Source organism: Solanum verrucosum, unplaced genomic scaffold, assembly GCF_900185275.1.
Source record: "Solanum verrucosum unplaced genomic scaffold, falcon-dt-bn FXZP01000228.1, whole genome shotgun sequence".
In the NCBI taxonomy this organism is placed as follows: Eukaryota; Viridiplantae; Streptophyta; class Magnoliopsida; order Solanales; family Solanaceae; genus Solanum; species Solanum verrucosum.
The window spans coordinates 334505-406593 of NW_026020210.1; the positions used below are offsets into that span (position 1 = coordinate 334505).

The 72089-nt window shown below is 36.3% G+C and overlaps 2 protein-coding genes across 2 annotated transcripts; one reads left to right on the plus strand and one right to left on the minus strand.

The window, feature by feature from the left end:
• Nucleotides 1–13637: 13637 nt before the first annotated feature.
• On the minus strand, nucleotides 13638–38280 carry LOC125830306 (peroxisome biogenesis protein 3-2-like). Its single transcript, XM_049509508.1, has 7 exons — nucleotides 38104–38280; nucleotides 37596–37757; nucleotides 37285–37484; nucleotides 37076–37206; nucleotides 34188–34315; nucleotides 14600–14827; nucleotides 13638–14108 (listed from the first exon to the last, which is right to left on the minus strand). Exons 1-7 carry the CDS (start codon nucleotides 38106–38108, stop codon nucleotides 13853–13855), a joined length of 1110 nt encoding a protein of 369 aa, XP_049365465.1. The 5' UTR covers nucleotides 38109–38280; the 3' UTR covers nucleotides 13638–13852.
• A 13235-nt stretch (nucleotides 38281–51515) lies between these two features.
• LOC125830471 (guanine nucleotide-binding protein subunit beta-like protein) lies at nucleotides 51516–53488 on the plus strand. The gene is made up of 2 exons (XM_049509666.1): nucleotides 51516–52479; nucleotides 53122–53488. Exons 1-2 carry the CDS (start codon nucleotides 51592–51594, stop codon nucleotides 53221–53223), a joined length of 990 nt encoding a protein of 329 aa, XP_049365623.1. The 5' UTR covers nucleotides 51516–51591; the 3' UTR covers nucleotides 53224–53488.
• The last annotated feature ends 18601 nt before the right edge of the window (nucleotides 53489–72089 follow it).

Below are 72089 nucleotides of genomic sequence, written 5' to 3' on the forward strand. Positions count from 1 at the left end.
TAGTGGCGCCTAGATGAATAGAATATCTGGAGTTATAGGCTTCTGCAAGAATCTGTTGTCTCAACTCACCCACCTTAGGAACACATAATCGACCCTGATAGCAAAGCACATCATCTCCCTCTTGGGAGAAAACCTCAACCCTCTGTTAGTGGATTGCACCCTTTAGTTCAAGCAATAACAAATCACTGTCTTGCTTTTCCTTAACCTCCACTACCAAAGAAGATTCTGACCCATTCTGAATTGTTACACCACCATCTGATATGCTTATAAGACGAACTCCTAAGCGAGCAAGTCTGTGAACATCTTTTGCTAGTTCCTTTCTTTCTTCCTCAACATGCGCTACACTACCCATAGATAGTCTGCTAAGAGCATCTCCTACCACATTTTCCTTACCAGGATGGTAATGCACACTCATATCGTAGTCCTTGAGGAACTCAAGCCATCTCCTCTGGCGAAGATTCAAGTATTTCTGGGTGAACACATACTGAAGGCTCTTATGGTCTGTGAACACATCTACGTGAACACCATACAAGTAATGCCTCTAAATCTTAAGTGCAAACACCACTGCTGCAAGCTCGAGGTCATGAGTTGGATAATTCTTCTCATGTACCTTAAGTTGTCTAGAAGCATAAGCTATAACCTTACCTCGCTGCATCAACACACAACCTAGGCCGACTCTGGATGCATCACAATAGATCATATAACCATCTGAACCCTTTGGTAGAGTCAAAATATGAGTTGTAGTCAACCTAGTTTTCAGTTCAACGAAGCTCTTCTCACAATCATCTGACCACTAAAACTTGACCTTTTTCTGAGTCAACTTGGTCAACGGAGAGGCTATGGATGAAAATCCTTCCACGAACCTTCTGTAATAACCCGTTAGACCCAAGAAACTTCTGATATCTGTAGGAGAGGTAGGTCTTAGCCATTGTTTCACTGCTTCTATTTTCTTAGAATCCACTCAAATCCCTTCGCTAGACACAATGTTACCAAGGAAAGCAACGGATTGCAACCAAAACTCACATTTGCTAAATTTAGAGAATAACTAGCGGTCTTTGAGAGTTTGCAGAACAACCCTCAAATGATTCACATGTTCTTCCTCATTCCTAGAGTAAATGAGGATATCATCAATAAAGACAATAACGAACAAGTCCAAGTACTGCTTGAACACTCTGTTCATCAAGTCCATGAAAGCTGCAGGAGCATTGGTTAGTCCAAATGACGTAACTACAAATTCATAATGACCATACCGAGTTCTAAAGGCTGTCTTCGGAATATCACTATCTCTGACCTTGAGATCATGATAACCCGATCTGAGGTCTATCTTTGAAAAATGACTAGCACCTTAAAGTTGGTCAAACAAGTCATCAATCATATGGATGGGATACTTATTCTTTATTGTGACCTTGTTCAACTGCCTATAGTCAATGCACATTTTGAGAGAACCATCTTTCTTCTTTACAAACAACACTGGTGCACTACTTTTTTCTGATGAAGCCCTTATCTAGAAGTTCTTTCAACTACTTTTTCAATTCCTTAAGCTCAGTTGGATCCATCATGTAAGGAGGAATATAGATACGTTGGGTATCTGGAAGGAGATCAATTCCAAAGTCGATTTCCCTTTCGGGAGAAACTTCAGGAAAATCTTCTGGAAACACTTCTGGTAATTCATTGACTACGGGAACTGACTCAAGAGTTTGGTTCTCGGAGCTTGAATCCTTAACCTGAACTAGATGATAGAGATACCCTTTAGAAATCATCTTTCTGGCCTAAAGGTAAGAAATGAATCGACCTATAGGTGCTAAGCTACTACCCTTCCATTCTAAGATTGGTTTGTCTGGAAACTGAAAAAAAACAATCCTAGTTCTACAATCAACTGAGGCATAACATGAATGTAACCAATCCATGCCTAGAATGATATCGAAGTCTACCATTTCTAACTTTACAAGATTTGCTGAAGTGACTTTCTAGGAGACTGTGACAAGGCAATTTATGTATACCCGTCTATCTATAACTAGGTCACCGACTGGAGTAGAGACTGAGAAGGGTTCTAAGAGAATTTCTGGACTAACATTACATTTGACTGCTATATAAGGAGTTACAAAGGAAAGAGTAGCCCTTGGATCTAAAAATGCATAAACATCTAAGTCAAAGACTCATAACGTACCAATGACTACATCAGGAGAGTCTTCCTAATCCTAGCGAGCCTGAAGAGCATACAACCTGTTTTGGCACTGACAGCCACCTGTACCAGATGAGTAACCCTACTGAGTCAGGCGACCTGTTGGTGCTGCTGAAGTTGTGGACTGAGCTCTACCATTGTTACCTCTTTGGCCCTGCTTAGAAGGACAATCTTTCAACCTGTGACCAGACTGACCACAACCAAAACATCATTTCTTCCTTGCCAGACACTTGCCCGGATGGCTCTTACCACACTTAGGACAAGTTGGGTAGGTCCTGGTGCCTAAAACACTACCTTGAGATTTAGATCATGATGCTCTACCCTTCTGATCATTACGGTACTTGGAGGATGGAACACTAGTTGATGAATGTGCTGGAGTTGTAGATTTCTGCTAGACTTGCGAGTGATTACCACCACCTAATTTCTATTGAGAATAGTCATAGTTGCCAGTCCTAGCCTTCTTATTCTCCTTGGCCTGTTCCCTAAGTTTATATCCCTCAACCTGTTGAGCGTGAGTCATGAGCCTAGAGATGTGCATATCCTCAAGTAACATGGCATTTCTACACTTTGTTTTCACAAGATGGGACACCCCATACATGAACTTGTTCATTTGAGCCTTGGAGTCAGCAACCATGTGCGAAGCATACATGGAGAATTGGGTGAACTTGAGTCCATACTCTTGGACCGTCATCAAACCCTACCTCAGATTCATAAACTCCTGAGCTTTTGCCTCCCTCAACTCTCTTGGGAAGAACCTGTCCAGAAAAGTCTCACTAAAGCATTCCCAAGTGATAGGAACGACATTTGTACCCATGTTCTCTTTACATTGAGTGTACCAGATATGAGCTCTTCCTTAAGCTGGTAAGATGCCAAATCAACCCGATCATTCCTAGTTACCTACATCACTCCAAAAATCTTCTTGACCTCATCAATGAAGTTTTGGGGATCCTCACCAGTCTGCGATCCTAAAAACTTAGGTGGATTCATCCTAACGAAATCTCGAAATCTAGTTGTCGTTGACCCAACATTAGCATTCGGCGGAACTTGAGCCTGCTGATTGTTCTAGTTGGTCACACTCTGAGCCAACAACTGAATAGTGTTTCGAAATTCAGCATTCGAAACTTCCTGATCTGGGATTGGAGGAGCTGTGTTAGCATTCCTGTCATTCATATTCCTGGAATAGCTCTATGAGGAGGCATGATCTGAAAGTGTAAAACATCGAGTTAGAACAAGGAATTAGATCACACCTTACGCATGATAAGAGTAACAAATATATTGAAGTTTTCCTAAAACACCTTGCAACCTCCTTCTCATTAGATATGGTGCACTTCACACCCATGAAAAGGACTCTACTCAGTGCGGCTTTTCAGACATCCTAAGACACTTAAACCTAGTGCTCTGATACCAAGTTTGTCACGCCCCGAGGCTACCCCCTGGACGCAACACGGTACCTAGGATCACGAGTGACCCCAAGATAACCCTGTTGGCATAATCATAAGCATACTAAAGACAACTGAAACAATAAATATTGAGCGGAAGCTAAATCATGTAAAACTGAAATGATGGGGAACACCCATATACTAAATCTGAATAAAGATAACTGAGAGTTTGAGTACAAAATAAAAGTCAAACTCTAAGACTAACAGTACCTAGGATCACGAGTGACCCCAAGCTATCCCTGCTGGCATAATCATAAGCATACTAAAGACAACTGAAACAATTAATACTGCGCGGAAGCTAAATCATGTAAAACTGAAATGATGGGGAATACCCATCTACTAAATTTGAATAAAGATAACTGAGAGTTTGAGTACAAAAAAAAAGTCAAACTCTAACACTAAAGATGAAACTAACTATGTCTGAAATAAAGCCTCTACTTACTAGAAATGCTGGGAAATGCCCCAGCTAGATCTAGCAAAATTGAAACTAAAGCTAAAAACGATAAAGATAGTCATGTCACTAGTCCTTGAAGAATGAGGACTCACCACTGATGCTACATCACGAGAAGATGTAGCGCAGAGTATGCGTCAGTACTTGAAAGGTACTGAGCATGCATGATAGAATAAAACTGAATAATAACATAACTGAACAAGCAATAAGACAATAGTATAATTCAAACATGATGATGATACTGAAAGTACTGTACATGACTAAACTGAATGCAATGACCAAGTTTATAACATGCTGAGACTGATTACTGAACTATATTGATAAGATGGTCAATGCAATAGAATCTGACTAAATTGTAAGAGAGCTACTAATAATCGACATAAAACCACATGAGCTAAATATGGAGTCCGATGTATACGCATCATCGAGAGGACCCAATATACCTTGCCAAAGGTATAGAAGCATGTTGGCGTGATCACTAAAATAATGCCCACAGAGAGGGCTTACAACCTACGGGGCACATAGTTCTGGGACTTGAGGGTGACTGACCCTAGTCCACTCGGTATTAAGCTTCCTATATGATTAAGTAATTAACACTTTATGACTGAAATGTTGTAATATTGGATAGCTTAAAACTGACATGCAAACTGAGAATGCAACATTAATATACTAATAATAATGCATTCGAAAACTGAGGCATGTTCATAAGTAATTGTATTAACTGGCCTAGCATGTGTAATTCATGAACTAAAAGAACTACATAGCTAGGGTTCTGAGTTTATGCATGAATCCGGGTAAAACAATGCCACAATATGATAATATGATTTGGATCATTCTAACAGCTAAAAATCCAACAATTCTAACATTCAAGAAACCCTAGGTCTAGATAACATTAATGGAATCAAAATTCTGACTGAAATCTAGGGACCTAATGGGTGAAAGGAACCCACTAGTGAAATCTCACATACCTAGTGATGAATTCCACGGAGAAATCTTTCAATTTCGGGGATGAAACTGAAGAAACCTTGTTGCGTCCTTGAACTAGGGTTGCTCGACCTCTTTCTCCTCTAACGCTCTAATTTTTCTATGTTTTGATGAATGATTTGACTTAGGTAAGTTCTAGTTATGTTTCTAGGCTAAAACTGACCAAAACCACATAGTTTAGGGATTAAACGACGTAGTTTAGGTGTCCAACGAATAGGGGAAAATACCAAAATAACCCTACTTAAAAATCTGACGGGGCTGACCACGACCACTTTCACGAGCTGTGAAAGGGACCACGAACCATGGGATCGGTCGTGGTCCTTGGACAGGAGCTGGGGGTTCTGGGGTCTGGTCCACGAGCCCCTACCACGGCCCGTATGGAGGAACACGGACCGTGAAGGTCCTTTTGGTCCTCACTTGGGCTGAGGTCTGGAGGCTCAGGTCTGGGGGCCTACTGGATGATCTTCACGGACGCTACCACGGCCTGTGTGGAGGACCACGAACCGTGAAGGTCCTCGTGGTCCTCACTTAGGTTTGGGGGTCTGAGGGCTAGGCTTGGGAGGTCTACTGGTTAGACTTCACGAGGGCCACCACGGTCCGTCATCAAGACCACGGCCCGTGAAGGGTCCCGTGGTCTGACGTCTGGGCCTGGTGAAGTCTAAGTCATGACCACGGGCAGGTCAACAGATCGTGGACCCTATCACGGTCCGTGAACCCTGCCGTGGTTCACTGATTCAGGTAAGTTTCTGAAAAAAAATTCTAAGTCTGATTTTCGAGGTGTTACAAAATCTCTTAATATTACTATATAAAGAGAGTTTCTTTTTAAAAGTGTCTTCATGAAAAAATAGGCTTTGAATATAGTTTTTTAAATTATATTTTAGAGAAAAGAAATGAAAAGTATTACTCCTTTGTTTGAATAGATCAAAAGCACAAGAACAAGAGAATTAATCAGAGGTGGAAAGAATTCAAGTTACTAGATCATTAGTGTGTTGATTGGTAATAACTGTTGAGTAATGTCAATATCCTGCCTATAGCAAGGCTGCGAGGGGCTGGATGACCCGGGTCGCAGTCATGATCGAACATGACGCTTGTTTGGTGAACTTAGTTAAAAAATAAAGTTACGCCTTCGCTATCAGCTATAGTTTTTGACATAATGGTAAGCGTTTGATCCTAATTCCTAACAATCTCAGTGATGATGTCCATAATATTATTTAAAAATTCTTGTCAAATAGAATTCAGATCTCAATTATTATCATGCACGATAGTTGCTTACCAGAATGTTGTCAAACTTAACCAGGTGGGTCAGTTAGACTGTAAATTGAATTTTGATTGATCTAATTGTCCCATCAGAAAAGTGAAATTTCTCTATTGATATTCTAAGTGATATTGTTTTTCAACAGATCTCTAGATCTAAACATATATTTCTTAGAGAAGTAAAAGTCTTGGAAATTGGGTTATTCCTTGTACCATATTTAGCTTTAAGAAATTGAGTTCATAAAGAATTTTCAGTCCTAATTTCCACCCTCTTTTAGCATTGAAAGCACGTCAAATATCAATTAATCTTTTGAAACCCAATTAATCAAAATATGATTTATGATAAAGCTTTGCCACCAAACAGATAAAAACTACCTTTTCAATTATAAAAATAAAATAAACAAACTTTTAGGGTGTGTGATGGAATGTATGCTTCCACTAATGATCACAAGACTAGGTCCTTTGTACAGTTTAAATGCTGAAAGTAAATAACTTGAAGTAAATAAAGACACACGATTTTACGTGGAAACCTCCTTGCTCAAGGGAGTAAAACCACGACCTGTCACACAAGATTTTCAACTGTTTTCACTAATCTTCTCAAGCAAAAGTGAAACACAGACTTCAACTTACAACAAAGAGATTAACCTTCTAATCTCAATCTAAGTAATATCCCTATTACTTAAACGAGCCAAAGCAATGCTCTCATTGCCCACTATATGACAATTGCTAATCAATATAGACTTTTAACCGTAAGACACAAAGTTACTCCCAACTATGTTGTTACACGACTCACACAAAGTTTTGAAACGTTTCTAACAAGAGTGAAACAAATCCTACAAGATAAGCACAAATGCAAGCAATAAAAATAACAACAGGTTCTGGAAGCAATTCTTCAGTCGATAAGGTCCCTTGTTGTTTTGATTGAAGCTTGATTTTTCTCTCTTTAAATGAATGAATATTCTTGTTGTTTGTCATTTTGATTATATCAACCAAAAAAAATTATTGTCCTTTGGACGAACAACCTCGTTCGTTCCTATTGGTTAAGTACGCTGACGACTTTACCAACCACTGATAGGACAACTTTCCAGATGTACAACATATTACCCTGGACGAGAACACTTTGCAGAGGATCGGGTCCTTGCATTTGTGAGGATCATCAAAACATCTGAAAATTGATCAGTGTGATTTTTAGTTTTTCTATATTTGGTAGATTAAAATGTTTGGAATATATTTTATCGAAGAAAAAAAGGTCCTTAAAAATGAGAAAAATGACTTTCCTCATGTAATTAGGGAAAATAAGTTGCATAAGTGACATTTCAACTTTATTGTCTCCTCCTCATCCATCCAAGCCTCACCCTACCTCCAAACCCTCACTATTCATCTTAATCTGCCTCCGTAATGTTTTGCTAGATAATATATAAATATTCTTGGAATAATATTTTCTTACGTACTTATCAAACATTAAAAAATAAGTAAGAGTATTTTCTAAAAGATCATTTTCCGTGAAATACATTCCTTCCTACCAAACACAAGTTTTAGCAAGTAGAGTGTATCCAATGGTGGAGCCACCTTATAGTTAGGGCGTTCATTCGAATTCCTTTGGTGGAAAATTATATGTCGCATTCCAGATTATCTAGATGCTTACGCTGGATGGGATGCCCTTAGCAGTTTTGGCTCTTATACATCCGTAGTTGGGATTTGTCGTTTCTTCGTGGTCGTAACAATCACTTCAAATGGTTAAAATAATTTTTAGGTATATCTTTGGCTACTTTTTGCATCTATTTCTTTAAATTTTGAACCTTTTATTGAAAATTCTGACTCCGTCAGTGAATGTATCCTAATGTTTGTTTGGTACTTTGGTTGCTGCGTGTGTGTAACTTTTTTGGCACAGAAAACGTGGGAGAAGGGATATGTCTTCCCTTTTATTAATTATCCATCAATTTCCCATGTTACGTTTGTCTAATGATAAGACCAGGAATCTTCTCTTTAAGGATTAAGAATAATACAACACAAAAAGTTAGAACAAACAAATAGTTTAAATTTAGTGTCCTTCATTTAGCAAACACGTTTTTTGTACACTTCATTATATTGAAAGGAACTGTATTTAAGAATAGTGTATATTGTTTCTATTAGTAATATGAAAGTATATTATAACTAGAAAATAAAAAGAGACAGAAGGACAGCCCTGTCTGGAATCATGTTCAAAGAAGGCTGCTAGTTGCCTTGTCTTTGTTGCAAATTTCATATAATCAAATATAATATTAGGTAACTCTTTAAGTTAAGTCGTTAAGTTATTCTTTTTGAAAAAGAAAAAGGGAAAAAACCTTGATATATTTCTTAACTTTGCGATAACTAGAGCTGATATATTTCTTGTTACAAAAGTGTGGTTATATTAGGGGTGTATGCAGGATGGGATTACCGGATTTATGTGAGTCCATAATCTCCTCCGGAAATCAAATATAGTAGTGTTATATTTTTAAAAAAAATATTTAAATATGGATGTTTGAACCCACGTTTAAAGTATCATATAATGTCGTGCAATGTTGGGTGTTCCTGTCTAAGGAGACAGGAAGGTTAGAAATTTGATTATTTTAACTATATCTTGTTTATTTTTATTTCTAAATTTGGGTCACACCTCTCTAAGTGGTTTGGATATATAGATAAAATTTAATTTTGGACCTATAATTTTAAAATTTTAATAATTTCCAGTAATAAGAACTTAAATGTCAAACTGATCAAATTTATATCTTAGATCTACCTTTTCATTATAGTGCACCCATCATCTCAAATTCTTAAATACTTCTCCTGTTCATATATATATACCTTTAACATTACACAAATAACTCATGTTCAGTCAAATTAGTTGACTAGACTTTTTAATTATACAGAAATATAAATATTTAGTCGACTTTTGCGGTATAAGATAATTTAATGATATTTTCCTATAAAAGTTAAATTTAATGACTTTTAAGCATAATCACGTTGAGTGATTTTTCTTTATGTCTGAAATTAATTCAATAAGTTTGGTGCAAATCGAATGAAATGACTGATTTTGGAGAAACAAAAGAGAGATAGAAAGTAAGAAGATGTTGAAGCAATGATGCATGTATAGAGATGGTGACAAAAGAGCCAGCACATAATGACTTTAGCAAGTTAAAACACGAAAGGTTTTCCCTCAAAACCATGCAAGAATTATGGGACTGACTTTTCTTGATTTCTACGTCATTTTTATTTGTCCACTTTACTATTTTGGGATATATAATAATAGTATTTGTTCAATTTATAAAATCAATGAATAATTTAGCATATTTTGTTTGTTCTACCCTTTCTATTAAATACTATTCATTGCACAATAATTATACGACTTTTTAAAAAAGAAAGGGTGATTTGGTAAAATTATCTCTATTATTTACTGATTCTTAATTCTTGTATGACTGTGTCAAGTCAATAGTGGACAACTAATGTTGAACAGAGAGAGTATATAAAAAAAAATACTCCTCCGTTCTAATTTATATGAGGTAGTTTGATTTAGCACGAAATTTAAGAAAGAGAAAATGACTTGATATTTGTGGTCTAAAATAAGTCATAAATATTTGTGTGACTATAAATTATTTTATTAAGGCTAAAATAAATATTTTAAAATTAAATTATTACTATATATAAAATTGTGTTATTCTTTTTTAAAATGACTAAAAAGAAAGAGTGAATCATGACATGACAGAGCTATTAAGTATATATATATATATATATATATATATATATATATAGCTCAGCCTCAACTCCTCCCATTAATTATTGAGTTGAAGTTTTGATGGGAGAAGGAAGGAAATTCATCAGTCCAAACAAGGTAGTATATTGGGACTGATCTTTGCTGCTGAATCATTGGTTCATCACCATATCTCTATACAACCACAAGGATATATGTTGTTGCACCAATGATGCAGGAGCTGAGTTCAGTTTTGGCTACCTTTTCTTGGACTGAAGGGTTTCCTTCTCAACCCCAACCATGCATCGTGCTCGATATCGCAGGTTTTAGATTTGATAGGTTCAATCATTCATTATCTTCTTAACACTTTTTCTTTTACAAATATCAATGTGAGTAAACTATCTTTTTTAGTTTTATAGATTCTAGTTGGACTAGTCTATCCTTTCCTATGTTGCATTAAAAGAAAGGACCTCATTAGGGACGAGTGTCTTCTCTTGGGTGGGAATGAATGAAAAAATATTTTATTGTCTCATATTGAATTTGAAATTTAAGAAACATTCTCCCTTCCCTAGTGCTTTTTTTTTATATAACTGAGCGGCCTTCATTAGAAGTTTTGGCTCAGATATAACACATAAAAACTCTCAGATTCGCTAACTTTATGAGGTTTAACCTTTGCCATGAAAATTATGTATTTGGAATTTCATAGTTTTGGTTACTAAGTGATTTTTTTGGATGTACATCAAAGTTCCATGTTAAGAAAATATAGATTTCAACTGTGAAACTCATACTTACCATCATTATCAAGATTGAAGCGTTATGAGTCTCTAATTTTCCTCCTTTTACTTTCTGATCATATGCATTACGATATGTTTTATGCTAATTTATTTATTTTTTCTTATGTATAGTTACTATTGGTGATGCTGGCTGCTGCCACATATAAGGATCATTGACTGATATATACAAATTAATGAGTTCGGCTCTAATACGGACACTTTTTGAACGGTATAGATCAAAGGGACCCTCCCTAAAATCACATATCAAAATGGACACTTCGCCCATTTATAGGCGAACTATCTTTAAAATTTTTGTGATGTATTTTGTGTTTTGGAGTGAATTAACAAAAGTTAACTTTATTTATTATAATTATGGGTGAAGTGCCCATTTTAGTCTGTATTTTTAAGGAGAATCCCTTTTAATCTGTAGCGTCCAAAAAGTGTTAGTTTTTGAGATCAGACTCCAAATAACCCTTATCTGCATTTTTAACAATTCATATGCATATAGGTTATATTAAAGTTTACAAGTGCATTCTTTTCTTTTTTTTTTGGTTTCCCATCCAATGTTCGGTATCCATATTAGAGCCCGACTAAATCCGGATTAGCGCCGGGAAGTCCCACAGGGGTAAAGACAAGTGCATTCTAATTATAGTACACCCAAGCAATTAACAAAGGCAATAGGAACTGGCCTCTTTTTCTTCTTTTGTTTCGTTTGGAGTATCAGTTTCACTTGACATTAATAACTAACTAAAAATAATAATAATAATTTTTTAGGTGATTTTACCCCTCTAAATTTTTATCCTATTTTAAAGTTTTACTTCTTATGCTGTTAAGGTATCGAAATATGCTGAGACGTCTTGTAATTTTTTTATTTCAATTTTACACAAGTGCCTAGTGTTTACAAATATAATCCTACCACAACTCTATTTTGATACGTTTGCATTAACTAGACCGAGAAATATTGCGAAGAGAAATAAATACACAAGATAACAATAAGAACCTTTGTTGCTGACTAAATATAGAATTTTCGCGGTCAAATGTGAATAGAAATTTTATAGTCGAACGGATAACTTAATCTTGTAAGGTACAAGCAGTCATGTGCCTTGCAAGGCACATTCATTAATGTGTTAATGCTCATGGTCCCTACAATGTTGTCCTTTTGGTTTCATACAAAAATTGCATGTCTTTTTGAAATTTTTAATCAATTTTATTGCCCTTTTCGCTCCGAACTCTTTAATAAAGTGTATTAAGAAAAATAATGCATATAACAGTTTTATGTATTACTAATACTTTGTTTGATGCACTTTTTTAACTTATATATAACTAATGCTTACTCACATATACTCTATTTTATATTATAAAAATGTATAACTAAAATACATGAAAATCCATAGTATTAGTAACGCAAACGATTTTATAAATGCATTAGCATGTTAAAAACACAATTGCCCCTCAAAACCTTTTCCATAGAGGTGTACAAAATCGAACCGAAAATCGAACCAAACCGCAAACCGAGTCAAACCGGAAAAAAAACCCGACTAGTGGTTTGGTTTGACTTGGTTTGGTATTGAAAAAAAAAGCCGACTATATTTGGTTTGGTTTGGTTTTAACTAAAAAAAAAACAACCCGACATTATATATGTAATTTTAAATTTTATTTTATACATAAAAATATTTACTTTGATATAATTTTAAAATATTTCTTGTACTATTTCATAGTTTTTATCTTTTAATCTATTATTTCAAGTTTAAACTTAGAATTCGGAATGGTCGAATTAAGATTATAGTTCATAGATGTTGATAATTATAACAAAACTTAAATCAAAATCAAATTAATACTATGCAAAAAGAAAATCAATTCAACACTAAGAATGACAATAATATTGAATATTTGTTCTTTAGTTTTACATTGGTTTAGACAATTAAAATATATAATCTAATTTGAATTTTCCTTAAATATTTAGTAATGTAACTAATACTTATTAAACTTATAATTTTAGCATGATTTAGTACTTTTAAATTATGATAATTTTCATTATGACTTTGCAATATTTATTTTATATAATGATTTTATTATTATTTTTTATTGAATATTTTTGTGTTATCAGTACTCATATCATATTTTGTGTTATTTTTTTAAGAAACACCTTAGATAATTATATTTTGGTTGGACTAAAGAAATATTTTGAAGTACAAGTTAATTATATGTTTGTTTGCAAACTTTACTGAAAAATTTCAAAAATCTGAAAAAATCCAAGGTATATTATTTTGGTTTGATTTATAAATTTAAAAATTTCGACACAATGGTTTGATTTGGTATTTGAAAAATCCGAACCAACCCGAGATTGAAAAACCCAAAAAAATCTGAATTTTATTAGTTTGGTTTGGTCTATAAATTTAAAATTTTTACACAAATGGTTTGGTTTGATATTTGAAAAACCCGAGTCAATCCGATCATGTACACCCCTACTTTTCCATATCCTTTCTAGTTTCCTCCATCCATATTTGTGGAGGGTATTTTTATAAACAAATATTTTTTATTAGAAAGTATGCAATGCATGTAATTTTTAAAATACACCAAACCAAACACTGCATAGAGAAATCATTTTAACATAACTAATGCAAATATAACTAATACAAGCATAACTAATATCATCATTATTAATACAACATATTCAACACTATTCTTATGCACCTTACCAAACGACTACTAAATATATAGACACAACCTTAACTTCCATTTTCTTTTAAAGAAATAAAATTAACAAATGTAAACTACACATAAAAATTCAAAGAAAAAGAAGTTAAAATTTATATAACATAAGCTAACAATATTCAACAAAGTTTGGCAAAAAGAACATGGCACACACCCAGAAAGTTGCCTCAATCATTAATTCAGGCTTGACCAAAAAAACTCTCCACTTTTTCTTCTTATTTTGTTCACATTTGAACTCCTCAAGCAGAATTTTCTCAAGCAAGGTAACAACTAACACTTAACCAAAACCCAAATGTAAAATTTTACATCCAAGCCTATGCTAAAGCTACAGTATAACAATGTTCCTAACTAAGAAGCAGCAGTACTTGCATACAACACGGTGAAAAATATTTCTATTTCCGGTATGTCTTGGATAACTTGGATATACCTGTTTCTATTGGGTTCTTCGAGTAGGATCTGATCCATGTGAGCGATTCGTGGAAGAAGTTTAGCTAATGGCATACCTGATGTTAAATTGGCATCACCACATAAGACACTTATGTCTTCCATCAGTACATCCACAGCTGCTTTTAGTAATATGTCTACGATATTCCTGAATTCGGTACTGCCCAACAAAAAGTTGGACTGTCAGTATATTACTAACAAATTTACCACAAAGGCACAAGCCAAGAAGATTAATATTGAAATGGAATGTAGGAGAAACTTAAAACATTGAATATTTTCCTTAGTTTTTGAGTTCAGCCGCTTTACAGGGGGCATGAGGGCTAGCTGAAAGAAGGGAAATTCATTTGATATTATTCATGATAAAATCAGCTTAAGAAGATGCAAATTTTACATCAGCTCCTTCCATTCTTTATGATAATGATAAAAATGTATACATGAAAACTACTTCACTATGCCGTGCTCCAGAGCAAGTTACCTGTTATGAAGTAGTCTTTTCACATAACTTCCAGAAAGTAGCATTTTTCACATGATCGATCATGCTAACTAGTGCAGTAAAGAAACTTATATTTGACTCACAACATAATGATGAACTTAAATTACCTTAGTGAATGTTAAAATGCTAAACACAGGTATAGCAAAAAAAGTGTGTACCTTGACAACACTGCTCGTGTCTCCAGCATAAGTTGTTCAAATTTGGATGCATTAGACAGATCTGTGCTGCCAGTGCTCGAGCTTACACCTAAGTTATTTCGCTTAGAGTCCTCTGGCATCAGAAAACTCAGCCAGTGATGAGGACTTCCTGTGCTCATGAAGGTGTTCAATATCTGAATAATAGTATCATGAAGTACAGTAGAGTTGAAGAAATCCTTCAGCTGTTTTCTGCAAATTAGAAGTTCTGAGTTGAATATAAAGATCTTTCAGGCAAGATATATAGCTTTCAGATATACATGTGGACGTGGTGGATAAAACAAAGAGTAATCTGCACATATTTTTGGTTCAAGAAGAAGGGTTAAATGTCCCTTTCTATTAGCTCTAAATCTCTCTAAGTTTTAATGATGACACTTAACTTATTTGCAGGTCACGATGGAAAGTTCAATCAAGGATGCAAATCAAGTCGAGAGGACTTGAACCCCAATTCAAGGAGATTACATTCCCAAAAATACAACGGGAGCGAATCACAAAGGACCAATCAAATCAATCCAGCAGGGAAAATCAAATCGTCCTAATTCTGGAAGAGAACACATCAGCAGGGATATCAGCGTCCAGTCAAATCCTCTAATTTTGGAAAGAAGAAAATCAGCCAGCTACGAGAAATGGCATCCAGAGAATATGCAAGGATTGGTGCGCACCATGTCATCAACACCGACACTAATCAAGATCTCAATCATGAAATCTCATCTCGTGTGATTGGGAGAATCCCTTGGGTTACCTTAGAGCAATCAGCAAGGATATCAAAGGAATGATCTCCTTCAAGATTGAAGACCTTGCAGAAGCCTTTATAAAGAAGACCACATCAAGTGTAGATACACACAACTTCACTTGAGCAATCCAAATTACTTCTATTTGTTACTAAAGCACTGTACTAGCTTATCAGTGTAAACAAAAGAAAGAAGAAAATAGGTAGCTGTACGGGTAGAAGGCTCTGGCACAAAAGCATAACTGACCTCACATCAGTTCAAGAGAGATTCTACACAATCATCTTGACACTATGTAATCAAGTTACCAAGCCAAGGGAACTGAACTAGGCACCACATTGGTGATCCGAACCAGTATAAATCTCTGTGTCATTTATTACTTATTTCATTACTTGCATTTTTATTTATTTGCTTTGCTTCACTAACTCTCATCGAAGGAACATAGTCGATTCCCAATAAGTACGAGTCGACTACTAAATCTCCTTCAAATTAATAAGCAGTCAATTCAACCCCCCACCCTACCCTGTAAGAAGTTGGTCTCCTTATATGGACTGGGACAAACCTCCCCTCATGAGCTAGCTTTTGGGGTTGAGTTAGGCTTATGTGCCATATATTTACATAGTATCAGAGTCAAACTCATCCCAATTTGTTCTTCACCGATGTTGGGCCCCCATTTAGAAGTGTTCATGCTCCAGTTGAGGTCTGGGCATGAGGGAGAGTGTTAAGAAGTCCCACATCGATAGAGGGATGTGAAATTGGTCTCCTTATATGGACTTTGGACTTGGACAAACCTCCCCTCATGAGCTAGTTTTTGGGGTTGAGTTAGACTTAGGTGTCATATCTTTACGTAGTATCAGAGCCAAGCCCATCCCAATTTGTTCTTCACCGATGTTGAGCCCCCATTTAGAAGTGTTCACGCTCCAGTTGAGGTCTGGGCGTGAGGGAGAGTGTTAAGAAGTCCCACATCGGTAGAGGGATGGGAAATTAGTCTCCTACTTTGATACCATGTTAAATTAGGTCTTAGGTCTAACTCACGTTCCAAAAGCTAGCTCATGAGGAGGTTTGTCCATATAAGGAGACAAATTTCCCATCCCCTCACCGATGTGGAACTTCTTAACACTCCCCCGCACGCCCAGACCTCAACTGGAGTGTGAACACTTCAAAATGGGAGCCCAACATCGGTGAACAAAAAATTGGGATGGGCCTGGTTTTGATACCATGTTAAATTAGGTCATAGGCCTAACTCGCACCCCAAAAGCTAGCTCAAAGGGAGGAGGATTGCCCAAGCCTTATAAAGAGTCCACCCATCTTATTAACCACCAATATGAAACTTTTTGCTTTAACACACCCTCTTGAATATCAATTGGTATCAAAGTAGCTCTCACATTCAAGTTGTTAACAACACGTCAGGCAAAGATCAAATGGTTACATATCAAATTCCCGGTGCTATTCTACAAGACGGTCACTCATCAAAGCAACCTCCATATTTCAATGGTCAACACTACTCTCACTGGAAGAAAAGGTTTAGAATATTTGTTCAATCAAGCGACTTCCAAGTATGGGTAGTGGTCAAGAAAGGACCAAAGCTTATTCCAGGAGTCAACCCAAAGGAGTCTACAAGCAACACTGATCTTGAAACCTTTGAAGTCACCAAGGAACAACAAGAGGTAATCCAAACTAATGCTAGAGCCATAAGTTTACTTTACTATGCAAAAAGCAGAGCAGAGTACGAAAATATATCCACATGTGACACTGCTAAAGAAATGTGGGACAAACTTGGAAGTCACATATGAAGGTACCTCCAAGGTCAAGGAAGCAAGAATCAGAGTATGAGCTATTCAAAATGATGGAGGAAGAAACTGTTGAATCCATCTTCTCCCGTTTCAGCAAGATTGTAGGAGAACTCAAATCGTTAGGAATGATTTACTCCAACGGACTACAAGTAAGAAAGTTAATCAGAAGCTTGGAAAGCCACCATTCTGGAAGAAGGAGATCTGGAAAATTTAACCTATGACAATCTACGAGGAAATCTCATGGCCTATGTGCAGAATCATATAAATAGACACATCAATGAAGAAAAAAGAAAACAGTTGCTTTCAAGGTTGTAGCTCACAACGATGAAGACGAAGATGATGAAGAAAGAAGTGAAGCTCTTGCATTAATAAATCAAGGAGTCAGACAGATCCTAAGGCAGAGGAAACAAAAACCGCAACAAGGATTTACAAACAATGAAAATCACAAAAATGACGATAGATTCTATCACTGTGGAAAAACTGGACATCAAACCAAACTGTCCAGAGCTCAAGAAAAATAATTATTGGAGAAATAACTATAAAAATCTTTGAGAGCCTGGAGTGATGAAGATGCAACTGATGACGTACACACTGAGATCGCCAACATCTGCTTCATGGCAATTGGTAAAACAGGTGAGGTACATCCTACCAACTGTCCAAATTGTTCTAACATTCAAGCTTCTGTAGATCTTGTAATTGATGATCTTCAAAAAATAATTGATGAATATAAGAAATTGGCCAAAGACAAGAAAGATTGGCAAATTCTTCTCGAGGAAAGTTAAATTGAAGTTGGCTTACTTGAAGAGGAGCTGGGTGACATTAAATGCAATTAAATAACATTAAGAAATCACCCAATCAGAGCTCAGTCAGATCAAATAATTCTTATTGAATTGTGTTGCCTCAAAATCACTCTTTCCATCCAAACTCCTCTGAAAAATCCTTGGCTGATTTTTTTCTCTGCAAAACCTTATTACTATTATAAACCTACATGTTTCTCATGTGGAGAAATTGGTCATAAATAGTTCAACTGTCAGTTCAAAAGGAATCTGTTTGGAAAATGGATTTGGAAACCAAAATTTTCAGGAGAAACAATATCTAACCATCAAGGACTCAAGAATGCTGGGGTACCTAGAAGAAACTGACTTATCCGTTTTGCAAGAACACACCAAGAAGTCACTCAAAAAGGGTATGTGGGTGAGTGGGTCACTGACAGCGGGTGGTCCAGGCACATGACAGAAAATAAAGAACATTTCAAATAAGTAAAAAGGATAGACAGTGGCTCTGTCAAATTCGGTGACAATGCAAAAGGGGAAGTTGTGGGAGTTGGAGCTATAACAATCAAGCCTTCATGTGATCTAATTGAAGTATATCTAGTAGATGGATTTAAGCATAATCTGTTGAGCACAAGTCAACTCTTTGAAGCAGGTTTTCAAGTATTGTTCGATGCAAGTAAGTGCACAATTCCAAATGCCGCAAAAAAATTACCATCATTGGCAATTGAGTCGAGAATATCCGGCAGTCATAAGAAGGAACTTAATCACTCAATCCAAGTACACCAAGGAACTCATTAAGAAATTCAGGATATGGAAAAAGGAAAAGCTTTTGGCACCGTATGAATTTATCCACTTGTCTAGAAACTAATGCGCCTAGAAAAGACGATGAAAAACTATATCGTGGAATGATTGCATCATTGCTCTATCTTACTGCCAATGGACCTGATATCATGTTCAGTGTGTGCAAGTGCGCCAGATGTCAATCCGCTCCAAGGGAATCCCATTTGACAGCAGTCAAAAGAATCATATGATATCACATCGGAACTCAGGATCACGGACTTTGATATCCTCATACTAACAATTTTGATGAAAGTTTTGGTACCAAAGTTGTACAATTTGATTCATCCATAGAGATGTAAATTTATAGTATAGAAAACTAAACTAACTAGCAATCAGATCCCTTGATTCTAGCAGATTTGAGAATCAAGGGATGATTTTATTTGATCTAATATCCTAACCTATTCAATAGCATATCAGATCTGATTCTGATTTTATAAGATCAATTTAAATCCTACAAAATCATATCTGATGAGACTTAGATATTTACAAATCAACACTCCCCCTCAAGTTGACATGTAAATATCTATCATGCCTAACTTGCTTACAAGAATTTCAATTTTTGGTTTAAACAAGCCTTTTGTGAAAATATTCCCAATTTGCTGATTTGTTGGGACGAAAGGCATGCACATATTTCCTTCTTCAATCTTCTCTTTTATGAAGTGCCTATCCACTTCAACATGCTTTGTTCTGTCATGTTGAACTGGATTGTGAGCAATGCTTATGGCGGCTTTGTTGTCACAATACAACTTCATTGGTAACACAAACAATTTTCCTAGTTCTTCCATCATCTTCTTGAGCCAAATCATTTCACAGATCCCATGGGCCATAGATTGGTATTCAGCTTCAGCACTGCTACAGGCTACGACATTCTGCTTTTTACTCTTCCAAGTTACAAGATTTCCCCAAATAAAAGTATAATATCCTGATGTAGACCTCCTATCAATAGTAGAACCTGCCCAATCTGCATCTGTAAAGCTTTCCAATGCCCCTATCTTGATCTTTTTTTTCCCGAGTGAACTTTTCAGATATCTTAGAATCCCGTAGACAGCTTCTTGGTGCTCTTCCTTTAGAGATTGCATAAATTGACTCATTAAGCTTACAACAAAAGTTATATTAGGTCAAGTGTGTGATAAGTAGATCAACTTCCCCACTAGTCTCTCATATTGACTTTGGTCAACTGAATTTCCTTCTTTGTTTCCGAATTTTATATTCGGATCAATAGGTGTTTCAGTTGGACGACAACCACTCACCCCTGTCTCTTTTAGAAAATATAGTACATACTTCTTTTGTGACACCATAATGCCTTCTTTTGATCTTGCTACTTCCATGCCAAGAAAAATTTCAATTGACCCAAATCTTTGATATCGAACTCCGAGGCCAACTTTTTTTTGAATTCTTCATTTCGGGCAAGTCATCTCCTGTAAGTATGATATCATGGACATACACTATCAGGATAGTTGTTCCCTCAAGAGAGTGTCAAATGAACATGGTATGATCTGCTTACCCTCGAGTGTACCCTTGTTTTTTACTAACTGAGTAAACCTCTCAAACCAAGCTCTTAGACATTGTTTGAGACCATAGAGAGATTTCTTTAGGTTGCACACTCTAATTCCATACCTTTCTTCAAAACCTAGAGGAGGATCTATGTAGACTTCTTCTTTAAGTTTTCTATTCAAGAATGCATTCTTAACATCTAGTTGTTGAAGGGGGATCAAGATTGGCAGCAATTTGTCAAAAGAACCCTGATTGAATTCAACTTGGCAATTGGAGCGAATGTCTCAAGATAGTCAATCACATAGGTCTGAGTGAACCCTTTTGCTACCAAACATTAGGGGTGTGCATCGGTCGGTTCGGTTCAATTTTATGTATTATTGGTTCGGTTTATCGGTTTTCAATTTTAAAATATGTTAAACCAATAACCAAACCAATAAGATACTCCCTCCGTTTCACAAAGAGTGACCTGGTTTGACTTGGCATGAAATTTTAGAAATAAAGAAGACTTTTGAATCTTGTGGTCCTAAATTAAAGTTATGTCAAATGTACTAAGCTACCCTTCAATCTTGTGGCTTTAAACATGCCACGTGGAAAGCTGAAATTAAAATATCACCAAAAAAGGAAAGAGGTTATTCTTTTTGAAACAGACTAAAAAGGAAAGGAGGTCATTCTTTTTGAAACGGAGGGAGTATTTTTTATCGGTTTTGGTCCTTAACGGTTCGGTTTTTGGTTTAACCAATAAGAAAATACTTATAAAACAAATATATGACTTTTCTAATAAATTTGATGCGAAAACACAATAATGTAACTTTACAAATGCTCATAAAATAGAAACAATAATAACAAACATGAAAAGAACTATACAAGCGTAACACAAAGAGAAATTAAGAAGAATGGGGTTCTTACTTTAGATTTTAAGGTTTTGTATAATGTGAAATTGTGAACTCAAAGTCATTGTGAAGTGTGAATTGAAGCTAAAGGACAAAGATAGTAACTAGTAAGATATTGAGATTAATATATAATATTTATGTACAAGTAAAAGTAGTAAATTACTAGTCTTAATGGGTTATCGGTTTACCCAATAACCCAATATTAAAAACCAATACCGAACAAATAACCCAATAATTTTTTTTGTAAAACCATTAAAAAACCATTAACCCAATATCCTAATAACAAACTTTTATCGGTTCGGTTTTTGCACACCCCTACCAAACATGCCTTATACCTCTCCAGGGACGTATTTGATTTAAATTTGATGGTGAACACCCACTTGCAACCCATTGTTTGCTTTCCACGTGGCAGTTCCACCTTTTCCCGGGTTTCATTTCTCTCAAGAGCATTCATCTCCTCTAGAATTGTCTCTTTCCACTTGGGAACATTCAAAGCATCCTGCACATTTCTCGATATCTCCATTCCAGATAATTGAGAAAGAAAAGCTATATAAGAAGGGGACAAGTTTCTATATGACACAAAACTTGACATGGGATCGTTAATGACTTTTCTTACCCCTTTACATTTGGCAATTGGAAGATCAAGGTCTAAAGTAACAAGGGGCAAATCAAAATTAGGTTCTGTAGAATTACCTTGTGTATCAGTGAGATCTTGCGGGGTGGACATTTGGTTCTGATGAGAATCCTTGATCTATTTTTCTTGGTTCTGATTTTTCTCATGTAAACCTGTAATTCCTTTGTTTGTTCCCTATTCTTGTCATTAGTAGTATCATGATTCATGAAAAGACTTTATTGTCTCAGTTTCATTGTTTAAGTTTGGATCTCTTACCTTATCTAGGTTGTTATTACCAAAAATACTATTTCCCGTATCTATCATAAAAGTTGGATCATTTTTTTTCCTTACATGCGAGATCAAGAGGATCCTTATTATCCCTCGAATCTTCTCTATGTTTCTCCCCCGGAAGATGAGTTCCAAAAAACAATTGAAATTTAAAAAGGGTGGCATTCATTGTGACAATAACCTTCTTAGTATTAGGGTCACAACACTTGTATCCCTTTTGACTAAGGGCATAGCCAACAAAAACACATTTCTTAACACGTGGATCAAGTATACTCCTATTATGATCATGAATATAAACAAATACACTACACCTAAAGATTCTCAAGGATAGGTTAGCGGTCAATCTGAAAGTAGGGAAGTATGTCTTAAACATACTGAAAGGGGTTTTAAAACCTAGAACACGGGAAGGCATCCTATTAATAAGATAGGTGGATGTTAAAAGAGCTTCTCCCCAAAGAAATTCAGGGACTTCACTTGTGAACAATAAGGCACCAGTTACTTCCATAAGATGCCTATTTTTTCTCTCAGCTACTCCATTTTGTTGGGGTGTATTGGGACATGAACTTTGGTGCACTATTCCCTTGGGAGTGAAAAAAATGCCTAGTTAGTCATTGAAAAACACTCTCCCATTATCACTTTGAAATATTTGAATCTTCTCATTAAATTATGTCTCACCCATAACATAAAAAGCCTCAAACATATGTTTTACTTCCCCTTTGTCTTTCAATAGGTACACCCAAGTTAGTCAAGTGTGATCATCTATGAAACTCACAAACCATCTTTTCCATTTACAGTTGCTACCCTAGAAGGTCCCAGACATCACTATGGATCAACATAAAAGGTTTTGTTGCATGATGATTTTTGGGAAGAAAAAGATGAACATCTATGTTTAGCCATTTCACAAATTTCACACTTAAAGAGGATGCACTTTTATTCATAAACAACAGAGGCAATAAGAGCTTCAAATAATGAAAACTTGGATGACCAACTCTACAGTGCCATAACATAAATTTATTATCAACTAGAACAGATTTTGAACAAGTTGAACTTAGATTTACTGAATTGTCACCATCTTCAAGAAAATAGAGACCATTAAACTCTCTAGCATTGCCAATCATCCTCCCCGAGACCCTGTCCAGAAATACACATGAAATAGAGTCAAAGATAGCACGACAATTAAGGTTTTGAGTCAATTTGTTGATGGACAAAAGATTATGAGACAATTTTGGAACATGAAGGACATCAACTTGGCTGTCCCTTTTCCAGCAATTGTTGAGAAGGAACCATCAGCAACTTTGACTTTTTTATCTCCTGCGAACGGAATGTAAGTCGAAAAAAAATGGGAATTCCATGTCATGTGATCACTAGCCCCTGCATCTATGATCCAAGAGATAATACTAGTTGAATCTGTACTCACAAAACCATATGGTACATTACCTATTTGGGAAAAAGAACAAGTAGGAGTAGAAAGATCAGGTTTACAAGTTTGGAGTTGAGATTGGAGAAGTTTGTGCAGTAGCTCCAACTGTTCCCTGGTGAATGGTGGCATTTCTGGAGAAGATTTCAGCCTTGATTCTTCACTAGTACACTAAAAAACCTGGCTGCCATGGATGTTTGCCCTTTTTTTATTCTAGTTAGACGGTTTCCCATGGATTTTCTAGCAAGTCTCATGAGAGTGCCAGTATTTTTTGCAAAAATCACACCACAGCTTCTTTTTCCTATCATGATCATTTTTCACAACAACTAGAGCAGAAGAATCTATATTTTTTGTTTGCAGATTGAGATCTATTTTTAGCAACATTCCTCCTTGTTTCCTCTCGCCTAATCTCAGAAAAAGTTTCCCTCAAAGTGGACAGTGGATTTTTTCCAAGAATTCAAGAACGAAGTTCATCGAATCTTGGTTCAACCCTTCTAGAAATAGATAAACCCTCTCATTTTCTTCCTTTTTCATTGCTTTTACGCTATCCATAGGACACTTCCATTCATCATTATAGCATGGATCTAATTCTTGCCATAGGGAAACCATCTCATTATAAATAAATAGTAACACCTCTCTCCCCTTGCCTAGCTTTCCACAATTTAATTTTTTTTTAAATTTGAGAGATATTTTCTATATCAGAATAAGTCTCTCTAAAGGCCTCCCAAACATCCCTAGCAGTGGGAAGAAACAAATATGGTTTACCTATGGCAGGTTTCATGGAGTTTAGTAGCCAAGATATTACCATAGAGTTTTTTTTATCTCCAGATGTTCATTTTCAGGTCTCCTGGTTCAAGCTTTCTCGGTTCTCCAGTTAGGTGTTCAAGTTCTCCTCGGCCATCAATTGTCAAACGAACAAATTGCACTCATTCCAAATAATTATTTCCATTCAGCTTGTGAGAAGTAAGCTGAAAAGAAAAATGAGAAAAATCGCTGCCTTGGTTCATTGGAACTTTCCTAATAAGACTCTTAGCTTCTATCGATGCTGTTGGGTGAAGTAACCCAGTAAATGTTGTTTTAGTCATAAGCAACACAAAAATGAAGCTGCTCTGATACCACGAAAGTTTTGGTACCAAAGTGGTACAATTTTATTCACCCATAGAGATACAAATTTATAGTATAGAAAACTAAACTAACTAGCAATCAGATCCCTTGATTCTAGCAGATTTGATAATTAAGGGATGATTTTATTTGATCTAATATTCTAACCTATTCAATAGCATATCAGATAAGATTTTATAAGATCAATTTAAATCCTACAAAATCATATATGATCCAAGTTAGATATTTACAAATCAACATTTGATCTAATTGGTTACTCAGATGCATATTTTGCAGGTGATAAAGACAGATCGCAGAAGCACCACTCATCTCGTGGCACAGCAAAAAATAAAGCTCTATGGTCCTATCCACAACCGAAGAAGAATACCTAGCTCTTGGTAGTTGTGGGACTCAATAACTGTGGATGAAACATCAATTTATCGATTATGATATATATTTTTTTTATAATGTGCCTATTCCCTGTGACAATACAAGTGCGCTATTAGTTTGTCTAAATACACCGTGCATCACTTTAGAGCAAAACATAATGACATTAAGCATCGTTCTATTAGAGAACATGTTGAAAATGACGATTTTCTCAATAATTCATTGATTCCAAAAATCAACTTGCTGATATTTTTACAAAACCTCTTTTATAAGAGACATTTTAATTTTTGCGTGATTGCTTAAGTGTCACAAATTCTCATTCATTTATTTCCTCTTCTTTATTAGATTATTTTGTTGCCTTTTGTGCACTTTTCCATGTTCTGACACTCGTCTTTTTCACCTTCTAAAGACTTCCCATCTCCTCTGCATATTTTGTTGATTTAGTGAAAGGAGAATTCAAAATGAGTATGATGGGAGAATTAACGTTCTTCCTAGGGCTACAACTCTGACAATCATCAGAAGGAACTTTTATCACTCAATCCAAGAACACCAAGGAACTCATTAAGAAATGTGGGATGGTAGAAGGAAAGCTTTTGGCACCCCTACGAGTGAGTCTGTCCACTTGTCTAGACACTGATGCACCTGAAAAAGACGTCGATGAAAAATTATATTGTGGAATTCTTGGACCATTGCTCTATCTTACTGCCAGTAGACCCGATATCATGTTCAGTGTGTGCAAGTGCGTCGATTTCAATCCGCTCCAAAGGAATCCGATTTGATAGCGGTCAAAAGAATCATATGATATCTCATCGGAACTCAAGATCACGGACTTTGGTATCCTCATACTAACAATTTTGATCTAATTGGTTACTCAAATGCAGATTTTGCAAGTGACAAAACAGATCGCAAAAGCATCAGTGGTACATGCTAAATCCTCGGAGAAGCACTCATCTCATGGCACTACAAAAAACAAAGTTGTGGCCCTATCCACAACCGAAGCAGAATACATAGCTCTCGCTAGCTGTGGAACTCAAAAAATGTGGATGAAACATCAATTGCTCGATTATGATCTATTTTTGGATAATGTGCCTATGATCTGTGACAATACGAGTGCTATAAGTTTTCTAAATACACCGTGCATCACTCTAGAGTAGAACATATTGACATTAAGTATCAATTTATCAGAGATCATGTTGAAAATGACGATTTTTTCCTAGAATTTATTGACTCCGAAAATCAACTTGCAGATATTTTTACAAGATTAGAAGAGAGATTTTGTTTATTGCATGATTGCTTAGGTGTCACAAATTCTCATAAATTTATTTCCTTTGCTTAATTAGATTATTTTTTTGCCTTTTTTATGTGCACTTTTGCATGTTCTGACACCCGTCAATTCACCTTCATCTCCTTTGCATCCCTATATCTTTACGCCCCTTAACCTTTCTCTTCCAACTGTTCATCTTCCATACACCTCTATATCTCTCTGCTCCAAAAACCCTTCTCCTCATCTCAAACCTTCTCTGTGCGTCTCTTCCATGACTAACACCTCTCAAGTCTCCCTCTGTCCAAGCAAGAGACTGAAAAACCCCGCTGTCTCTTTCTCTCCTGTTGAGATTTCGGACTCTTCTATGGAGGATCTCCCTGCGTCCTCTGCCTCTAACAAAAAATCCACCCCTTCTGGACATGCAAGCAAGAAGCACAAAGCAGATTCCGTGGATTTCAAACCAGAGGACCTGCAATTGTTCTGGAGCTCAGTGGAGAAGGCCAAGTTCATGACTTTCAAAGACAGAACTTCGGCTCCTGGACGAGTAATTTGCCTCAATCAACTGGATGGCTCTCATTGCCCTGTGAGTATGTATTTCAATTTCCAGAAACTGCATCTTTTCTTCTTACTCTGTGAAAATGAAGTGTTTGAGGAACCGGTTAAAATGTTCTATGCAAATCTTCGCGTCTCTAAGGACAATGGTGAATTAGAAACCCTTGTGTTGGGGTATCGCATTGTGCTCAGTCAAGATCTCCTTGAAAAGGTTTTTGGAACTAAGTTCTCTGGAAGAATTCCCTTTTTTAGCAGAAACTGGCCTGATGATTTCGAAGTTACTCTCGAAGAGGCCAAACGAGCCATTGCTGAGAAAGGTTCGAATCTTTCTGATTTTGGACCCTCTACTATCTGTTTTGAACATAGAATTCTGGCTCACATCGTTGCTACTACTCTGCTTCCCCACAAAAGCTCTCTTAGCTCCCTCACTATTCGAGATGTTTTTGTTGTGTATTGTCTGATAAGGAAAATCAAGATTAATTGGGCTGAATGGTTTCTCGGTTACATGGAGGAAAGCTCTCAAGACTCCAGCGGGTCTGCTAGTCTACCTTATGGGATGGTGATCTCTCGCATCCTTAAGGTTGTTGGGGTAGATCTGTCTGAATACACTGCAAACAAGATCTCTGCTACCTATGATCTCACAACCTTCGCCAGCATGGGATATACTTTTGCAAATGGAAGGTGGACAAAGAAAGCTCTCTACAAGCCTAAGGTGGGATTTTCAGACGAAGAAAAGGCTACTGCAACCTCTGAAATAGACATCCTAACGGTGAGTGTAGCAGAATTAATGAAAGAAACCATGGAGATCAAACACACGTTAGCTGCAGTGGTTGATGGCCTACAGAAGGTGCAAGATTCCCTGTCCAGCATTTCTACTCTATCTGAAGGCACAAGTTCAGGTATGGGAAATCTGAAGCTTCAACTGAACCACCTGCGCAGTGAAGTCGTCAAATCCTTCAACAAAGTTCTCAATCAAGTCGACTCCAAGGCTGCTAGAGTTGAAGTTTCCCAGAATGAACTTGCTACTGGTGTCCAGAGTTCCTACTTCTCTCTCTCCAAACTCACTGAAAAGACCTATCACTCCTTTGAAGGGATCATAAACACTCTGAACTATTTTCTTGCTGACCGCTGAATTACCTCCTCTTCTTTTTGCTTGGATGTACTTATTGCCCTGTTTGTGGGCGTTTGAACTCCCTCCTTTCTAGACTTCTTTTATATGATGAAGGGGGAGATGTCTTATGTTCTGCATGCCTATGAACTGCTGTTTTGCTTAACTGATTTCAAGCTTATGAACTGCTATTTTGCTTAACTGATTTTACTCCTATGTGTGATTGCCTATTTGATATGTGATGTGTAACTCTATATCAGTCTAGTAAAGGTTGTATTGTTTTGTGCATTATTACAGGTCTAGAACCATCCTCCAAAGCTAACTGGCCATTAAAACTAGGAAGTGATCTGAGTCTCCTTCCACAATCCTTACCCTAGTCTTGACTCCATCATACATGTCCTTGATTGAGTACGCCACAGGTACACCTCTAGCCTCCAAGCAACTCCAAAGATCCTCCCTTGGTACTTTGTTCGAAAATATATTCTAGGTCGATGCAGTGTTGTCAAAGGTGCGCTTAAGCCCTAAAGTGAGGCTCAAAATGTGTTGAGCATTTCGCCTTGCTTTATGTGCGCTTTAGTGTCATCATCAAGGTTCTAAGGCATACTTTTCCTTGCCAATGAACATCTATTGAAGAGTTGACACTAAATAATTGATATTTCACTTTATCATAAAAAAAAATTCAATTTCCTTGTCCATATATTTGTCATTCATGTTTATAATTATTAGTCTTGGACTAAATACATATATATATATATATATTTTTCTTCTCCCTTTGCGACTTTTCTCATTAAAGCCCACGCTTTATTTGCGTTGTGTGCTTAAAGCCCCAATAGACCTTAGAGCTTTTTTGCGCTTTTCGCCTTTGATAACACTAGGTCGATGAACACCATGTATAAGTCCTTCCTCTCCCTATACTGCTTCACCAGTTTCCTAACGAGATGAATGACTTCTTTAGTTGAGTGACCCAACATGAATTCGAATTAATTTTCAAAAATTGTCTCGCCCCTCCTCACCCTCGTCTCCACCACCCTCAACCAAACCTTCATAGTAAGGCAAAATATGAAAATCCTAGAAAATGATATTTCAACTATCTTGTTTTTTTCTGGGTGATGAAGGAGAATGATATGTCGACATATCAACTCCAACTCAAGTTCAAGAAATTACGTAAGACTGGAGAACCTATTGGCTTGCCCGTGGCCAGCAATTGGAAGGTGGCAAATGAGCAGTTAATCACATTTATCTAACTATAACATTTGCATTGTATATCATCCATCTAGCTCGATGTTCATAGTCATTCATTTCTAGCTAAACATTCTAGATACAATAACAAAGAAAGTATTCAAATAAGAAATGAGAATAACACAAATCTGATCTCATCTACTGCTTGCAAAGTTAAGATCATAGGCGCGAACACTACTCGGTCCTTACTGAAAAAATTGAAATTTCAAATCGCATTTGAGCGAGGGTTACAGTTGAAACATCCCATTCCAAGATCATCAATTTTGTATTTTAGATTAGTTGTTAGCAATCGAAAAATATAGGCATGCTTTATAATAACACATTTAGTAAAAAGACATTGATTTGAATTTGCAAAGCAGCCATAAATATTGTTTTCAAGTCGAGTAAAGACAACATGTTGCCCCACAAGTGTTTTACTTCTCACTCCCCTTCACAAACCCCAATGCCACTATAGACTGCCTAAACTTTTTTGCATTTAGACGAGTACATCAACATCAGAAGCAAATCTAGAATTTGAACTTCACGGGCTCAGATTTAGAGTCTTACCACAATTTTGCAACAATCCAACCCCTCGTTTTGAGTTTTAGCACCCCGTTCCTTGATTTGAGACTTTGCATTGGTTCATATAATGTTTTGGACTTGTTGGATGTTTAGTTTGGGACTCAAGGGTACTGTATATATGAGGTGACGAGTACATATGCAAGTAGAGGGGTTGTACATACGGGATTCATATGTGTTATTCCACACTTTAATTGTTATTTTCATGTCATGACAAAGTTGTGCATTATCACATGCTAGTATAATGTTATAGGCATCTCTCATATGCTAGTTTGACATTAAAAATTGCATGCATAACAGGTTACATGGTTGGACTTACTTAGCTATGTACTTTACACATGTATATCTGTTGGTATATGTGGTTCACATATATTTGTGATATTTGGCACATGAGTAGTCGCTTATTGTTCGATTTTAACTTACTCCTCGATTTTTATTATTACCTATTATTTTTTTATGCTTCAGTTATCGTAGTAGTTGTTCTTTTCTTTAATATTTTCATCCTGTGGCTTCTACACTAATGTATACCCATTTTATAACTGCTTTAAAATACTTCTCTTACGTCGAGGGCCATCAAAAACCTCTCTACCTTCACAAGGTAGGAATAAGATCTGCTAACTCACCACCCTCCCAGACCCCACTTGTGGGATTACATTGAGTATGTTGTTGTTGGCAAATGAGTTGTCTGTGTTGATTGATACAAATGTGTTGAGTTGTCCATGTTCTAATAAGGGAGGCCAAGAGACTCTAGATATGGCATGTGGATATGGATGTCATAAGTCATTGTTCCCTGATCAACACGAGCAGTGTGCGCACAAGTTCGACTCGAAACCGACGAGTTTTTGGTTATATGTTATGGCATTTGAAAATGATTGTTATTAAGTAACGTTTGAGTCTTTTTAATGCATTTGATTTGTAGACTCTTGTTGATGCATTTCTTTTTTTTTTTATAAACGATGCATTTCATTTAAATGTTGAATATATGGACTGTGCATATCTATGTATGTCATGTTTTGAATATTTATCTCTTGTTATTGTGGTATTGCCATCTATATACTGCACAGGGCTTTAAAGTATTTTCGATACGAAACCTCGTCACTACTTTGTTGGTGACGGTCGATTATACTTATTGAATATGTGTTGGTGTACTCGTACTGCACTTTGCACTGTGTGAGCAAAGACTTATCCGAGTACCTGCGCACTCGTTTGTGATCTTTGGAGTTGGTATTGAGTTCCATTGGTGAGCCTCCTACTTTGATCCAACGGTGACTAGTCTTTGTAGCTTTCTTTATAATATTTTCTTTACAGATAGACTTGTAATATTCTGATTTAGTTGTACTTCCACTCCTAGTAGCTCATATATTTATTTTTTAAAATTGGTAACGTTGTATTCCTCAGCATTAAGGATATGTTGGAGACCTTCAAAAAGAAGCAAAAAGAGAGTAGGAGGAAGTGCGTTATTGTCTGTATAGTTTTCTAGAGCAAAGATCTAGCAACACATTTATTTTGTCAAAAGATTTTTGGCAATGAAAACCCCAATCTTCTAGCATGGGAACTGATCTTAGGCATATTTATATTCCTAGAAAGCTAATTATGACCGCATTTAAGCTTAGTTTGAATTCAATATGTGTTCGTTTATAGTTTTATTGAGTCTTTTGGTTGTCTACGAGCTAACCAACATGATTAGTTGTGTAGGTGAGCTTAATCGGAGAAACGAGCACGAAAATGGACAATGGGGAACACAAAAGATTCAAGGCAAAAAGAAGCAAGGAAGAAAAAAGAAGAAAAGGATTCCAAGGCAAGGTCGTATCTTCTCCGTGTCGCGGGAGGGAGTTTCAAATTAATTCGAGTGAAGCAAAAAATTAGGCAGAACACTCCATGGAGTGCCCGCGTCGCGGAGAAGGGTATTGCATCAAGACTCAAATCAAATATGTGCCTCTGCGTCACGGAGAAGGAGCCTCATTTTAATTCGCGAGAGTCGATTTGAGGTAGAGCAGTCCGTGTCACTCCCGCGTCGCGGAGAAGAGACCAAGATTGCAGAACAAAAATCTGGGACTCCCTCCGCAACGCGTCCCTAAGGCCTAGTTTTGGCCGTTTCGACTTTTAGTATAAACAGTTAAATATTTTATTTTATTAATCATTCTTTTTCTGGGTTTTGAAGAACGACGACTTGGGAGAACGTGTTCACCATTTTTAGGGTTCTTTCCTAAACTCTTTTCCTTTTGATCTCTTTATGTTTATTGAACATTGCTTGATCGTATCTTGGATTATGAGTAGCTACATACCCTAGTTCTAGGGTTGTGGCTACAGGATGATTGTAATCTATTAAGTTTTCATTGGGTTAATGTCAATTATCATATGAATCTTTCTTATGTTCTTGCTTTTCGTATTTCGTGACTGATCACCATTGAAATAAATACATTGTCCACATTGAACTCAGGAGAGGAATAAGAGGATACAATGTGGGACATAAGGAGCATGATTAATTCTAAATAACTAGGGTTAATTTGTATCTAGGATATGGATATACCTAGAAATCATGCTTGGGTCACTATACAGGAAGAAATCGTAATGCTCAGTATTTAATCCATCCTATCCCCGCTCAACGATGTAGTTAGGGTGTTATTTATCGTAGGCGATTAGAGGTCGGAAGACCATGATCATACATTTAACCTTGTGATTCATTGATTCGATAGTTGATAAATACCCATATAAATGATATTGATTGCATGAATCCTGATAGAAGCTGCAGCCCTAGACTTTACCCAATCATTGTTTTCAAACCCTCGAAATTGAATCGCGTTTGTTACATTTTGTTGAATTCTTAGAATTAGAAACTAAATCACTTTTGAAATCTTGATAACACTTGTGCTTAGCTGGAAGTTAGAGAAATTGAGTGATTCTAAGCATAAGTCCATGTGGGTACGATACCTGGCTCTTTATAAGAGCCACTTTAATACTTGAACGACCACGTGCACTTGCGTGTGCGATTTGGGCGCAACAGGAACGTCTTAAATGCATGAACAACGCAAGCATGACTTGTCATCGATACTCCTGGCCTTGTACACACCACTCGTCACACTATGGGAGTTGTCCATGGCTGAAGTCGCTACCTTGATTGCAAGAAGGGGGATGCCGAATAATCCAACATAGACCTCATAGTGGTTTTCGTGACTGATAGGTATAGTAATAAAGGCTTTCAAGGATGTTCCTAGCAACGTTAGGATTAACATAAGCATGTCACCAATCAGGACATTTAATCCTGACCTTGGTTCAATTTCAACATGGCTGCTAATCCAGTAACTGCGGGCTAGAGGGCGAAAACCATTCTTCCCAATCAGTAAAGCTCTAAGGCCCTATCTATAGTAAGGGGGCCTTTCTTACTCAGTAGAGCTGAACAAGATTAGACTGGTTTTGCTAAACTCATTCTCAAATGATTCATCGATGGAATCAGGCCTGGGTGTATGAAAATTTCTTGTGATTTCCCTTCTTTCTTTGACATAGGTATTGAAGTGCGCCTCTTCACAAGGGAGATTAAAGTGCAATGAAATTCCTTAAGAGTTGAATATGCTTTGTGAAGCATCGCGTTTAGCGGTAATCTCCACATCAAAAATAAAGGCCATTAAGGATGTACTTGTTTTTACTATTTCTGGTTTATGTTATTCCCATTAAACTTTATATTTCAGTTTGGTTTAATGATTATTTTTGTTGATTGGTTTGCCTGAAGGGGTTTAGGTGCTATCGTGATTTCGACATTTAGTTGAATTGGGTCGTGACAACTTGAATTTTACTAGGTCTGAAATTGATCATATGTACTTATGTAGTGAATTTTAACACATACACTGAGTCCAAACCAACGTTACTGGGTTCAGATGAACCCATGCCTTACCCTCTACATCTGCCTCTGACAGTAACACTTCCATAACCTCCCTCCCTGCACAATTCCAACCTATATCTCCATCTTATGTCCTCCAGGTTGACTCACTCCATGAAGTCTCTCTTCCCCATTCTGAATCTCTCCAACAGATATGGGCCTCTAATTTCCAGCATTTTGCATCTAGATGCTCAAGATTTTATCACAGTCGGAATCAGCCATAAGAAGAAGAATACAGTTCAGCATAGATAACATAAGATCACTACTTTTAAGTATGGCTATACAGTGATGGTAAAACTTAAATATGAAAGTTGAAATTGGAGTAACGAGGGCAAGTCTATGGCTTGAAACTTGGAAACAGTTGAGACTTGCTCGTGCATATTCTCAATTATATTGATTTTGCAGTCCCTCTTAACTTGGAGATTGACAACTCTTTTGTTTTTTGGCAGAAAAGGGAGAACTAAAAGGTTTGGGAAATCTAATTATCAGCTAGTAGTCAGTAACTCAGTTTTACCACGTACCAAACATAAATGCGATAAATGATACTGAACCGACCAAATACCCAACAGCAAATGCACACATACTGTGTTGTTTTGAATGGTAGAGGAATTAAGTAAGAAATAAAAGGCATACCCTTTTAGGACTTCAGAAGTTGCTCCTTCAAAACTAGAGATTAAGGTGGGCAGGCCAAAAGAAGTTAAATAATCTGCACTGGCCAGAAACTGCTGCTGGTCGTTTCTGTCAATTAGATCAATTTCACCCTAAAAACAAAACAGAGTGTACTTCTCCAATAAATAAAAGAACTGTAGGTTAAATATGTACCATCAATCAAATCAGCTTTATTATAGGAAAGGAAAAAGAAAAGCAATTGCAAGAAGCACTGAAACCCTGGGCATAAAATAATTAACACAGTAATCTTGATTTTCTTTCTTCCTTCGGTAACAACTAACTGAAATTCCATTCATTTTAAGCTTCTCACAAAACCCGCTTCCTCTGTTTCTGTTTGAATATGGACCACAAGGTTCAAATGTTCTCTGTTTGTTCGTGCATACACACACACACCTACATATTGTTTTGAAACGTAGGAAGTACAAGAACTAGTCAATTTAAGATGTTGAATATTTTCCAGTTAGACTTTCCTCATTTAATATCATGAAGCACCACATATATGTATATATGAATAAACTTTCTTTTTCTTTAACAAGTAGAAATTTTAATAGAATAAGGAACCCAGAAAAGATCGCAAATTCGGGTACAGAACCCATATACTCAGCGTTAGATCCAGTTCTACCAAGAAATGTCCCTTATCCAGCATCAACTACACATTAGTCTCCTTATTTCTAGATACGTTTCTTCTTGTGTGTAGGTTCTACATATGTTCCAGCTTCTTCGCTTTGTTGTTAAAATTAACTGCACATAAGAGTCTCCTTAGTTCTGTGTTTGTATTCAGGTACCTAAGGAATAGTCGAGGTGCGAGAAAGCTTGCCTAAACACCACTGTTATAAGCAAAGAGAAGTTCTATGCTTATATTTTCACTTCCCTCCTTCAGTTTGTCATTGTTTCCACATATTTCTTGCCCACTCTACCTCAACTAAGTTAATGCAAATCTTACAATTGTTCTCATTCTGTTGGTCTAAACTGAATTAATTAAACTGCAAGAACATGATAAAGCAAAGAGAAAAGAAAGATAAAGCTTAGCAAAAAGATAGAATTGAACAACCGGACAGGCATCTTTTGTGCATACAGCTCTACAAGAAAATTGACCCCCCTCCAATAGAAAAAAGAAAGAATCTATATTGTTTCGTTGGGGGTTTCCAGGAAAAGACCATCGCATATTCCTCCAGTTCCTTATAAAAGATATTCAATCCATTAGAATAGAAGTTAATGAGGGTATTTATGTCAAGCAGATGTGTAGCTTCAAGTCAAGGACTTGCATGATAACATTTTAATGTGAAAAGGAATATGAAAGTGAAAGACAAATTAAGATCCCTTATGTGACAACGGGGAAATTTTGGAGACAAAATTGAGTGCCAGGGTGTCCAAGAAGAACCTGAAGACGATGGCTAACATTTGAAATATGCATAAGTATCTTCTAGAGAGTGATGACAGATCGAAGCATCATGTCTGGTCAGTTCATTTAACTATAATACACAAAAAGACTACAAAAGGCAGTTTGGTTCATTCAATCCCCCAGAAAACTCTCAAACTTGTGGGCTGATGTCTGTTCATATCGTTTCTAGAGAGCCCATGGACCTAACCTTAGTCTAAACATTATTGGAATTGTCTCTGCTATCCTACATCCATGATTCCATGATTTGGAAGTGCGAAAGAGAGGAAGCAGAACCTCATAAACAGAACCTGGTTCGATAACTCTTTACTTAGTTACCTACTTCAAAAAAAAATAACTCTATACTTTGCAGCCAAGCATGGAAAGCCCACTTAGTTAGGGAATTCAAAGATACTTAGGTAAATAGCAAGGTGCTCTTATCAACTATCATCAGAATTTCATGGAGAATGACCTAAATATTGACCTTTCGGTAGGCTGTACCATTTATGGGCCTGAATATGCAACTGTACAAAGCTTCCACTACATCACAAACTTGCAAAACCTAAAGATACCAAAATTACACTCTGCCAAGAGGAGATTATTACCAAAATTTTAATTTAGTATGTATAGTTACATAGAAAGAGGACCTACACCTGAAATATGCATTGTAAAAGCTTGCTAGTTTTATGGATAAGGAAATAGTACATATTACCATCAATGAGTTCGAAGTAAAATAACTGATAAGAAAATATAACCCAGCTTTCATTCACATTGTACTTTTCTTTCAATTTATATTGTTAAATGTTAATAATTCTAAGCAACAGACAATCCACAAATGTAATCACTTGGTGAACAGATATTTTTTTAAAAAAAAAATTATAAGCTAAGTAAAGATGATAGAGACAGAGGGAAGTTTCTACAATAATGAACAAAAGAACTTGGCTCTAGGCACAAGATGGATACTGAGAAGAATAAACAGGGTAGTTAGGAGACAAAAACAAAAGTTGGAGGTTAGGAATTTGAAACTAAAGAAGGTTTATGTAAGAAAATTAACACTTGGAAGGGTGATAGAGAGTATAGAAAGTTATCAGTGAAATCCTTCAGTTCTAATGGTTTGGATATGTTGCAGTCTGGGGGGAAGGTACACTGCTATAGCTATCAGTAAGCGTGATCTGGATGATTTCAGGAGCTGAAGCCTAACATAGATGCCATTGCCAACTCTGATGCAGTACTTACAAGAACTGAGAAGTATAGACCTTCTCAAGTACTGAATTTCACTGTAATTGACCTGTGGACTGGTTCGTTGTTCCCAGCATCAACACTAATCAGTAGTTTGTAATCTAAAATTTCACAACCTTAGAGATTTTAATTAGCAACAAGGCTTCCCTAATAAACAATTTAGACACAGTGATCATCATAATTGCAAGCTACCAATTATAAAGTCATAAACAAGAAAAGGGGTAGCAGTTCTTACAAATTGGCCAGAACCTCCAATGCCACGTGCTGTGTCTATATAGAGATGTCTCCCTAATATATATACTTGAACTCTAATATATAAGCTCAGGAGTGTTGCAGCCCACAGAGACAACACCATTCTTGTAAAACCTGGAAGATCACAAACACACAACAAGATAAGACAACTACTTCAAGTCAAATTTCAATGCATGAACCCATTCTGCATACTTATAATTTTGAGTCTGTCCCATAGCTCGAGCTTCTGTGCAGCTGTTAGACTATTTGGCAGATCTTTTCCTTTCATCAATCTCTCTGTCAAGTGCGTAAGGTCCAATTCTTTTTCTATCTGACTACGTAAACATCGCACTACATGAGGCAATGTTGTTGAATCAGCTATTCTTTGAACGTTCTCAAAATGTGCCTTCACCCTACCGATCAAACAAAACCAGTTCATCCATTAATGACGTTAAGCATGACGAAACTCTTTAGAACAGATAATACACTCCAAAAAAATAAAAGCAAAAAAGAGAAATCTTAACTGGAATTTAATGAGTTCATCACTTCTCCTTTCCTGTTTGAGTTCTGTGTGATGATCAGAGAGTTTTCTCCTATGTGTGTCATACAACTTATACAAAAAATACCCACTTCCCAGAACACCAAGTGTAACATATGCCTTTCTCCTATATCTTATCCAAAATTCCCTATTCCAAGAAAAACAGAGTCAATACTGAATGATAAATCAATCAAATATGCCCGAAACACAAACTAGTTAAAGTTGACTGTATGCATTCCAATAAACCTAGAGTCAGAGACAAAATTCAATTTTTACATGTTACTTAACTAACATTATAGTGATACTGTAAATCACGGGCATAGTTAAAGTCGACTGTATGCATCATCAATATGCATTTCAATAAACCTAGAGGCAGAAACAAAATTTAATTTTACATGTAACTTAACTAACAGTATACTGATACTGTAAACTTCTCCCAGCTTGAAAACCAGTAGAGAAACAAATACATAACAGAAAAATGGAATTCGACTAACCACATTCAAGCAATTTGGTGTCGGTATCCACTGTTTGTTTCACCGGCCTTTGTTGCGAACAGAGGGTTTTGGCTATTTGATAGCTGCTTTGAAGTTTGAACTTCCAATTTCGAAATAGGCATGTGTGTTTGTTTGGTTGGAACATTTAACAAAATAGCGGCTTCAATTATTAGTTACTTGTGAAAATAAGAAAAGAAATGAAAGTAATTTGTAGAGTTGAGAAAAATGAACCCAAGTAGGGTAACTTGGGTAAAAATGGACCCAAACCAACTTGATTTTTATTTGGTTTGTGTATGGTTTGGTTTCACATTTTTAAAAATCTATGATATTTGATTTTGTTCAAAATATATATATATATATATATATATATATATATATATATATATATATATATATATATATATATATAATTATATACACATAATGTTATTTTATTAACAGTTTTAAGGCGGGAATCAAGGTTGGAACAAGGAAAGAAAGGGTGATTGGAGAAACAAAGAGATATGGAAATGTCACGATCCAGTTTCTCAGGTCATGATGGCACTTACTATAACTCATCAGTAGGTAAGCCAACTTGTAACCTGGAACAACAAGTAACGGGTACAAGGGTAGAAATGAAGCAAGAATAAACAATTAAAAGAAATAACAGGAGAATAAAGCGGAAGCAACATATATACACAAAACAAAAGTTCACTCCTAGAACCTGGAAGTCACAACTACAGAAATACCACAAAAATGAGTACAAGTCCCAAAAGTCGACCATAAATAAACAGACTTGTCTCAAAATACAAAAGACTAGTCAAATAGGATTAAAGGAGATAGGTATGATCCAAGATGTCGTAAGTTCACCCTCACCTCCAGCTATTGCAACAACTGGCTTGAACTCAACATTAATAGTTGGTGCTCGGGCTTACATCACGAAATAGATGCAAAGTGCAATATGAGTAAAAAAAAATTGGTACTATAACACTCCGGAAAACTAATGAACTAAGCTAGAGCCTAGTATGTAGTCTAGTAGCCTAATTAGGGCTAACATAAAGATAAGAGTCGTAAAATAACCTCCCCTACTTAGTACTAATGTTTTAGGACCTAAACATCACGGCATGACCCCCCCCCCAAGGACCCCCCAAGGTTCCTTGAGGAGGACCATAGGGCAGGCCAAAAAGCTATCAAAAATAGCATGAACCACAAAAGGGCACCCACGAGCCGTGAGTGGACTCACACCCCGTAGGTGGGGGTCTTGAGTCAAGGCTAGACCTCCCCCAAATCTCCAAAGTTCCAGTACCATTCCACACTCATGCAGTACGGTTCGTGGACCCACTCATGCACCGTGGGTGGGGTCTCGTGAGTGAGGTCTGGACCATAGCCAAAATGACAAGTCTCAGACCCAACCCACAAGTGACCAGTACGGTCCGTGGGTCCATCCACGTCCTGTGAGTGGGGGTCGTAGATGGGGTCTGTGAGACTGTCTTAAATTCGGCCAAGGGTGAATTAAATTAGGTAAGTTATATTTTAATTATTAAAGGGTGGGGACGGTTTATATTAGTTATTTAGGCATATATAAGTAGTTATTAACTATTAACCAACTCTTTTAACACCTCATAACTCACAAGACTCAAAACATAACCTACTTTTCTTTCCAAAAATTCTCTCTCTAAGACTCCATTGAAGAACAAGAACAAGGTCAAGCTTAGGATTCAAGCAACAACTTCTTCTCTCCAATTTTGTGAAGGATCTCCAATCAAGGTATGGGAGTCTTGATTCAAGGAGAGCTTTAATCCATGAAGCCCTTTAACTCTTAATTTTGAATTGGTAGAGTCTTCAAAACTAGGGTTTTCAATCTAGCCATGGGTTATTCGTAAAAACGATTTCAATGGGTCAATTGTCTTATATTATGGTTGATTTGTTGTTTAATGGTGATTTTTATAGTAAAATTCCCCATAAACCCATGAACTTCCACATGACCCCAATTTCATGAATTGTGATGGGTGTATTGATGTAAGGTGAATACTATGAATTGTTTCTATGGTATTGTAGTGATTGAATCTTGTTTTATTTATGCCTAATGTAGTATTTATAAGTGTGATTGTGATACATGATTCATGACCCTTGAGGGGTGAAATTATGAAGGTTTATGCATGTTGATGAAAGTTGTGTATGAACTTATGATTCGCTTTGAAAGTGAAGATCCTATGAGTATTGGGTAAATTGTGGTATTGTTGAAAGATCATTCTCCCCTTACCCTTACACATGCCTATGTATGAATTGTATAGGATGATGATAATGTTGTTGTATTGATTGAAAGGTTATTCTCATGAAACACTATGAACATGATGTGAAAGGTTTACTCACATGTTAATGTTGATTCTAAGGTTGAAAGTCCATTCTTACCTAAATGAATCTATGAGCTATTTTATGAGTTGTATTGAATGAAGGGCAATATATTCCTTCACACATGTAAATGCAATTCAAAGACTAATGATGTATAATTTGGGAAATAATGCTTAGCACCGAGTGAATATGGAAAATGAGGTAGAGGCCCTCCTGTCAATACAATAGGCCGGGTCATCTAAATTATTCTTATGAGATGGAAGCTCATCTGCCAATACAATAGGTCGGGTTTCGAGAAGCAATCTTCATATTCCCTAACTATGTGCTCACATAGGTTTTTAGCTAGTGGATCCACCTAAAAACTATACATTTAGTTCTACCTTAGGCAAATAGGACACCTTCTTTCGGTGTGGGATTACACGATACCGAATTCAATGTAGATCACATTGTCTATGTCGGTTGAGGATATTTTCCCTACATGACAAGATAATGAATATGACATGAATTATACTTATGACTTCTTGATGAGCTTTACTTAGTATGAGTGGGGGTATGGGTTCACTTTTACATTGCACAAGTAGACTTTGAAAGGGATTATGAGATGGTTCTTTATGCTATAGTAATACATGAATGTATGCATGTATGTTGATTGGATTGTTACTATGAATGACTTTCCTTATGTTCAAGTAATATACATGACTATTTATTTATCTATGACTATTGATTATGATGAGGTCTAAAGATGATATGTATGACTAATGTGGCTTCAAGGGAGTACTTAGTATGGTTGGTATTATGGGATACCAACGATACATTGCACAAGTATACCTTAGGGTTGCTAAGGTAATGGTTCTATTATGTTACAATGTTCTTACATGATAAATGTGATTATGACTTGTGTTCTACATTGAAAGTGCATGTCGACTCTCAAACTTGGCAAATGCATACTTTTCAACTAAAATGTCATTTTTATCATATTTCAAGGATTTTTATGCATGCTTCCATACTTAGTACATATTTGTGCTAACCCCTATTTCTTCTACATTTACTATGAGTGTAGGTTCCAATCGTTGAGACGTACATCTTCTTTCAAGTGAAGCTTGGGTTGACTATTCCCTAAGCTTGGTGAGTCCTTAAGATTCGAGGACAAGACATTATCTATTTTAGCTTCTATTGTACTTTCTATTTTGAGACTTTATTGATGTAAAGGGCTTTGACCCTAATTGTATTCTCTATTGTACAAAATGGTGATTGAGACAAGGTCTAGACTCTTATTTTTGTTTATGAAAAAAAAGTTGACTTCGATTGTAAAAGTTTTAAATTTTCCGCATCATTTCTATGACTTTATGTTTATGATTATGCTAATGGCTTGTATAAGACCCGGGGTCAAGTATGTCGTGTTACGTCTAGAGGGTACCCCTGGGTCATGACAACTCAGTAGGCATCATAGGCTGACTAAGAAATAAAAGTAAAGACGGTATGAAAAACGAGAATTAAACGTAACAGAGGTCAAAAGAGCAGAGAAGTCTAATTGAAATGCACACGAGTGTAGAAAAGAACTAAAACAAAGCAAGAAAATAGCTAAGTAAAAACCCAACTGACCCCATAAGCCCAGAAGGTACACTCAAGTGCAAGTTTAAATAAAAATCTGAACGGACCCTCATATGCCCGACAGGTGTATAGAAGAACTAGAACTACCAAGAACGGAACCATATGAATCTATATTCGGAGGGTGTGTAGCCTAGACCTCGAATTGGGGATAGGCCTCCCAAATGTAACCAATAAAGTCTAGTCGATAGATATCAACTCCGTAGAAATAATTAGTCTAAATCATGGACTACAACTGAAGATCAAATGTCCAGACTTTGATCTGCGACCAATAATAATTGTCGTGAAAGATTTCATGCCAAATCATCATCATAGTTTCACTGTCTAAGGCCTATTGGCTCCAAAACAAGCATGTCTAAGGGAAGCACTAGGTTACACCTAGATTAAGGTCAAACATGCTTCCAATAAAAACCATAACAATTACAACACATGTCACAAGGTAAGATGATCGTGAACAACAAGAACAACATGTTAAAAGTAAGCCTAAAACATGATATCTAACTAACTAAGCATGACTAGCTACCCAACCCAAATGCATACAAATCAATATGCATTTACATTCTCGAGCTCAATCTAAATGACGAAAAGCCATAACCTACCTCAAAGCAGACCATATGCTCCAAATTGACAATTTCAGAGTCTTTTCCTTTCGAACGACTTCTAAACGCTGCCACACTATCAAAAATAGACTCACAACATTAAAATGGTTGTTTAGATACCAATATCATAATTATCAAAGATAGATCCAAAATTGAATAAAAAATGAGAATATGGGACCTACGTTGGGAATCCTGAAATTAACTTTGGCAAAAGTCCTTTTAAGCTCCTCAAACTTGTAACCCAAAATGAGACACAATTCTGGCTCAAAACAGCCCCAAACAACAACATGCATGAATTCACTAACTTAACCACAAAAAAGGGCTAGACAACCCCTTTAGGTTGGAATTTACCTCCGAACATCACCCTCACGTAAGACTCTGAAACCTCCAACACAAAGCCTCAAACTCCCCGAATGCACAAGACTTGAAATCACCTAAATCGGACTCCCAGAACTCAAGAAAATGAATAATGGAGTTCAAATCTTTTGATGGTTCGGGACTGGTCTTTTAAATAAAAGACTAGTCAAATGGGAATCAGAACGCGGTGAGGGGGTTTGTGATCGCAGAAGTCCACTCAACTTAGACTTCATGAACGTGGAGAACAACTTGCGATCGCAAAAGGCAACTGCCCAAGCCTCCACGAATGTGGCAGGCTTCCCATGAACGCACAAGGCAACAAGGTCAGGCCTTTGCGAACGTGACTTGGCCTCATGTACGCGGATACCAATCCCTTTGGCCTTTGTGAACGCGGACCACTACCTACAAATGCGAAGAACAATTTAGGCATGCATCAGCTGATGCACATCAACTACTTTTGGCCAAGTTCAAAATCTCTAATGGGGTGCTAAAGATTCATTCGGAACCCCGTGCACGCAAATGAAATATGCTACCTCGATAAATTCAGCATCCCGAACCCAATAAAGCTATTCAAACTTTCAATCGAAGTTGTCTCAATAAAAAGTGGATCACACATCCAAGCTCTATTTTAAGTCAAATTCTACAAGGGGACTCGGGATAAGCCCAAAAGCCTTAAAATTTACACCAAGGGTCCTTCTAGACCAAATTCAACATTCTAAAGCAGACAGAACTATTAGAATTGGATTCCGAGTTTGTTTTCTTGAACTTTTGACCGAAGTCAATCGTTCAAGTTCTAGAAGCTCCAAAACATGAAAAGCTGCATAAAATCCAAAAGAACAACCAGGTGATAGAACTATCAGTCTTAATAAGTCATAAATGACTTGACTTTGCTATAGGAACACTCTAAATGATGAAAATAAGGCAATAATATAAAATTGACTTGAAAGGTTATTATCGGAAAATTAAGGGACCGTTATAGAAAGTGGAGTGATTGAAATAATGATTGGAAGGATAGCGACAAAGATAGGAATTGATATGTACTTCCACATTATAGGCCCAAACCTAAAATATCAATTGTCAACCTTGAGAGTTATTAGATGGGACATATGTTTGCCTTGATTCTTAATAATGTTGAGGGATCCGACAAAGGGCTTAGAGAAATGAAGAATGCATTCTCTTCTTTGAATCAAACAATCACTTATCACTCTATTTCCATCAAACAACTTCAAGCTCAAATGAATCAGATTTCACTTATTTAAACATGAGACAAAAGGGAGAACTCCCAAGTGACAGGAATCCTAAAAATGGCAATTTTCATCGCATGACTATTGTTACAAGAAGTGGTAAGATGGTACGGAGAAAGGTAAGAAATGAGGATGAGACTCGTGGGATTAATGACAAGAGAAAATCAAAAGTTGAGAAGTCTACTTCCGAGGGGATGTTGCACATTGATGAACTGATATTGGTTGATGATGAAATTGAAAGTGAGACCCCATTGAATGTTGAAGAGGGAGAGCGAAAAAAATGACACGACTCCACACATTTCTTAGCCTCAACTAAAAATTCCCCCACCTTTCCCTCAAATATTGAAAAAGAATGATGAAGACGTCAAGTTCAAGAAATTCCTATTGATGTTCAAAAGTCTCGGTAAATATTCTATTGGAGGACACTTTTACTTGAAATTACTAGGTATGCAAAATTCATGAAGGATTTAGTGACCGAAAAGTGGAGATAGACTTTGAGGTGATAGAAATCTCGCACCATTGTAGTGTGATCATGTCAAGTAATATGGTGGTCAAGAGAAAGATTTGAGGGCATTTAGAACTTGCTTGGTTTTGACCAAGGCTTTTGACTTAGTTTTACTATTTTAGCTTAAAACTAAGTGCTAATAAGCACTTTTTAATCTACTCAAAACACTTTAAAAGTGCTTTAAAACTATTCTAGATTAAAAGCACAAGTTAATTAAACAATACATGCTCTTACAATCTCGTGCACCATTGGGATGTTTTAGTTTGCAAAGGCTTTATGTGATCTTGGGGTGAGCATCAATCTCATGCCTTTAGCAATTTTCAAGAAACTAGTCTAGGAGCTCTAAAGCCAACTACTATGAGGTTGCTTATGGAAGATAGGTCAATCAAAAAGTAGAGGAGATTAGAATCTTCTCCTACCACAAATATTTATCGACCAAGTGTCGTAATTTACTAGCATTATTCTCTCGAGTGAAGAGTGAACCATTGCTAACCAAAATTAATTTATTCACTTGAATCGCGCCAAAACTTGTTATTTCTAACCTCTACTTTTAAATTTCAATAATTAATCTCTAAATGATTTGACGTTATGTTGTTCACCTGCAACCTAAGCTCAATCTCTCTCGAGATCAGTAAGGTATAATGGCACGGTTAATCAATGGCTAGTCAATTAACTATAATTACTACATAATTGAACAAATAAAAATAAACATAATAAATCGATTATAATTAAGCAAAATCATGAGTTCATTCAACAAAAGGTTCATCCTAGAAAATATGTTAGCTATTCATACTAATGTTTAAGAGCATATCATAGATTTTCACAATGAACAATTAAGAAAAAACTGCAGGTCGAATTTGAATCGTCTTTTCTCCTTACGTTGTTCTTGACTCCCAAAAGTCAGTGTCTCCCAACTTAGGTAAAAAGTGATGCTTCTAAAATCCAACGTAACACTTTCAAACAAGTTATAGATCTATTTGTACTGCGTACAATGGACCCTTGGACTAAAATACTCTTTAATTAAATAAAATAAAATCTGCACAATTTAGCTTGGTGCGACGCAAGTATGATAGTCTGCCATGTCGCGCACCCCTATTTTTTCAGCACCCAAATATTTCAGCCACTCTCTTCTACTTAAGATTGGCATGATGTGGGCTTCATTGGGTATCAATGTCGCGCAAACTAATTTGCTGCAAAATCTCGCTTTTCTTCCCTTTTACCTATTCAATTGATCATTGAACCCCATATTCGGTCTTGATTACTTTTATTGATCTTATACTCAAACTTTAAAGCTCCAAAGAAGTCATTTTTAGCTCCAAATGTGCTAGCTCATACATCATTCCCTTACAAAGAGACACACATAATAAATACGAAATGATTATTATAGTAATCAAATAAAGGTGGAAGAACACACATAAAGACTAATTATAAGTTGAATGTATGTATATTGTCGTATATCAACACCCCACACTTGAACTATTACTCGTCTCCGAACATGCCCTACTCTATAACTATTTTCCAAAGGCAACACCAACAAATCTATATTGATTTGAACATGTCTACTATGTCTAAGACTAAGTGATGACATCCACATTGGCATACATCCATTAAAATTTATGGGCTTCAATGAAAAATCAAGAAAATATTTATTAGGAAAGAAGTGTCCGAATTCAAGCCCAAAAAAAGAAGTTTGAGCCACATAAAGCCCAAAAGAGAGCCCTAAAAGATGAATGTTCGAAGTCAAAGTTTCCTAGTTTAAAAGTTCTCTATTTGAAAGTTTCCTAGTTTAAAATTTTCCTAGTTTAAAACTTTCTTTATTTAAAGTTTTCTAGTTATTATTTCCATAAAAGTAGGATTGAAATCACATTCTATTTGGGATAATTTTTCATATATATATATATATAGGGGTAGATTTTATTATTTGAGAGAACATACATGATTATTATTATTATTTGAGAGGTTTCTCTACTTTACACCATTGTGTATGGTGACTATGAATTTATCTTACAACCTTATCAGAACGATTCTTTAAGAGGTAAGATTAATTCTTAATTTGATATCTTTGGTTTCTATTCGTAAATTAAAGAAGGTAATTAGTCTTATACTAACTGTTGTCTCTAATTTCTTCAATATAAGTGTCTAGATCACTTTTAATCTGAGTTATAGAATTGACTCTATTAGTATCATAATTAGTTTTAATCCTCTAATTTTGAATAGTAAGATCAATTAGGGTTCTTCACACTTTTCTAGAAATTTAGGAATTTTATTTTTGAATTTCACATATCTTTCAATTTTTGTCTTTAATCTTAATAATTTTATTTCCGTATTATTTTCTTGTTTATTCTGATAATCTTTATAACTAAGGCTACCATTTAAGCAATTCTTATACATGTCATGCTTCATCATCAATTATCAATTTGCTCATTCTTCACTTACCTCTACTTTTCTTTATATTCTCCATCTTTTTAAGCTATCACTAGCAAGTAACCATTTCTTAATTGATTTTTAAAGAAATATTCTGGTTTTTTTTTCTTTTCCGCTCCCTGCTAATAATCTCTATTTCAAAACTTGCACCATTAGTCTTTTTCCAAGTATAACTAGTCCATTTTTCAAATTTTAAACTTTTTTCAAGCGCCGCACCCATTTATGTCAAAGTGCTTTAGGAGTTATTTACTCAAATTCGAGGTCAATAGGAATGAAAATATTTAGCTTAAGACATGATTATATAAAAACAAATAGACTAAAAACTCAACGATGGTGACTAGGGATATCACATGTGGGTCGATAAAGAGAAGGCTAATAGTGTGACTAAATAATGAAGCACCTATATCATCTCCTAGACTCAACACTATTCAATTTGTTTTGCACATACACCGAATAAGTTTTACACATCAACATAAACAAAATCATCTCACACACACATTATACACGTTAGACTCATAATTGATCCATATTGACTCTAGATTAAGAAAACAACAACAACAACAATCATTCAAACTAAACCAATATAATCATACTAAGAACCAAGAAGTTAAGCTTAGATGTCTCAAGAAAGATCGTTCCTTTTTTTACAACATGTATTATAAGTCAAGACCAGTGTTTTAAAAGGTGAGGGCATGAGACGGGGTGTTTTACTTAGCATATGGCGAGACGTAAGTCTCAAGACATGGGGCATAACTCCTAGATCTTTAAATTTTTAATTTACAATATAGTATAATAATATTACTATATTATAGAAGAGTCTAGGAATGACTACCAATGGTCCAATAAGATCACTACTAATGTCCAATATATTTATAAAATATATAAGTGGGCCCCACCACCTTCCACTTAAATACTACATATTATATATTATTAATTACTATACTATAAATCACAACTAATATCCAATATATTTATCAAACTATATAAGTGGGCCCCACCACCTTCCACTTAAATACTACATATTATATATTAATTACTATACTATAAATGACTTAAATACTCCATATTATCTATTAGAATAATTAACAATTATTTGACACTTTAAATTCTATCAATGCCATATAAATTAGGATAAAAAACCTAACATATAATATTTAAATATATTTAAAAATAATATAAGTAATACTATACATTACAATAATTAACAACTTAATTATTTAAAACTTATATAAAAAATTTAATTGACTCTCCAAATTCTATTGGTACCACATAAAATGGATTATATAATAAACATATATTGTTTGAAATTGACGAAAAAGAAACAATAAATTACAATAATTAATAAAAAAAAATAGTCCACTCCAAAAAATCTATCAATTAACAACATCTATTGTTTGAAATTGACGAAAAAGAAACTATAAATTACAATAATTAACAAAATAAATCTCTCGACTCCAACAAATCTATCAATTAATGCCACATAAATTGGGACATGGCAAATAACATATATTATTAAAAAATTAGCTTCAAAATGTACTAAAAAATACAATAATTAACAACTTAATATATTAAAGAGACATATAAAAAAGGGTTAATATTTGAAATTCTGCATCTGCCACATAAATTAGAACAAAGAGAGTAATAAATATTATTTTCAAAATTATGTTAAAAGAAAGTACTACAAATCACAATAGCTAACAATTTAAAATATTTTTAAAATCATATACAAATTTCAATAACTTCTCAAATTCCATAATATGACATAAATTAAAAAAAAAGTGTTATAAATCATAATAAATAGTACAATATTTAAACTACTTTAAAAGCATTATAAATTGTAATAAATAATACAACAATTTAAATTACTGAAAATTTAACGACTTAAATTTTTTTAAAAAAATGTATTAAAATTTTGGTTAATTGTCAAAACTTTACATGTGCCACATAAATTGGGACATGGATAGTCACACATTTTTTTAAAAAAAAAATTACATTAAAAGTATTCTATCAATTAACAACAAATATTGTTTGAAATTGACGAAAAAGAAACTATAAATTACAATAATTAACAAAATAAATCTCTCGACTCCAACAAATCTATCAATTAATGCCACATAAATTGGGACATGGCAAATAACATATATTATTAAAAAATTAGGTTCAAAATGTACTATAAAATACAATAATTAAAAACTTAATATATTAAAGAGACATATAAAAAATGGTTAATATTTGAAATTCTGCATGTGCCACATAAATTAGAACAAACAGAGTAATAAATATTATTTTCAAAATTATGTAAAAAAAAAAGTACTACAAATCACAATAGCTAAAAATTTAAAATATTTTAAAAATCATATAAAAATTTCAATAACTTCTCAAATTCCATAATATAACACTTAAATACTACATATTATATATTAATTACTATACTATAAATGACTTAAATACTCCATATTATCTATTACAATAATTATCAATTATTTGACACTTTAAATTCTATCAATGCCATATAAATTAGGATAAAAAACCTAACATATAATATTTAAAAATAATATAAGTAATACTATACATTACAATAATTAACAACTTAATTATTTAAAACTTATATAAAAAATTTAATTGACTCTCTAAATTCTATTGGTACCACATAAAATGGATTATATGATAAACATATATTGTTTGAAATTGACGAAAAAGAAACAATAAATTACAATATTTAATAAAAAAAATAGTCGATGAAATTGACGAAAAACAAATTATAAATTACAATAATTAACAAAATAAATCTCTCGACTCCAACAAATCTATCAATTAATGCCACATAAATTGGGACATGGCAAATAACATATATTATTAAAAAATTAGGTTCAAAATGTACTATAAAATACAATAATTAACAACTTAATATATTAAAGAGACATATAAAAAATGGTTAATATTTGAAATTCTGCGTGTGCCACATAAATTAGAACAAACAGAGTAATAAATATTATTTTCAAAATTATGTTAAAAAAAAGTACTACAAATCACAATAGCTAAAAATTTAAAATATTTTAAAAATCATATAAAAATTTCAATAACTTCTCAAATTCCATAATATGACATAAATTAAAATAAAAAAATAATATATATTGGGCCCCGTGCTGGCACGGGGTCCTATATCTAGTAATAACACAAAATTATAAAAAAAAACATCTGTAGTTTAAAATAATTACAAACATGATTAAGGAAAGCCATAGAAAATAAAGCTTCTAGCATGATTATACAAGTATAAATAATCTAATATCTTAATTTTATAATAATAAAAGAATCATTATTTCTAAAAAAATATTATTACCATACTATAAAATTTATCCCCTAAAAGAAAATAATCAATAAAACTTACTACTATTATAAAAAAACCATCACTCTATCATGAATAAAAATAAAATTACTTTCAAATAGCTAAATGAAATATGATAATTTGAGACATATGACAAAAACATAGAGACCAATGATAAGTAAAAATGTAAAAAAAATTCTATGTATTTTTAAAAGAAACGTTATGTAATATATAATCACCCTCACATTGTTACCAAATAGTAAATATGCGATACTACAACTTGTTATTTGAGTTACTCTCAATCTTTTTATTTCTATAGATTAAAAAATTGTTAAGTATCATTCATTTATTTAAGAATTACGAGGGTCAACAATGTTAACTAAAGATTTTTTAACACATGATTTGTGTAAGATATGTTAGGCGAGCCCTAAGCATTGGACGTTGAGCGTTAAACATGCTTATGACATATAATTGGACACTTAAGACATAAATCTTATCGAGCTAAGTCTCACACTTGAGTCTCAGAGTGTTTTGCTAGAGCCTCGACCCGAGGCGAGTCCTAATAGAGTCTTTCAAAACACTGATCAAGACCACTAGCCACCAGTGGCGGAGCTAGAATTTTTAATTAGGGGATTCAAAATCTAAAAAAATGGACACACGAAGTAGCCTAAGGGAATTCGACATCTACTATATATACCTAAAAAATTATTTTAACCATATAAAAATTATATAATTTTCCACCGAAGGAGGTTCGGATGAAACCCCTAAAGGTATGGTGGCTCCGCCACTGCTAGCCACTCAATCAATCAACATTGTAGCTAACCCAAACACCTAACATTCAAATATCATGAGATTGTTTAGAACATTGGCTTCCACCAATTTTTTTTTCTCAATCTTGAATTGGGCTTTAATATGTTGAAAGTTGGGATAAATATGTTATTTCGATTTCTCAATGGTCAACCCGGATGCCCTTTAGCAGACCCGTCCGAAAACCCTAGAAACCTTGAAGCGTATAAATACATCCAATTGAGTTAGTTAGGGTTCCTCCTTCCTTCTTCCCTCACTTCCATTTCGCTTCAATCACTGTTGGACACAATGTCGCAAGAATCACTAGTCCTCCGCGGCACAATGAAGGCCCATACAGATTGGGTGACAGCCATTGCCACTCCGATCGACAACTCCGACATGATTGTCACATCGTCTCGTGACAAATCCATCATTGTTTGGTCACTTACAAAAGAGGGCTCACAATACGGTGTCCCCCGTCGCCGTCTCACCGGACACGGCCATTTCGTCCAAGATGTTGTCTTATCATCAGACGGTATGTTTGCACTTTCCGGATCTTGGGACGGTGAACTCCGTTTATGGGATCTTCAAGCTGGAACCACTGCCCGGCGTTTCGTCGGACACACGAAGGATGTTTTATCCGTTGCATTTTCAGTTGATAACCGTCAGATTGTTTCTGCATCTCGTGACAAATCGATTAAGCTATGGAACACTTTGGGTGAGTGTAAGTACACGATTCAGGATCAAGATTCACATTCTGATTGGGTGTCTTGTGTTCGTTTTAGCCCAAATAATCTTCAACCAACTATTGTTTCTGGATCATGGGATCGGACTGTGAAAATCTGGAACCTTTCTAACTGTAAGCTTCGCGCTACTCTTGCTGGGCACACTGGTTATGTGAATACTGCTGCTGTATCTCCAGATGGTTCTTTGTGTGCTAGTGGAGGAAAAGATGGAGTGATTTTGTTGTGGGATTTGGCTGAAGGGAAGAAATTGTACTCCCTTGATTCTGGTTCTATTATTCATGCTCTTTGTTTTAGTCCCAATAGGTACTGGTTATGTGCTGCAACTGAGTCGAGTATTAAAATTTGGGATTTGGAGAGTAAGAGTATTGTCGTTGATCTTCGTGTTGATCTCAAGCAAGAGACTGAAATGTTTGGCAATGCAACTTCTACTTCTGGCAATGCCAAAACCAAGGTGAGTTTGATTTTTCCTCTTCTTCTTTTCTTTCCTAAATCATGTATGTTCCTTGTTTGCTTCAAGAATGCTACTTTTGGTCTATTGTTTTATGTTATCTGTAATATGAAGATGATTGTTTGAATGTTTTATTGTGGATATTAGTTCATTTATACTTGATAATGATATCGGAGGAGCAGTTCATAATCTATCAGTAAAATAACATAGTTAGTAACTCTTGGCAGCTTCTTAAGCTTTTCTTGTTCATGTTCTTGTTCTCTAGACTAAATAATGGTATGATATACTTAGTGCTGTAGGAAGTTATGGTAGTAATTCAGATAGTATTAAAGTTTCTTAAAACTAGTATTTATCACCTGACCAATTTGTCCTCTATGCTTTTATGAATTCTTTCCCCTCCTCATTTCGCAGTTTTTAGCATTCTTTTCTTACTAGTTCAGTCATTTGTTAGTACACAAATAAGAATCTTCAATTTTTAGAAGGGTTGCTGCTCTTCTTACTTGCAAGTTTATAACTTTACTTTTCTATGGTTGTTTTGACCTGATTTTTGTAATGATGCTGTGTCCCTGGAGTTCGTCAGTTCAATTGTTGTCAATGGTGATACACCTTGCGTGTAGCTAAACTCATTTTATCACCACTTGACAGGTTATATACTGCACCAGTTTGAGTTGGAGTGCTGATGGGAGCACACTTTTCAGCGGATACACAGATGGTCTGATTAGAGTGTGGGGTATTGGCCGTTACTAGGATAAACACATAGCACCATTTGGCCTGACTTCCATTTAGATGAAATCTAAATGATAGGAAGAAGTACGCCGGTTTCTCTTTGTTTTCATAGTTTTGGATTTTATTTAAGCATGTTGTTATGTTGGATGTAGATGATCCATCCAACAAGCGGTTTTTGCCTAGTCCTCGGGTAACTTTGTGTTTCCTTTTATGTTTTTCTACCTTACAGATATTTAGTTTTTTTATGAGAAGTCTTCAACTATCTCTTTACTCCTTTTTATCCTCATTTTTTTTTGTGTTTGGGCAAAAATTTTTACTGCAATTATTTATCGGGTCATTTTCCCAGGGTAAATAGATCGTTCCCTTCACTTTACAGTGTCATTGAAGAACTGGTAATCTTATTTTGTGTCTGATTGTCACTTGAAATTTGACTTATGATATCTCTACAGAGAGCTCTTGTAGCTTATGCAGAAATGTAACTTTCTATAAAAGCAAGATTTGAGGATGCTCTCTATTTGTCAAAGTTGTATCTTTTCAGATGTGGGAACTTTGGCACTTTAGATTATTGTATTTAGAACAGTTCTGTAAAATAGATTCTAGATGAGGGTTATTGTGTATCAGGTTATACAAATGCAAACAAATACTCAGAGATGGTGTTATAGGATTCAGACAACACAACCATACAAATGAAACTTGATAATTCATGACATTAACAATACATAGTACTCTTTCTATTCTAATACATCCTATTCAATACTTTGTTTTTAATTTTAATACACCTTATTCATTTAATAGAACAAACCAAATAATTGATAAAAGACAATCCCAACTTTACTAGTTCACCACATTCAGTAGTATTCTTATATACCCTACCAAACAACCCCTAAATGTATTTGTTTACACCTCCTTATGTTAGATGTTTCAAAACCCATTTGTGCAATGGATTCAACTGTCCAGGAATGTTGGACAGTTGATGTAAGATCATCCACAGATAGTTGAAGTGTGAAAGTGTTTAAATAATTTCTTCTGTCCAAAGAAATGAATAGCGAAGTAATGAGTTTTCATTGATGTTGACACAAAGATTGTTAAATGCTTGGGAGTTTTTCTATTTAATCTTTTTCATCTTTGTTGCTGGTTGTATTTTTGACTAACAAGAAAGATTTCAGTGACTGCTTGTTATCGTGTCTTACACTATGTAGGATATGAACTGCCTCGTCTCTGGAATGCTATCTTTTGCCTTACCTCACTTAACAGGGCATCTTGTTAGTGGTTTTCTGGGTGATATCTGGCTTAGAAATTGTCCATGTAGACGAGATATAAGAGGGTGCTTTCTTATTTCTTCTGCTGTGTTATAGCCCTCAGTTTTTAGCCAGTTTCTAGTAGTGTGAAAGCTCCTTATAATAGGAGAAGAGCACCAAAAGAGTTGCTCAAGAATGAAAGTATAAGGGGTCACTACCAGCTGATCTTGCACATGGTTGTACACCTTTGTGACAATTTGTGGCCTCTCTAGTAGTAGAGCAGCAGTCTCCACAAGCAGTTGAGCCATAGAGGGAAGGAGAAAGTCGATTCTAGTCTTTGATTCACACAATGTCAACTTCCTGAGCTCAGCTTCGTAATGGAAAGAAAGATACCACTACTTCGCCTCTTTGTTGGACCGCCGGCGCGAACACAGTGGTCTCTGACCAGGACCAGGAACCAATTCGAATTTGGATCTTGACATGTCGGTGGTTTTTAACCGTAGGCATTTTGCCAGGAAGTTGGTGGGCCTATCATGAATTAGGTCGGGGTGGCTGGTGGGAGAGGCAGGATTCGAACCTACGTAGAAAAACTTCAACAGATTTACAGAGCTAAGAGGAATGGTGCAGGAGTGAGGATATGTGAGACTACCAACACAAGTAACATGCCTGTGGATAGGGGGACAAGCGTGTCTTAATGAGGTCATTAATTTCCCTAGATAGTCACCCATGTTTGGAAAATTACCTAATACTATCACGTTTGTTTGTTTTAGAACTATCATGTCATCCAACTTTGCATATTTTTCTCAAAATATATTTGACACAAAAAGACATCTTTCTCTCTCCTAATGAATGCCATGTCATATTATTCCCTTTTTACTAATATTAAAAAAACAACTTTTTAAATCAACCTATATAATATACTCTGTAAAAGTAATAATTACATAACGCAAAAGTGAACATTTTAAAACAAACTCATATTTATTTTATGTTATTATGATTAACACTGATTATTTATTCTAAATCATTTTTCAAATCATTCATTCTTTAAGTTGTTATAGAATGCGCAAGGTGAACATTAAAAACAAGTAAAAGTGAAACGAAAAAAAAAAGAAAAAAAGTGATGTTAGAGAACACGTACTAAAAAAAAACAAAAGTATTATATCAACTAACTCTTTTTATGGATTTTTTCATGGCAACTATTCCCATTATTTATTCATTACACAATAAATAATTATTCATTTGTTACTTGTTTATTTTAGAAAATCAAGTGATAATTTATTACTTAATTCCTAATTCACTGTTATTATTAATTATAGTTATTTGCCAATGTATTTTTTAAAATATAAATTTATTATTTTCAAAGATTGATATAGTAAAATTATCTTTATTATTCCTTAAGAAATATGTCAAATTAATACTGAACAAGTAAAGATATAAAGATGGACGGAAGGAATAGAAACTAAATTTCCCAGTTAAAAAATTAAAAAAAAGAATAATATGATATGACATTCCATTAAAACTGTGCACTTTGCATATTCTTTAAGAAATTAATGAATGAATGAATTGAGAAAGGATTTTAGAAAAATAATTAATGTTAATAGTAATAATAGAATAAAAAATGTCTATCTCTTAATATGCCAAAGTAACAAAATTAAAAATGATAAATAATCAAGAATTATCTTGTTTACTGAATATAACATATGCGTTATTTTAAAATATTATTTTTTTAATAAAAAATGATAATGTGACATGGCATCTCAATGGGAGAGAATAATGTTTTTTCTTTGTCAAGTATATTTTGAGGAAAATATGCAAAGTTGGGTTATATTATAGTCCTAAAACAAACATAAGTGATATTTTTAAATAATTTCTCAAATATGGATGACTATCTAGGGAATTTACTCGCTCAAAATGCAGTAACAATTTAGCCAAAATGCAACATCTATTTGTCCAAAAACACAACAACTATTTACCCTTGAAGGCAATAACAAATTGCTCAAATGGAGCCGGCGGCGATTTTTCATGCAAACCCTAATCTGTTACGCCTGAATCCATGATTGGAGCTGCCATTGGCCAGTTGACAGTAATGACTGGTCAACTGATCCCACTTGCTTTGATATACAATTGCCTTCTCTCCCTTCTATTCCTATTGATTTGCCTAACGTACCTAACTTGCCTAACGAAGAAGCGATGAAGTTCAATGAAAGCAACTATGCAGCTATATTGAAACCACTGAATATGAATTCTCCGAATAATAACAAAGCCCATATGGGTTCTCGATACCATTTAAGATGCCTACCTTAAATAATGGTGTTCTACGTGTAACATGGACAGAGGATGAAGTTAAAAGGATGAATGCATTGGAAAACCTTCAATATGCAGTGATAGGAAAATTCTCTTATGGCTGGCCACAACTAGGGAGTTAATTCCATCTCAATGTAATATTAAAGGAGCAGACTAGATTGGTTTGTTGAGAAATAGTCATGTTTTAATAAGGTTGGAACTATTTGAAGATTGTGCGAACATGATGGCAAGACCCTTGTACTACATCTCTAATAGGGAAGTTTTTGCCTATCCTATGAGCCTCTAATCTATGATGAAAAATTCAAGGTTACTAAAAAAATCACACACGCTATGACATGGATTTCATTCCCTGATTTATGGCCTACAGTTTTTGGGAAGGAATCGCTGTTTTCACTAACGTCAGCCATTGGAAAACAAATTCACCTTGATAATGCAAATATTAACAAGACAAAACCAAGTTGTGCGAGGGTAAAATTCAGTTAGACTTACTGGGTGAGTGATTAATAATGGTTCAACGACACTTAATCCAGTTCTAAGAGTCAATGATCGTTAGTCAGTATATAACCCAACCAATTGGGTTGGGATCGTTCCCACATGGAGTGGTGCGTGTTTGAGAATCAAGAGACAAGCATAGATATGTTCAAGTCAGTCATAGGTAAAAACATTTACGAACAAAAGCATATTTCAAATTAAGGGTGACACAAGTGTCAATTAACATGTTTTTTTTTAATTGTAACTAATAGCTACAACAACAACAATTAACACTAAGGAACAAGTAAGGAGACAGGTTCTTGGGATATGATTGGATTATGGGCTAAGGTAGACGAATGAGTAATTGCAACTGATAGTAAATAGCTGTAAATCAGTGACTAAGTTAGACTTAAGTGGGGATAAACTTTCTCTCGAACAATTTACCCCGAATCAAATTGGTTTCTGTCGAACACCAATAAGCAGCAATTAAGAACAACTTACACTTTAGTCCATTCACTCTCTCGAGCTGAATGTGTGGAAAAAGGTTTAGGATTCACTCTCTTGAGATGAACCCATGACAACCCAATATCCACAGACTATCAAATCAGTAATCTATGTTTTAAAACCCCTCTCTCGAGCAAGCCAAAAACACGAAGGTAGAGTTGCATTTGCAACTAAAACCCTTTAAATTAGACCATAATTACTGATTGAAATCACTTTAAAACAACATTTGCACTATCAATTAACAATACCCAACAACTAAATCAGCCCATCATCACATAATCACACCCCAAGAATTGGGTTTTAGCTAGACATTATAAAAATATAGAAATCGTTACCAAATTGTGTTTCCATCAACTGGATAAGATTAATTTCGTCTTTACAAAGGTTAAGGTTGAAGAATCTCAAAGACCCACTTCCAATTTCTCAAAAATAGAAATCTTCGAAGATAAGGAAAATATTGTCTTAATACTCTCAGTTCTAACTAAAAAATTACTCTAATGAATTTTCATAATAAAATTTAATTCTAAACATAAAGTTTGAAAATGCATTTATAGTCGCCAAAAATTATGCTGCGAAGGACCATTCGGCGCAATAAGTCGGGATCGCCGATCCACTCGGCAATCCGCCCTTTGGTCAGTTCCATCGCCTTTTTGCTTTGGCCTTCAGCATCTTCAAGTTCTGTAACTTTGGGCGATCTAATCACTGCATCGCGTATCCATTCGGCGACACGCCGACTGCTCCTTTCTATCGCCGACTTGATTTTCTCCTTCAGGGCTTGGCACACTAGAACTTTAGGCGAGATCATGGCTATTCGGCGACTCGCCCAATGGGTTAGGCGATCATCATGCCTACTTTTCTTCGTCTTTTCGGCTGCCTTGTTCCTTTTTTCTTATTAGTGTCCATGCTTTGTTCCTCAATCCAAATACCTGAAAATCAAGGATTTACATCAGTTATTGGCACCAAATATGCATTTGAGGATACTAAATCTATTAAAATAAAGCCCTAAATGAGTCCAAATCGTGGACTCATCAACACCCCCAACTTAAACTTTTGCTTGTCCTCAAGTATAACTCAAGTTCAGCAGTTCAAAAAAGATGTCTCAAATAGTGCTACACATGATTCAATCATGAATGCACGCAAAAAGACTCAACTTATTCATGCAAGGATCAATTGTGCACTCAAAGACTCAAGATGTGACTCACCATTATCAAAGAATCTCAAGTTCGCAATACTTGCTTCAAATGCAAGTTCAAGCTCAACAAAGGTGCTCAAATGCCCTCACACAAAGAATGATTCCATAATCACACAAAATGGTCCAACAATTTAGAGTTTTGGAATTAAATGCAACACTCACACTCACAAAGATGAATACAATGCATGACTCCACCCATAGGTTTACCCGTATTTTCCAATCAACCATTGTTTCTGCTCACTTAAGATCAAAAAGGTCTTTTCAAGGTTTGTAATGGGGCTGAGTGCAAAGGTATGATCATTTAGGATTAATGGCTGTAATTCTCATGAGATGTGGTGTGAACAACACTTTCTTTCCTTTCCTTCATCATTCTCATTCGAGCTCACAAACCACCCCATTATTCATCTTCTATGGAATGTTGGTCACCCCATTTCTTTTTGCATTTTCACACTTTATTCCACAACTTTTTCATTCTTTTTTTATTTTTTTTATTTTTATATGGAGGGGTTCCATCTTACTCAAAACCATAGGTTAAAGGGGATTCTTGATATTTGCCTTCTCTTTTCACCACACCCCCAACTTAGGCTTTTGGCCTAAGTTGACTATTCACACAAACCACAAATCATGAGGATTATGGGTAATGGATCAAGAAAGGTTACATTTTACATCAAGTTTCTTCCAAGAAAAGGATAAGGCTCAAAGGGTGTTCAAACAAGGATCACACACTCACAAGGCTGGCCACAAAAGAAGTATAGTGTCAAATTGTTTCACACTCTTCAAAGTTGCCTAAGATCATATCATGAGATTGCATCACTTAGTCAATCGGACCAACAGAGCAAATTCTAGGTGTCATCATGCTTGGTTCACGGTAAGCTCATCACACAAGGCATTGACACCAATGACAAACAAGACTCCACACTTTCACTAGTGTGCAATGTTCATCACAAGAGACTCAATTCGATATTTGGCTAGTCACAACGAGATGCAAAGAGTTAACATATTGTCTATGCAACTTCATTTGGCCTCATCGTAACTGAACATTCATTTTTGTTTGATTATGAGCACTATTCAAGTCATCGGTATTGATCAAGACCGATACTCAAATTTGCAAAAGAACAACCACATTCAAACACAATAAAAAGGTGGCACAATTTTTTTCGAAAGGGTAAAAAATTATTTGCAATTAAAACAAGGAGCCACAAGCTCAATCATCCACATAAACAATATCAACACAATATAAAGCTCACAACCCAATATATACATAAAAATAGTCACGCAAAAGGTGGGCCTCACCCCACCAAATAAAACCATTTGTCCTCAAATGCAAGCAAAAATATCCAAAAGTCAAAAAGTAAGACAGAGAGGGAGGTAAAAGGGAAATCCTGTCTAATCAGTCACTCCATCTGTCTGGGCATTAGTGCTCGATGTATCACTCTGGGCTTGGGCAACAATACCCGTAGTCACCTCAGAAGGAATGGCAGCTCCACTGGATCCACCCATGGATGTCTTTGTCAGCGATGTCTGGATTATCGACTGCACAATCGTCTCCTCAAGATCTGGAAAATCTCCATCTATGCTCTCCTCCCTTATCTCTATCAGTTACTCATCAGTCTCTGCCTCTGACTCATTAACTGCTGCACCATCCCTATGTACATCTCCGGTGCTAGCCAAACGAATCTCTGAAGTCTCAAGAATGTCCATATCATCAGCAACCTCCAGTAATGAAGTGAAGTCAATAGACTTGAGATAGTTTACGTCCTTCCTCAAATCTACTACTTCGAATTTCAAAGCCGTAACCTCGGAGGTCTCCCCCTGCCTGCTCTCACAAGCCTCGACTCTCATGGTGAGAGTATCAATGGAAGTCTGGAGGGGGGGGGGGGTCAGTGCAACAATGATGACACTTTCGATCATCCATGAGATGGATCTCTCAAGTCTGGTCGCCCTCTGTCAGCTGAATGGGCAAGGTGCCTTATCTTCAGGATCATTGCCCGAGTAATCTTTGCTGGCTGGGAGGAGGTAGAGATACCCGGGGCTTGTGAAAAAGAGGAAGGGGTAGATGTACCTAAAGGCCTGGAGGCCGGAATAGGCAAATATGCCTCTGCAGGTATCGAATCAATATCTACCTCAGGAGATGTGTCCATCGAAACTGCCTTCCTCCTGTCAGCCTCCTCTCGAGTGTACTCGGTCTCAATGCACCGAATGTCAGTGGAGGAAGACGGGATAACCTTAATATCTCTCGTATCATCCTGGGGCACTCCAGCACGTCGACACAACTCCGTGATCAGGACTGGAAATGGCAAGGAGGTCTGACTCTGCTTGGCTCTCATGGCCATCTCTTGCTTTATGAGGAGTCCCAAGTTGATGCTCCTTCGGGATATGATAGCTCCAAGGCAGGCCGCCTTAGGGTGGCGTGAAATGGACTCGTTCTGGGATGACATTATGGTGCTGCTAATGAAGCCAAACCAGAACCGAGCAGCGATACTTAAATCCTTCTTCTCTATGGGGACCCCTGCCTCGATCCACCTCGGGGTGGTATCAGAAATCAATGGAGCCAACCAGCCCTTCAAGTCATCCAGGGATTGCGCAAACGGCAAACCCTCATATGCCTCTATAACTCTAAGACCCCTGCCAAGTACAATATTGATGTACTCGCTATTGCATTCGACTTCTTTACCCGTGACCATGACCAACTTAATCGGTTTGAACTCGTTGACCTTCTTCTTGCTCTTTGGAACCAAGTCATCATATGTTGTATAGAACTCCCAAACCCATGAAGGAATATAGGGGCCTCGGGGCCTAGTGAACTTCTCAAAGCGGTGAAAATGGACGGTGTCCTTCACATCGTAGTACTTTCCCTCAAGGTCCTGTGTAGACAACCTGTTCTCCTCGAGAACAGTCCGCAATCCATCACCTTTCAACTGGTTGACAAGCCTAGGAGGAGGGACAACTGGTGGCACAAAAGCCACATGAGGTGCTAGAGCTGGCACTGAACTTGCTGTGGTGGAAGTTGAGGGGACTTTAACTGAGTCAGTGCGAGATCTAGAACGGTGCTCATCCCACCGGGACTGTAAGGGCTGGTCGTTCTCAAGCTCAAATAAAGCAGCCTGGGAGTCAACAATCGCTCTCTCAGATGTGGGCCTCTTGCCCTTACCTTTATCTTCTATTGAGAGCTCTTGCCTTCCTCTTTTGGGATGATTTGATCCCCCTTCATTGATTGTAATACCCCGTGCTCTTTTCCGGGGTGGCATGTCTATGTCTGTCCTTACTATGTCTGCAAAACATAAAAAAAAATTAAAAATAATTCAATCAAAAGCACAGAAAAATAGTTGCAGACCGAACCGATCGGCAAGTCGCCGAATCGCTTTGGCGAACCAGATTGGGCTCCTCAAAAGGATTGGCTCAAAAATCTCAGAAAATTTTGGCATGTCGGCAATGGGCAGGCCTTTCGGCGAATCGCTGACAGCATTCGGTGAGCAAGGATTAACCCGCCGAAAGTTATAGTGCATTTAAGGGATAGGGGCGAAAACAAGGGGCGATCAAGAAGGACTTTCGGCGAGTGGCTGAGTGCACTCGGCGACCTCAGGCTGCTCGCTGAAAGTTACCGAACCAACCTACTCATTTAGTATGAAATTAAAGGCAAGATGAGGTACTTCGGCGAACCACCGAGTGGTTAGGCGAGCTTGACCCAGCTCGCTAAACGACCCAACATGCCTACGTTCAACCCAACTTCTAGCATGCACTAATCAAATTAAACTAAGACCCAATACACCCATGCCTCCGGGATACTCAGACTTCTCCCGATTTTGCCATATTTGGCCATTTGATGACTTTTGCCCTTAAGAATGACGTTAATTGCTCCATCATTGAGAAAAATACGTCATTTTTCACAAATACGGGTTGCTTAGACTTCACCCGAATAGACCCAACAACATGCAAGCACAACCCCACAAATTTTAACCAATTTTAAGGCACTAAATCATGGGAATTCAACAATATAAACATTACGGGCAAGATTTTCAAATTAACACAAACACATACAAAAAAAATGAAGATCAGAGAGGCCCAACACACATCACTAAGATAAGATCATTTCAAATGAGTACAAAATTGCTAAAAATAAATTTAGGGTTTAAAAACCAACCTTAGATGCAGATTAAAATAAGATTGAAAGAAATCCACTCTGAACACATATCCAATGACTAAAACACTCTAACATGAAAGAAATATATAAAACTAAAGTGCGGGTGTGAGTTTGGGAAGATTAAAAGTGAGGGAAAGTGAAAGAGTAGGAAGTTTAAATCTCTGGCCTTTAAAAACCGTCTAGTTCTCGCCCATTCAGCGACATTAGTCGTGTTCACCGACCCAGTTGGTGACACGCCGAGTGTATACTTACCTCGTCGAGTTTTACAGGACCTCCAGTTATTGTGGGGGTCCAAACGGCGGACAAAGTTGTGATCGCTAACCAAGTCGGTGATTCGTCAATCAGCTCCGGGGCTCGCCGAGTTTTATAGACTCCAATTTAAAATTGTCTTGAGTCAAATGGCGGTTCAAGTTGGGCACGCCGACCTCTTCGGCGATGCACCGACTGGACTTGTGGCTCACCAACCTGCATTTTTCAAACACTTTCCACACTTCGACCTGCACAATCAACACACCATTATTTCAACTCAAAAAGAAAGCAAATAAAAACTTGGGTTGCCTACCAAGCAGTGCCTTAGTTAACATCGCGACACGACGCAAGTCCACACTCAAATCTCATTCTTGGGGTTGGCCATAGTATCACTACGCAAACCCCCTTGCTATCTCGGGTTCAAATGAGACGAGATATGACCCATTTGGGTCTCTAACTGCTTGATCGATACTGAATGAGAGGTGACAGTCTGGATGAGGGTCGACGCATATTCTTTCATTTCTTTCAAAATCTTGTCGGACCCCTCAACTTTTTTGAGGATACGAGAAATCATATCCTCAGACCGGCCACCTTCCGAATCCTTTGGCTTTTGGCGCTCATGGGGAGACACATACCTATCCTTCTCCCCATCCTTCCAATTTGGATTTCGGTCCCTCCATTCTCGATCACGATCCTTCCAACATTCATCCCGGTTCAAACTTGCTTACCACTCTGCCTCGGGTAGTTTGAATGATAACTACCACCTTAGTTGGTTAGGAAATTCACCCTTCGCTGTACAAAGCCTCAAACTTTGCCTCATCAGGATTAGCACACCCGACACCCACGACATTGACATTTCGAGCACCAACTCCCATGACATTTTGGACAAAATATCAAGTTGTGTCATGATCTTGGCCATTATCTGGTCCCTCTCTTGGTCTTTTTCCATTTGCTTCTTGGTCAATTTGAATGTAAGATGGGAGACTTGGTCTTCACGGGTGTACCAATCTCGATTAATTGTGGTCATGTCATCCAAGAGCTGAGCTGCTATCACATAAGGTTGTTGCATCTAACCTCCCAGAGAAAGTTGGTCAGCAACACCCTTGTTTACTGAGTCAAGGCTCCAATAAAAATACTGCAGCAACACATTGTCAGGCAAGCCATAGGTTGGACATTGGGGCACCAACTTCTGGAATCGCAACTAAGTTTCATGTATTGGCTCGCCCTCCAGATGCTAGAAACTCTGAATGCTGTCCCAAAGAGTCATCATCTTCGAAGGAGGGAAAAATCACACATTAAATGTGGTGACCAACTCCTTCCACGAAGTGATTGATTCACGTGGCAATTCAGCCAGCCACTTACACTCTTCTCCCATCAAAGAGAATGGGAACAACCTCAACCAGACCGACTCTTGGGATATATTCTTGAAGAAGAACGGTCCGCAAACAACCACAAAATTTCTAATATGCTCATGGGGATCCTCATGAGCCAAACCACTGAACAACCCCTTCAATTGCAAGAGCTGCATCATAGTACTTGTGATATGAAACACCGCATTCCCTTCGGTCGGAGGCAAGCGAATGGCACCAATACCACCCATAAGATGGGGGTCATTAGCATTAGGCTCGTTGACATCGTTGAGGTTTCCGAAGCCATCTTGGTGGCCTACTTGGCTACCATTGCTGCCGTTCACACTTATACCTACTGTTTCAAAACACAAACAAGCAAAACAAAAATAGAATTAAGTAAGTTCAACAATGACTAACAAGAACAAAATTTAACTTAACTAAGGATTCTCAACCAACATCACTCTCCAGTAGCAACACCATTTTGATTAATAACGTTTCAACGACACTTAATCTAGTTCTAAGAGTAAACAATCGTTAGTTAGTATATAACCCAACCAATTGGGTTGGGATCGTTCCCACAAGGAGTGGTACGTGTTTGGGAATCAAGAGCCAAACAAGAATACGTTCAAGTCAGTCATAGGTAAACACATTTACAAACAAAAGCATATTTCAAATTAAGGGTGACACAAGTGTCAATTAATAGGAGATTTTGATTGTAACTAACAACTACAACAACAACAATTAACACTAAGGAAAAAGTAAGGAGACGGGTTCTTGGGATGTGATTGGATTATGGGCTAAGGTAGACGAATGGGTAATTGCAACTGATAGTAGATAGCTGTAAATCAGTGACTAAGCTAGACTTAAAGTGGGGATAAACTTTCTCTCGAACAATTTATCCCGAATCAAATTGGCTTCTCTCGAACACCAATAAGCAGTAATTAAGAACTACCTACGATTTAGTCCATTCACTCTCTCGAGCTGAATGCGTGGAAAATAATTTAGGATTCACTCTCTCGAGCTGAACCCATGACAACCCAATACTCATAGACCATCAAATCAGTAATCTTGGTTTTAAAACCTCTCTCTCGACCAAGTAAAAAACACAAAGGTAGAGTTGCGTCTGCAACTATAATCCTTAAAATTAGACCACAATTACTGATTGAAATCACTTTAAAACAACATTTGCACTATCAATTAACAATACCCAACAACTAAATCAACCCATAATCACACTCAAAGAATTGGAGTTTTAGCTAGACATCATAAAAAAATAGAAATCGTTACCAAATTGTGCTTTCATCAACTGGGTAAGATTAATTTCCTCTTTACAAAGGTCATGATTTCCAAATCGTAGATTCATTAGTGAGCTACCTAAATTCGTGAAATTAGAAGTTGTTGATCCAGTAAAGAACTAGTCCAAAGTAGAGAAAATTAAAGTGGTATATGACATGCTACCAAAGTATTGCAAGAACTGCAAACTACAGGGTCATAATAAAGATGACTATAGATTTCTTCACTTAGAATTGAGATGGAAAGAACAACCCGATGAAGAAAAGGTGAATGACAAGGAAGTAGTTCAACAACATCAGAGATTTTCAGGAAGAAACTATAAGCACTGGGTCCTACTAATAGGACATTCCCAGGAATAACAATATCTCTAAAGATATCAAGGAATTAAAAATAGAGAAAAAGAAGGTTATCACTAGTAACCCTTTTAATGCATTTACAAAAGAAAATACTGAGAATGATAATGATACATAGGATACAATGGTCTCAAATAAAGGGGTGCATGAGTGTACTAAAGGATAAGTTCGTACTACTTCCTATAAATCAGATAACAATCATGGTGAGGGAACTAGTAAGAAAACAACCAAAGATATGAATGACAAAGAACATGGAACTCAATCACAAACACATTATACATGGGATCTTTCAATGGATACAAGTTGCAGTATAAGCCTGGACTTAGAGGAGCCCAATCTGGTGGGTAAAGATGGTATTGGAGATTTAAACAAACTTGTTGTTGTACATTCCAATCTGCAGAGCATATAAGAGGAGGTTAATTGATACTAATCAGGGAGAGGAATTTCCCAGCCCTTTATAGATGGAAATTGTTGATGATACAAGGGTTTCTGAGCAAGAAAGTGTTGTTAGTACTTCCATATTGTGAGCAATCCACTGAATCACCTAGAAATCAATTGAGAGAAGAACATTCAACACATGATGATACAAGTTTAGTACCTTTTGTTGACACCCAACAAAGTTCTCCCATATAGATGCTACATGAAATGGTCTCTCATCAAGGGGTAAACAAGGAGAATCCAATAGAAGTTATCCCAGCACAGTAGGAAAGTCAAAAGTGGAGGAACATGATGAATTTGAAAGCCAAAAGCACTTTTCTGAAGTGTGTAAAGAAGCAGGGATATCACCCCAAGAGAAATCAAAGAAAAAAAAGACTAACTCTCAAGGACCTGTTAGGGTCAGGTCTGAAAGATCCAATCTGAAATGATGTGCAAAGACCTTATATGGAATATTATATTTGTGAGGAATCATCACTCATTCCATTTAGTTCAAATGCTACAAAGGAACCATACATTTGATTTGGTGGTTCTAATGAGACATTTTCAAGAAACAAGGCATATTCAATCATATAAGAGAAGACATGACTTATGCAAATTATAATGTAAATGGGAAGATATGGTTATTTGTAAAGGAGAATATTCAGGTGGAATATCAGACTCATAACAACAATTGACTATGAAATTACTATTTGATAATGGACACCAGATGATCAATACCTTGGTATATTCAAAATGTAGTTCCTATGAAAGACTACAATTATGGAATTATATCTACACTATTATTTAGAATATTATATATCCATGGTTGGTAGGTGGAGATTTTAATGTCATTTTGACTCAAGATTGGAGGATTGCCAATTTATCTTAATGTGGTGGAAGATTTTAATTTCTGTGTAAATTTTTGTGAGTTGGTTGATCTAAGATTCAATGTGAGTCCTTTCACATGGTGGAATGGTTAGGATGATGAGGAGTGCATCTTTAAAAGACTGGACATAATACTTGTGAATAATATTTTTTTAGTAGAAATGGGGAACATGGGATTAGATATTCTTTCCAGGTCCAGGTCTGATCATGCACCAATGTTGTTATCTGGTGGTGGACAAGTTCAACATTTTAATAAGACTTTCAGATTCCTTAAATTTTGGACTGAGAATGAAGAATTTAAAGAGGTGGTGCTGCAAAATTAGGTTGCTGATGGCACCTCAGATATTTTTGTAAGCTTGAAGATGAAAATGAAGAGAACTAAGAAGCCTCTGACAAAATGGAGTAGAGATTGTTATGGGGATATTTTCCAATAACTAATCATCAGGGAAGACATTTTCAGAAGTAAGGAGAAACTATTTGAGGAGACACCATCTACTGTCAACAGATCAAAACTTAGCAGAGCTCATAGTGAGTATATTAAGTACGAAGAGTTTTGGAGGTAGAAATCATATATTTAGTGGTTCACAAAGGGTGATAGAAATACTAAATTCTTCCATAACTTGGTAAAAGGCAGAAGGAAAAGATTGAACATTGCTAAGATACAGAAAGCTGATGGTACATGGGCAAATGGTAATGAAATAGAGGAAGAAGCCATAAGGTTTTATCAAGACTAGTTTACTGGAGGGGAAGCTGATATGGAGATGACTTTAATTGATTTAGTGTCTGGTATGGTATATGGAGAAGATAATGTTACATTGAATAGACCTCCTATAATAGATGAAGTAAAATGGGTAGTTTTTGAGCTGAATGGAGACAATGCTTATGGTCCTGATGGATTTACTGGTCATTTTTATCAGGTTTGCTGGGACATTGTTTGTAATGATGTATTTGCTATAGTTCAAGCCTTTTTGATGGTTTAACTTAACCAAAATCTATTACTCACACAAATTTGGTCTTAATCTCTAAAAGAGAAAATGTGGTTTGTTTTTTAGTTTTAAGACCTATAAGTCAGAGTAACTTCTTAAATAAGGTCATAGCTAGACTCATTCATGATAGGATAGAGGTGTTTCTTCCTAATCTTATCTCTGCTAACCAGTCTAGGTTTGTCAAAGGTAGGAACATTAGTGAGAATGTTTTACGCCCCATCGAGAGGACCCAATATACCTTGTCGGGGTATAAACACATAGCTGTGGCATGATCACTAAAATAATTCCCAATGAGGGGACTTATAAATCTATAGGGACATGTAGTTTTGAGACTTGAGGGTATGTTGAACCCTAGTCCAACTCGGTGCTAAGTTTACTCCCTACTGAATGTAAAACTAAAATGTAATTGAAATATTGAGTAGCTCAAAATACTGATACTTATTTGAGAATGCAACATACATATACAAAAGATATGTCATTTGAATTTTGAAGCATGATTGTCTGACTAATCTGCCTAGCAAGTATAATTCATGAAATACTAATAACTAACACAAGCTAGGGTTTCTGAGTTCTATACATGGGACTACACTAATTCTCCAAGAAACATGTAATTAACATTATAGAGATTATATCAGCTGAATTGCAATGAATCCCTACAATTAGGAACCCTAGGTCTGAACAACTTATGAAGAAACTGAAGAATTGACTGAATTCCAAGGACCAAATGGGTGAAAGGAACCAACTAGTGAAATCCCACATGCCTGGTGACGAAAACTATATAGAAATCCTTTGGATTTTGGGGCTGAACTTGGATAAGACCTGTACTGTTTCTTGAGAGAAACTGGCGCCTCTTTCTCTTCTTTTCTTTCTAAGTTAGATGATTTTAGGAGAATGAGGGTTTTAGGTAGTTTTTGACTAATTAATTATGCTTAGACTAAGTAAAATGACGTAGTTTAGTACCAAATGACGTAGTTTAAGTACTGTCACGCCCTGAGCCTACACCCTAAACGTGGTCGGCACCTGAGATCCATGGCTAGTCCCTAAGTGAATCCTTGGCCAGACTCATACTCAACGAAAGACTTACTCAAGTGAAATAGGAATATCAAATGCAACTCAACTCATAAAGATACCATTAATGAAAATAGTTTAACTCAATATGATCTGAAATACTCAGTAAACATAACCGATCAACTCAAGTCTTTAGAACATCACAAAAGAGATGGGAAAAGACTCCTAAAAAAAATACTATCTACGAAGCCTCTAAAATACTATGATGGAAGTCGGGACAAGATCCATGACATCCTAACAAACTAAAAGTAAATGTGGAACTGTCACGCCCCGAGCTACCCCCGAGACGCGGACACAGGACCTAGGACCACAAGTGATCCCAAGCTAACCCTGCTGGCATGATCATGAGCATACTAAAGATAATAAACTGATGCGGAAGCTAACTCATAATTAAATCTGAAAATATGGGGAATACCCATATACTATAGCTGAATATATCAAATCTGAGAGTTTAATACAAAAGAAATATCAAACTCAAAACACTAAGCTGAATCTAACTACGTCTGAAATAAGCCTCTAAACTGACTAGAAATGTTGGGACATGCCCCAACTAGGTCTAGCAAAACTGAAACTAAAGACTAAAACACTGAAAAGAAACTCATGACTATTGTCCTCGGAGAATGAGGACTCACCACTGATTTCTTCTGAACTGGAGATCGGGAACTGATCTAAGCGTGATCTGGATGCTGAGAACCTGAACCTACATCACGAGAAGATGTAGCGCACGTATGCGTCAGTACTTGAAGGGTACTGAGCATGCAGGATGGAGTAAAGCTGAAATAACATATAACTGAACAAAGCATACTGAGCAATGATATAATCTGAACATGATATAGATACTGAAATACTGAATACTGAGCTAACTGAATGCAATGACCAAATTTATAACATACTGAGACTGAATACTGACTGTACTGAAATATGGTCAATGCAATAGAGTCTGACTGAACTGTGGGAGCTACTAATAACCGACATAAAACCACATGAGCTAAATGTGGAGTCTGATGTATACGCCCCATCGAGAGGACCCAATATACCCTACCAGAGGTATAAAGGCATGCTGGCGTGATCACTAAACTGATGTTGCCCACAGAGGGGACTTACACCTACGTGGCTTGTAGTTCTGGGACTATATGGGTACGCTGAAACCCTAGTCCAACTAGGTATTATGCTACTCCCAATGAATTAAGTAGTTAACTGGTTATGACTGAATTTCTGTAAATACTAGATAGCTCGAAACTGAACATGCAAACTGAGAATGCAACAATTAATCTGATAATGATGCATTCATGAACTGAGGCATGTATAACTGAATTATGAAATATCTGACCTAGCATGTGTAATTCAAGAACTAAAGAAATACATAGCTAGGGTTCTGAAATTCATGCAATAAACTGAGCAATAACATGATAATCTGATTTGGAACATTTAAATAACTAACTCATGATGATCTGTTCAAATTCTAGAAACCCTAGGTCTGTTCATAATCATGGAATCAAGAATCTGACTGAATTCTAGGGACCTAATGGGCGAAAGGAACCCACTAGTGAAATCCCACATACCTGGTGACGAATTCCACGGAGAAATCTTTCGATTTCGGGGCTGGAACTGATGGAACCTTGCTGCGTTCTTGAACTAGGGTTCTTGACCTTTTTCTCCCTTCTTGCTTCTAATTTTTTAAGTTTTGATTAATGAATTTGACTTAGGTAAGTTCTAGTTATGTTTCTAGGCTTAAACTAATTAAAACCTCATGATTTAGGGTCTAAACGACGTATCTTAGGGGTTAAACGAAATAAGAAAAGACCAAAGGACCCCTGAATTAACTGCTGTCGGAGTGACCTACGGAGTGGACCTACGGGCCGTAGGTCAATCTACGGTCCGTAGATTGCGTCCGTAAGTCAAGCCAGCTCGACAGGCCTTCACTAAAACGAGCATAACTTTTTATTCGAAGGTCGGAATTTAGCAAACTTGGTGGCGTTGGAAAGATAATTCAATTATCTATCTAACCATAGGTCATGGGACATATAATTCATTTTGTGCTAAAAGTTATGACCATATGAAGTTGACCCATCAGAATTTTCAGCTAACTGGCTGCTAATCTTCGATCTACGGTCAGACCTACGGACCGTGGATCGAATGACGGTCCGTGCTGGTCAACCGTAGTTCATGTCAGAGGCTGGGTAAAGGAGGTCTTGATCCACGGACACAGACCACGGACCGTGGTCTGATCTACGGACCGTGGGTCTGTCCGTGAGTCGAGACTTAACCAATTTTCTGAGCTGGCTGGGGAGGGGTTGTAGTGGCGAACCACGGACCACCAGCACGGGCCATGGTCTGACCTACGGTCTGTGGATGGTGACCGTAAGTTGCACCTGCAACTTCTCAAAATCTGCATTTTTGTCTATTTTGAATACGGGGTGTTACATTATCTCCCCCT

Excerpts from the sequence above, each read along its gene's own strand:
- LOC125830306 (XM_049509508.1), bottom strand. Across the intron at positions 34,316-37,075 it reads TTGGAGGTTCTGGCCAATTT|GGTGAAATTGATCTAATTGA; the intron begins GTAAGAACTGCT and ends TTTTGTTTTTAG. Across the intron at positions 14,109-14,599 it reads ACACGAGCAGTGTTGTCAAG|TACCGAATTCAGGAATATCG; the intron begins GTACACACTTTT and ends TTTGTTGGGCAG.
- LOC125830471 (XM_049509666.1), top strand. The coding sequence starts at position 51,592 with ATGTCGCAAGAATCACTAGTCCTCCGCGGCACAATGAAGGCCCATACA. Across the intron at positions 52,480-53,121 it reads CTGGCAATGCCAAAACCAAG|GTTATATACTGCACCAGTTT; the intron begins GTGAGTTTGATT and ends ACCACTTGACAG.